This window comes from Argiope bruennichi, chromosome 1 (genome assembly GCF_947563725.1).
Source record: "Argiope bruennichi chromosome 1, qqArgBrue1.1, whole genome shotgun sequence".
NCBI lineage: Eukaryota > Metazoa > Arthropoda > Arachnida > Araneae > Araneidae > Argiope > Argiope bruennichi.
Window position 1 is genome coordinate 119,545,349 of NC_079151.1, and position 72,089 is coordinate 119,617,437.

The 72,089-nt window shown below is 27.1% G+C and overlaps 2 protein-coding genes across 5 annotated transcripts in view; both read left to right on the forward strand.

Annotated features, from left to right (window-relative positions):
• The first annotated feature begins 16,843 nt into the window (after window positions 1-16,843).
• On the forward strand, window positions 16,844-47,500 carry LOC129969009 (protein nervous wreck-like). 3 transcript variants are annotated; one of them, XM_056083405.1, is made up of 23 exons: window positions 16,844-16,989; window positions 18,192-18,289; window positions 19,202-19,247; window positions 20,271-20,356; window positions 20,443-20,587; window positions 22,760-22,896; window positions 23,688-23,751; window positions 23,935-24,063; window positions 27,152-27,274; window positions 27,888-27,983; window positions 28,101-28,247; window positions 29,332-29,421; window positions 29,512-29,563; window positions 29,699-29,829; window positions 32,217-32,507; window positions 33,540-33,623; window positions 34,799-34,976; window positions 36,983-37,069; window positions 38,153-38,373; window positions 40,037-40,163; window positions 42,116-42,232; window positions 45,155-45,219; window positions 45,488-47,500. In XM_056083405.1, the coding sequence occupies exons 1-23, from the start codon at window positions 16,957-16,959 to the stop codon at window positions 45,983-45,985; spliced, it is 3,045 nt and encodes a 1,014-aa protein (XP_055939380.1). In that variant the 5' UTR covers window positions 16,844-16,956; the 3' UTR covers window positions 45,986-47,500. The 3 variants fall into 3 exon arrangements, with proteins under 3 accessions (XP_055939380.1, XP_055939388.1, XP_055939397.1); XM_056083413.1 differs by having other exon boundaries at window positions 36,989-37,069; XM_056083422.1 differs by lacking the exon at window positions 42,116-42,232.
• Window positions 47,501-71,170: 23,670 nt separating this feature from the next.
• LOC129968829 (putative cyclin-dependent serine/threonine-protein kinase DDB_G0272797/DDB_G0274007) overlaps window positions 71,171-72,089 on the forward strand; it is a 12,781-nt gene continuing 11,862 nt past the window's right edge. Inside the window, exon 1 of one of the 2 annotated variants that reach the window (XM_056083107.1) lies at window positions 71,171-71,277. The gene's annotated coding sequence lies outside the window, so the exon portion shown is untranslated. The remainder of the gene's footprint in view (window positions 71,278-72,089) is intronic. The other variant, XM_056083116.1, reaches the window with a different exon arrangement.

A 72,089-nucleotide genomic window follows, 5' to 3' on the forward strand; every position in this document is an offset into this window, starting at 1 on the left:
CTATCTTCTAACTTTTGTGAAACAACTTCATTTATTTTATTCGTCTTGTAAATTACACAGATATTAAACAAACTCCTTCTTTAGCTTTCGACAACTCAAGAAAATCAAGGATTAAATATGTGATGAAACAATAAAAAATAAATTGAATTTCTGGCCAACAATGCATTCTATTGCTTGATATCATGCGAAAAAAAATAAAAAAATTTAAAAAATTGCTAAAATTCAGGAAAAATGTGCAAGCTTTTGAAATTGATGTAAATAAAAAAAAAAGATTTTTTAAAACTTTGAAATGGCATAAAAATTATTTTTGTTAAAGAGCATTTTCGGAATTACCGTGGAAAAATCCAATATTTCGCCTAATTTTTATGAAATTGAAATTTAAAAAAATCTCTGAGGCACACACACACACACACACACACACACACACACACACACACACACACACACACACACACACACACACACACACACACACACACACACACCACACACACACACACACACACACACACACACACACACACACACACAAGCTTCCATCTTTATTATTTGTAGAGATAGAATTATGACATGCACACTCAAGCATTCATATTTATTATTAGTAAAGATATCATCATGATACACACACTCAAATATTCATCTTCATTATTAGTAGAGATAGAATTATGACATGCACACTCAAGCATTCATATTTATTATTAGTAAAGATATTATCATGATACACACACTCAAATATTCATCTTCATTATTAGTAGAGATAGAATTATGACATGCACACTCAAGCATTCATATTTATTATTAGTAAAGATATTATCATGATACACACACTCAAATATTCATCTTCATTATTAGTAGAGATAGAATTATGACATGCACACTCAAGCATTCATATTTATTATTAGTAAAGATATTATCATGATACACACACTCAAATATTCATCTTCATTATTAGTAGAGATAGAATTATGACATGCACACTCAAGCATTCATATTTATTATTAGTAAAGATATTATCATGATACACACACTCAAATATTCATCTTCATTATTAGTAGAGATAGAATTATGACATGCACACTCAAGCATTCATATTTATTATTAGTAAAGATATTATCATGATACACACACTCAAATATTCATCTTCATTATTAGTAGAGATAGAATTATGACATGCACACTCAAGCATTCATCTTTATTATTAGTAAAGATATTATCATGATACACACACTCAAATATTCATCTTCATTATTAGTAGAGATAGAATTATGACATGCACACTCAAGCATTCATATTTATTATTAGTAAAGATATCATCATGATACACACACTCAAATATTCATCTTCATTATTAGTAGAGATAGAATTATGACATGCACACTCAAGCATTCATATTTATTATTAGTAAAGATATTATCATGATACACACACTCAAATATTCATCTTCATTATTAGTAGAGATAGAATTATGACATGCACACTCAAGCATTCATATTTATTATTAGTAAAGATATTATCATGATACACACACTCAAATATTCATCTTCATTATTAGTAGAGATAGAATTATGACATGCACACTCAAGCATTCATATTTATTATTAGTAAAGATATTATCATGATACACACACTCAAATATTCATCTTCATTATTAGTAGAGATAGAATTATGACATGCACACTCAAGCATTCATATTTATTATTAGTAAAGATATTATCATGATACACACACTCAAATATTCATCTTCATTATTAGTAGAGATAGAATTATGACATGCACACTCAAGCATTCATCTTTATTATTAGTAAAGATATTATCATGATACACACACTCAAATATTCATCTTCATTATTAGTAGAGATAGAATTATGACATGCACACTCAAGCATTCATATTTATTATTAGTAAAGATATTATCATGATACACACACTCAAATATTCATCTTCATTATTAGTAGAGATAGAATTATGACATGCACACTCAAGCATTCATATTTATTATTAGTAAAGATATTATCATGATACACACACTCAAATATTCATCTTCATTATTAGTAGAGATAGAATTATGACATGCACACTCAAGCATTCATCTTTATTATTAGTAAAGATATTATCATGATACACACACTCAAATATTCATCTTCATTATTAGTAGAGATAGAATTATGACATGCACACTCAAGCATTCATATTTATTATTAGTAAAGATATTATCATGATACACACACTCAAATATTCATCTTCATTATTAGTAGAGATAGAATTATGACATGCACACTCAAGCATTCATATTTATTATTAGTAAAGATATTATCATGATACACACACTCAAATATTCATCTTCATTATTAGTAGAGATAGAATTATGACATGCACACTCAAGCATTCATATTTATTATTAGTAAAGATATTATCATGATACACACACTCAAATATTCATCTTCATTATTAGTAGAGATAGAATTATGACATGCACACTCAAGCATTCATCTTTATTATTAGTAAAGATATTATCATGATACACACACTCAAATATTCATCTTCATTATTAGTAGAGATAGAATTATGACATGCACACTCAAGCATTCATATTTATTATTAGTAAAGATATTATCATGATACACACACTCAAATATTCATCTTCATTATTAGTAGAGATAGAATTATGACATGCACACTCAAGCATTCATATTTATTATTAGTAAAGATATTATCATGATACACACACTCAAATATTCATCTTCATTATTAGTAGAGATAGAATTATGACATGCACACTCAAGCATTCATCTTTATTATTAGTAAAGATATTATCATGATACACACACTCAAATATTCATCTTCATTATTAGTAGAGATAGAATTATGACATGCACACTCAAGCATTCATCTTTATTATTAGTAAAGATATTATCATGATACACACACTCAAATATTCATCTTCATTATTAGTAGAGATAGAATTATGACATGCACACTCAAGCATTCATATTTATTATTAGTAAAGATATTATCATGATACACACACTCAAATATTCATCTTCATTATTAGTAGAGATAGAATTATGACATGCACACTCAAGCATTCATCTTTATTATTAGTAAAGATATTATCATGATACACACACTCAAATATTCATCTTCATTATTAGTAGAGATAGAATTATGACATGCACACTCAAGCATTCATATTTATTATTAGTAAAGATATTATCATGATACACACACTCAAATATTCATCTTCATTATTAGTAGAGATAGAATTATGACATGCACACTCAAGCATTCATCTTTATTATTAGTAAAGATATTATCATGATACACACACTCAAATATTCATCTTCATTATTAGTAGAGATAGAATTATGACATGCACACTCAAGCATTCATATTTATTATTAGTAAAGATATTATCATGATACACACACTCAAATATTCATCTTCATTATTAGTAGAGATAGAATTATGACATGCACACTCAAGCATTCATATTTATTATTAGTAAAGATATTATCATGATACACACACTCAAATATTCATCTTCATTATTAGTAGAGATAGAATTATGACATGCACACTCAAGCATTCCTTTTTATTATTAGTACAGCTAGAATCATGTGCTGGGATGGCCATTTTAGACTTCAGCTGTCGGGTCCAAAAGTTCAGTATTTGTTTCAGTTCCAAAACACTCAATTTAATATTTTAAATTTACTAGAGTGAAGCATGAGGATGTTAATTCGCATGCTAACAACTTTTAGTTTTTCATTCACAGAATGTATTAAGAAAAGTTTTTTACCATGAAGAGTTGTCTCCTTGAAACTTTCTCTCATACTCTTTAATATAGATACTATCCCCATTACTCCCTCCCCTTCTCATGAAAATTATGCAGCTTAGACAAATCAGTAAACAACACAATAACTCAGATATTTATTTTTGAATTCCACAAATAAGGGTTTCATTCTTTTTAGTGCAGTGCATGAAGAAAATCGAATATGAATTTTGGACATCTATTTGTGGGTCGATTGAAACCAAAATTTGACACAATACATATTTGGAGACACGAATACATATCAATTTTCGTTAATCTGAATTATTGTGATTTTGAGTTATATCGCTTCCGCATGCTTGTGAATGTACAGACTGCCAGACGGTCAACTAATTGTCTCAAAATTTGATACATTTACATTTTAAATGCTAAAACTGTATGCCAAATTTTACGTTTTGCAGTTGTCGTGTTCGCTTCAGACAGACTTCTTGTATAGGTATTTTATTGACATCCATGAAGTTAGTGAAGATCACACACCAGATTTCATCTGTCCAGCTCAAAGTGATTTTGAGTTATCGTGCTCAAAGACAGACAAACATAATTTCACAAATATATTTTTCTAACTTAGGAAGGCGTAAAATGTGGATTTTTAATTCTTTTGACCATTACAATATTTCTGGTTGTTACTTACTATACAAGAAAGTTAAAAGAAGAAGAAGGAAAAAAAAAAAAAAAAAAAAAAAACATTTTCAGAACATTCTGTCTATTTGTTGTGAAAATGATAACTCAAAATAAGACCGAGTTATACGAATGAGATTTCAAGTGCAATTAAAAAAAATAAAAATTGAACTTCAGTCACTTGTTATGCATTGGCCTGAAACCGAATTGCATAATTTACAATAGCAAGTTATTTTTAATTTTTTTCTTTTCTTTTGGGGTGTGTATGTTTAGGTGGCTTTTCGATTAAGAGCCACAAGGTAAGGAGAAGGGAGTCAGCTCCAAAAACCATTAAAGTCGCAGTATTTAAAGGCTTGGTGGTTCGAGGTTCGAATATCTCCCATTGGTATGCTGCTGTAGTTCGAAGATGACTGCCCGGTTATCTCCCTCGTCATCTGATCATGATGCCGGCGTCCTGACCTAGGGGTAGCGCTTCCTCCCCGTGATCTAGGTGTGTCGGGCACGAGTCCTGGTTCGGGCATGGTTGTTCTCTTCCTTGTGTTCTCTCTGTGATGTGCGTGAATGCCCCCCCCCCCCTGTAAAAAGTGGTTGTGCAATCAGACTTCTGCCCTCGGATGCTCAGGGTTCTTTACCCTCAGAAGCTATCGCACAAAAATTTGGCTTAAAAATAGTCACACGACAAAAAAAAAAAAAAAATCTGATCATGATTTAAAATTACAAGATCCGTCTAAAATAACTGTTATATAACATCAGAATGGATTATTAATTGCATTAAACAGAACCAACTTTTCCTTCTTTTTATTTGCGTTCACAGCCCATTTTACCACAAATGAGTCATTACTTGTCTTGAAGGCATGAAAAGTCAAATGACAATTAACGCATATCATTCTTTAAACTGTAAGAAGTAATTCCACTTTTATTCTGAAAATTGTTAAATGTACTTAAATTCAATATCAAGAACAAAAATGTTAAATCCAATTTCAATAACATTTAAATAACCTTTTTAGGTGCGTGTGATGAAGACGTGTAAATACTTAGAAAACATTTCTAATTTGAATCTTACAATATAAGCTGACAATCATAAAACTGCTAGTGAATTATTATTAAAAAAAATCAATACTGTAAAAAATATTTTTTTTAATAAAAATGCCTGATTAGTTTTGTGTACAGCTATAATATTTAGGTATATCTGTTATCTGTTACATAATCTATATCAGAATAATATCTTAGAAAAAGTTCCTAAAGAAATAGGGCTATAATCAGCGTGATTAAAAGCTTTATTTATCAAACAATTATTTTTTATATCTTTTTATTATAGATTTATTATTAAAGCTGGTTTTTTTATTTGTCAAATAAGTAAGTTTGTAAAAAACACAAATGCTATGAATGTTAAAATATTATGATAACCTTAACATTTAATCAAGTTTAATTGATCAAATTACAATATTTTTCAATACATTTACTTAATTATTCGATTATTTAAGAAACCGCACGTCTCTTTCAGTAATATTGTATACAAACATTTATGTTATGAAGTTTGGAGTCATAACAGATAAATTAAATATATATTCACAAAATAAATGAAATAAAAAATATTAACTGAAAATAAATCATTAACATTTTAAAAATGAGTTGAAATATGAAATTAACTTAATCGCCTGATTAAAAGAGGATAGTAAAACGTTAATTACTTAGGTCTGCTAAATATCTGCCATTGTAGCTGTGATATGCTGAGATTGTCGAAGATCTGGATTTTTATAGATTAAAATAGATTTCTGAAAAAATATTCTGAAAAGTAAATAAAATCAATTCTAAAAAAAGAAATAAAATTTATTCTCGTTGATTATAGCAAATGTTTTGTTCCTTATTTAAAAAAATGATTAGCATTTTAGATTTAATATAAATATTCTTTTGAGGAAGAAAACTATAAACTTTCCGAAAAAAAAAATAGAATGCGTTGTTGCACCTGAACTTTTGATAGTATTGTTTCAATCACAAGATAATCGGAATCTACCTGATATATTTTGCAATGTCGATTATTACTAATAATAAAGAAGTGTGTGTCTGTGTATTGTGCTTCGAAGGTATAGGTTATACATAGGGCTATCAAATTTTGCACAGATAATGAATTGGAGAGCAGGCATGTGCCTCTTGTAACAATTTTACTTAAGAAACATCGGGAATGGCTTCTCCAAAATTCTCATATATTCTCTAATAAAGATGTTGCCAAGAAAACACCTTGCGTGGCACTGGCATTCAATAATTGCGAGATATTAACCTTTGACGTGAATTTAGTAGCATTTTTACTCAAACTGTTATGAGATTCTTTGCTATTAATCCCCAGCATAAGGTTAGCAGTATTTGAAAATCGCATTTGAGTTTCAAATATTTTTACCGACAGATTGAACCAAAAATTTAACACAAAACTGCAATCGTAGTCATAAATTCCCGAACTAAATTTCATATATTTAAGTCATTGTATTTCCGCATTATCGCATTAAGATGTTTCTGAAACTACAGACCGCAGACAGTCGACCCTTTGTTTAATTTAGGTAAAAATTTGGTAAATGTCTACAATATGGATGTTAAATCTGTGTACTGAATTTTATCTATATAGATTGCTTCGTTTTGTAGTTATCCTGTTAATTTATATTCGAACAGCTGGACACACAGACTTTCTCAAAATTTGATAAAAATCTAAAAATTTTGGTGAAAAGACCATATACCAAATCCATCCATCTAGCTCAAAGCATTTTTGAGTTTTCTTTTATCCGAGATAGACACTTTCCAAAAATGTGTAGATCTAAAACACATTTTTGACAATTACTATACTTTCTCTATACTATGCAAACGATAAGTAAAAAAAAAAAAAGCGAATTTCTTTTTTTTTCCCCTTTTTTTATTTACATTGTTAATTTCCAAAAATATAATTGTACAAAACGGATTTTAACATCACTTTAAAATTCAAAAATTTGCCATTTTAATGAAATTAATATCAGTTGTTATATAAATTATTCCTTGCTTTTGACACTTTTGAAAACTATCTTTTTAGTATAATTTGCAATAACAGCAATATTATTGCTATTGAACTGAAACCATCTTCGTTGTTTCATTAAATATTTAATATCATAAATTTATTGTAAGATAAGAATGATAATTATTGAAAGATAAGAATGAAATATTCTTTTATTATATTACCACAAAAGACAACTGGCAATTTGAATGTGATTATCCAAGAACTAAAGATTTTAATGGCACTACGATGTACCGGAACTCGATTTCTTGAGAAAGGCACGGCATAAATACAAATTTTGCAAGGATATTAGAATAAAACTGTTTAATTTTTAACACAATTTTATGCTTAACACGTTGAATGCCATTGGGTGGGGGTTCACAAAGCTTGTTCGTAGAATCGTGGGGGTGAAGTCACCAATGAAGCTAAGATTATACTAGAATCATACAATTCGAATAAATTTTCAATATTTTTAAATTTTTAAATATTGTCACTGTTTTCATAACGGTGTGAGGAAATCCATACAATATAGAACCTACAAAAATAATTATATGTGAATATAAACAGAGCATGTCAGCGCCATGGGAGATTCCGGTGACTTTAGTAAAAAAAAAGCACTACGAATGATTACACAAATTAACTTATCTGCTGTAATTACTATTTCACTAAAAATATTCAACATATAATGAGAAATTCATGTTGGCCAGACTGTCAAGTCATGTGAAATTAGCATAACTTTCAGCGTGTTAAAATTGCTGTGTTGAGAGAATCGTTAATATCAAGAAAAGGGATTTAATTGAAACAAAGGATAAGGGATGTGTAATAGATTTAATTGAAGCAAAACACAACAAATATTCCAGATGAACCAATTGGTTACAAAAAAAACTTAATTAATAATTAAATTTACAAAGAAAGCGTCGTTTGAAAGTTATTTTTATACTCATTTCACCAGAGAAATTTGTATACGAACAGGAATTGAAATAGAAAATGTTTGATTTAATTAATCACATTTATCACCTCATGTGTTAACGTAACATATTCGTTGATAATATTCTTTGAATCATATCCATATATGCAATTAGTTATTCATTTATCTATAGTTAAGGGATGAGACAACAATTGTTCAGTAAATATCATAATCTAAATCTGTTAATAGACATTTAGCAGACGATTCCTTTTCAGACATTTTATAACTGTACTATTTTTATTTTGTTAAAATATTATTAAAAAGTAAAAGCAAACGATTTTTTCTTTGATATACATATTTTGTTAATATTATTTCATTTATTTTTTGTATAATAGATGATGATCAATTGTAAACCTTCTGGAATCTGTCAATGCTTGTAAGATACTCTGTTATGTTGAAAGAATAAACAAGCCGATGGAATTCTAAATTGCTTGGAGTATTATTTTAGTTTTAAGAATGTAAGATGCTCTGCAAGCTATATTTTGAAGCTTAAGAAAACGGGTAGTTTTCTAGAAAGCACGAAAAAACGATCTTACTTTTCGGCTAAGTTAAAATTATAATTTTTTTTTTAACTAAACGAGTATCTTTTCTTAAAAAAATCCAACTGAAATTTTGTTCTGGTTTCATAGCAAATAAAAAAGAATTAAAGCCGAAATCAATAAAGCCCAAAAAGTTCAGCATTTGAAATTCTAACTCAGTAATATTTCTGCAATGTTCATTCAAGTTTTAAGTTCACAACTATACTTGTTGCTGAAATTCATTTACAATACTGCTTTGGCAATAGAAATTTGTAGAAAATTTTAAATAGCTTTAATTTTTTTTGCAGATATCTTCGAAATCACTTATGGAATTTGATTAAAAATCAAGCCGATTGTATATCTCTGACATTGGTTGTATAAAAATAATTTTTCCATTTTTTTTGATATCATAAAACCGATAAGATTGAATTTAGTTCTTTTAATAGATAACTAAGTGCTGTTGGTGTCATTGTTATTGATAAATATTTTTTGGTTCCTGCTCTTCTTTTGCAATTTTTTTTAATCTGATATTTGATAAAATGTTATGAGGACACGGGGACAGATGTTGCATAGGTAATAGAAACGAGTACTTACATTGACGTAAAATAATTTCACAGTTTGCTTTTTTCTCTAATTAATACGAATATCAAAAGATTTTTTTATTATTATTTCATTCACTGTGAGACAGACGATTTTTAGTTATTTAATAAAAAACTAATTAAAAGAAAAAAATTAAAAATCGTTTGCTATCTAGTTTTATAACTATGTGTTTTATTTTTCATTACTATATAGTGGAAATGTAGGTGTTGTTCTACATTATGATGTAAAGACTTTTGGCTTAATTTATTTTCTCTTAAAAATTAATTTTGGGTAGTTAAATTGTTAGTCTGCAAAGATCAATAATTAAAATTTGGATTTCATGTAGGTACGTTTTAACAATGGAACTAAAAAGTGCATTTAACTACAAGTAAAACTAATTTTTAAATAATTTTAATTAAAAATTAAACTTTAAAACGAAGGTTTTTGATTATTTTTCATATATCCATTTTTCTCGTGTATATATATTTACTCATCTGGGTTTGAACAGTAAAAAAAATTCATGAAATAAATTTTAAATATATATGTACGGATGTTATTTTAGCATTTATATTACAGTGTAATATGTTTAATACGTATTTATAGTATATTAATAATATTTTTCATTTATTAAAATGTATGGGTTTTTTTTAACTTCTACAAAAAAAAAAAAAAAATCTATCGAGTTTAGAGAAAAAAAATTGTTCTGCAATGAAAAAAAAAAAAAAATGTTTACAATCTAGCTTCTGGATTCCGTTTCTGAAAGGGAAGTAGATTCAGTTCATATATTAATTTTTAAATTTCATTAAAAATTTAACATGCTTATTTAATTAACACTGTACTTTTAATTCCTATTTTAATCATAATGTGTGTAATACATGTTACCTAATAATTATGGGATATTTTAGGCAAGACATTTATGTTTGTATCCATATAAGTATATTCAGGAAATATCCATATTTTCATAGGCTTCTATTAAGAGATTGATTTCATCAATTCGTATTATCGTGACGCAAGTATGTTACGTCAGTTCAAGTTTGGATTCCAAAGACTTAATCGAAGTGGGGGACATTAACTTACAGCACAGATAAAAAGAATATGCATTTTGTTTGCTGACTGACATTCCAGTTATGTTTGTCACGAGACTGTGATGTTCCTTCCAAAAGTAGTCGAAAAATAGTTTATTTGGTTTATTTAGAAATTGCATATTAACGAACAAGTCTATTTTCCTGAAATGTTAGTTTCATAATGTAGAAATCTCATTCATTACTGCTAGAACAAACGATATGTTTGTAAATATTGTATAGCAAAGCTCTAATAGAAATCTGAATCACGCCTGAAATTGTACCATACAATTATTGCAAGCTTCGAGCGAAATAACAATTGAGATATTCTTTTCTTATTCACACAATTCTAAAGATAAAATTCTTACATAAAGGCTTAAAAAAAATTCTTAACATTAAGACATGATAGCACATTTTTTTTTTCTTTATGAAATTATGCAACTTCCCACTTTATTAAAAATTGAAGCTTATTTCATCTAAAAATCTTCCCCTTTAATATTGAAATTATTTAGTGTGCTCTATAAAAAGATTCCAATATCCAAAAAAAAAAAAAAAAAATTGAAAAGAAATGAAAAAAAAAAATGAGTTTAAAAACTAATTTTTTTATTCAAAGTTTACCTCAGTCCAAAGAAATTTAACTTAAAATATATATATATATATATATATATATATATATATATATATATATATATATATATATATATATATATATATATATATATATATATATATCAGTTTTATAAATTCTTAATATATACAAAAAGTATTTTTCAACACTTTATAATTTTGTTCTTTGTCCATGATTTTCTGTTTCTTTTTAATCTTAAATAGTAAAATTGTAATTATCTTGCTATACTTATAGATGTTACCTTTTGCATTGCAGAACTTTAAATTCTAGTTTATATAGAACATTTAAACCCTCATCTAGAACCAATAAGAGGCCCCTGTGGTTTAGTGGTAAATCTTCGACTTCGTAACCGGAGGGTTTCAGATTCAAGACCTGATTCCATCAAAGAAACGTTGTGTAAGCGAGTCCGGTGCACGTTAAATCCGTTGGGGCCAAATAACCTCCCGCTGGTGTGGTGTGGAAGCTTGGAGAGAGGGGAGCCGGCTCAGGTGTCCTCCTCGTCATCTTACCGTAGTTCAAAATTGCGATATTTGTCCCAAAATAGCCCTAATATTACTTTTAAACGGGACATAAATGTAACTAAATTAAACTAGAACCAATTAGCCATGGTGTCAATTCAAATAACGTTTGTCGAATGGCATAGTTACTTGACATGTTCTCTAACGTCTATCAGATAGTGCATTGTCTAAAGATAACGTCATGTATTTTTTTTTTTTTTCTTTCTTCAAGATGGGCAACACCACGTTGAAAGGGAGCGGAAGTTTGGAGAGAGGTTCACTTTGGCGTTTTTCTCCACATTTGATTAAATTCAAAGCTACGAGATCCCTCCTAAATTAGCTTTTGTGTTGCTTTCAAAAGGGAGGAAAATATAACATAAAATAAAATAAACGCAAAATGGCATTTAATAACAAACTAAAAATTCTTGAATCTCTTAATGTATGTCTCGAGAGCATGACTGATTTCATTAATATTAAAGAAAGAAACAAAAATTGAAGTTACCTTAATTCTAAATGTTATTACATTCCGTAAAATGTTTTAACATATCTTTTTATGTTTATTTTATTTTTACTTTCTCGTGCACGTAGTATAGAGAAAATGTTATAATCATCAAAAAAAAAAAAAAAAAAAAAAAAAATTCGAACTTGAGTTTTTGACAAATGGTCACGCTTAAAAGCTTTCTGAATCCAAAAATAAATTTTTGCAAATATTTTTCTCTGTTTGTGAGCTTGGTATCTCAAAAAATCTTTCAATTGATGCTTGAAGTTTAACATGGGGTCAGAGATGTAAAACAAATTTCATTAAAACGACAGTTGTTTATTCTCTACAATGATGCGCTGATGTTTTCCATAGAGTATTTGAAAAGGTACTAAGGACAAACTTGTGTAAAAAATCATCCAAAACATCACAAAATATGAAATAAAATGTTTCTGCATTGAATTTTAAATTTCGGATTTCAATGCACTTTGAATCAGCGTTGTGATAACCTATACTACAAAATTTAATGGTTGAATGTGTGATAGATTCGTCTGGATACCACACACACACACACGTTCGCACACATTTTCCTTTTATAAGCATAGATTCCATTAAGTTCTTTAAAAGAGGACAAACTTTTACAACGCTAATTTTGACGCGAACAGGACCTCACACATTTCAGATTCAAATCTTAAAACAAAATAATTTTTGATTTTTGACTTTCATTATAAACTTTAGTTGGAAAAGAAATCATAAAATTTTATAATTCTCTAAAAAATATTAATGAAGAGAAAATATTCAGATTTCTCTCTATTTCCACCCAATTGGAAATGCATGAATTTTGAACTCTTAATTCGAATAAATGACTAAATAGGATTTGCTGGATAATCTAGAACATTGTCGATTTATCTAGTTTTAAAAAATGATTAAAAAATATTCTTTATTTCCCCTTTTAAAAAAAAATCTGCATTTTGTGTGGAGATAACTTGGAAAGGCCGAAAGTTGCAGACGATAAGCACGTAAATCTCCTTCCTGTGCGTATATTTAGAAAACAGAATGTAGTCTTTGATTTTTTCGACTAGTTAAAATTTTTAGCAGCAAAAATATTAAATTAAATTAAAAATAATTAAATTACTTAATTAATTTTTATTTTATTTCAAATTATTTTGTTTTAATTAAAAATTAAGAAATATTACAATTAATTTTTATTTCTTTGAATAAGTAATTTTTAAATGACAAATATAACTACTATATCAAATAACATAATAGTTATGGCGAATCATCTTCAAGAGAGTCAACTTCAGTAACTCAAATACAAAAAAAAAAAAAAAAAAAAAAGTAATTAAAAAATTATAAAAAAACTTCTGTAATTTTTTAAAGCAATTTAAATACTCTAATGCAAAGTTTGTCATGGTCTTTTACTTGCTTGTCAGCCAAACAGCTGTAAATATATTAGATCATACAGATCTACAAGCGAATATGAAAATATCTCTAAAAAACTCTTAGGAATATTATCTGAAATTGAAACGAAAAATGATATTTATTTGAATAAATCGTAAGTTATACGCAGCTTTATGAATGAAATGAAAGCACAAACTTAAACTACTCTGAAAACATCAGAAAAATATTCTGTAGAGATGTTTGTACTAAATATTAATTCTTCAAACATCACTGTTCCGGATTTTATCCTTTTTCGTCAGGGAGTTTTTAAGATGTAGCAATAAAAGTTTTCGGAACAATGTGATTTTTGCATTCTTCGGAAGATAACCCAACTTTATAAAATGATTCGCTGGTGGGAAGAGGCAAATAAAGTATTTTTTAAATATTACTGTAAATCAAGATATTTTTTAATTAAATATTAAAATAAGGAGAAAAATCGATACCTATAATCTATACTTATAATAAAGAAAATGTGTGTGTGTGTGTGTTGGCGCTCTACAGGCCAGACCGTTTGACATACAGCTACCAAATTTGGTACATGTATACCTTGGAGGTTGGGAATGTGCACCTGGGGTTTCTTTTTTCGAATTTTTAATTTTAATTTTAATTATTAATTAAAAACTAACTTTCCCGCCAAAAAAATCTTCCATTTTCCCCACCGCCAACTTTTCCGCCAAAAAAATCTTCCATTATCTCCAGCGCCAAACGAGAAAGGCTTCAGTTTTTTTTTTCTCCCAACAGTAATGAGGCTAGGGTTAAAATTTTTCGGCGGATTATTTCAATCGGTTCTGTTTATTTTCTTAATGTTTGATGCATTTAAAATTAAACATTGTTAATGAATCAATCTTTCAGATTCATTCTGAAGTACTTTTGAATTAAAATAAAACAGAATAAAGGAAATTAAAAATTTCTAATCCGCATAGCGTTACCCCAACTGGCGTAGAAAAAATCACGTATTTGCGTTACGTAACCGACTAAGAAAATTCACGCATGCGCATTCTGTTCTGATTGTTGCCATGACAACGTTGTCAATGGATGATTTAAATTATTTTTGGGTTAGTTGCATGCTTTTGTAAGTAAATTGTATTTATGTTAGTTATATATTTTTTGTATATGCTTATAGTTTTAAGTACATCGTTTTTTAAGTAGTTTTTTTTAGCCTGTTTTCAATGATTTAAATTATTTTTAGGTTAGTTGCATGCTTTTGTAATTAAATTGTATTTATGGTAGTTATATAATTTTTGATATATGCTTATAGTTTTAAGTACATCGTTTTTTAAGTAGTTTTTTTAAACCTGTTTTCGACCGATTATTTTAAACGATTCATTTTATTTTCTTAGTGTTTGATGCATTTAAAATGAAACATTGTTAATGAATCGATCCGTTCATGATGAATCTGAGAAAATTTTGTTGACAAATTCTTGAGATATTATATAAATTAAGGAAGATATTCTTTAGTGCCCATAAGGTTTAAATGCTCAGTGACTCTATTATCAGTAATCATATTATTAAAAAAAATGCTTTGTTTCAGTAAAAAATATTATTATATTAATTGCAGATTAATCCTTTACACTTTAATTTAAAGCATAAATTCTACGAGGGGTAACAGAAAATTAGAGAGATACATATCACGTTATGACTGAAGGCCTTTATAATATTATGAGTGAATTATATGACTATCAAAATTTGAAGTTTTAAAATATTTTGCTGAAGAATCTATTAAAGTTGGAATTGCATAAACTATTTAATTATTAAAATTTTAACGAGCATTAAGATTGGCGAACCGGCTGGTCGCCAAAGGCGGCTAGTAATTTATATTTCAAATGAAGTCATCTCTGAATCAGGGAAAATGGGAATCAAGTACAGTTGAAGAAATATTTTGAGAGATTATTAATTGATTTAAAAAACACTGAACCAAAATTCTGCATATTAAAAAAATGCCTGTAGTGTTAAAAAATGAATTTATAAAACATTATTGAACAACAACAACAAAAAGCAATGAATTCCTTTTATGTAGAAAGGCAATATCATTAGACATTAACAAAATAAAGTTACAAAAATGGAACAAAAGATTAAAAATGTTTCTATAAATTAATTGTTGTTATTTGCCATTAATTATAATGAAAATAATTTAAATTTGAGAAAGTTGTTAAAAATGATGATGCAGTCTGTTTTTGTTTCAGTATAAAAAAATGTTTCCAGAAATAGACGTCGACCTTTTATTTTTCAAAAAAAAAAAAAAAAATCAGTTTCAGTGTATTATATTAATATTAATTGCTGAGCTTATCAAAATTTTTGTTTATTTTAGTGATGGAAATACTATATAACCATTATTTCCTATGTAGCTAAATGTGCAAATAAAAAGCTGTGCTTCGAATTTTTATTTAGTCATGTTTTATCGCTGCAAACAGTAAACTATAAATAATTAAATTAAAAAAAAACTTTTTGAATAGTTTTTTTTATACCTAAAAGTTTCTTATTATTAAAACATCATTTTAAAGACGAGAAATGTGCAATAATGAAAATTGGAGTTGAAGCAAAATAGTCTCTTGAGAAAATGCATATTTTTACAAAAAACATAGTTCCAAGTTTAGATTACAAGAATGAGAATGTTCGAATGCTTTTTGCTGAACTTGACAACAATAATAGCAGGAAATTTCTATCCAAATACTTGCGATTGATTTCAGAATTTCCACCTACCTCTGGAAAAACTGCTAAACAAAAATGCCGGCGATGATTTATTCCGGCATTTCTATGTCTTGGGAGTTGTGCACACAATGCACAAATGTTATCAGTGCGCTCAAACGTATGCATCGTGTTTGATTTGGTCCTCAAGTTGTAAAAGAAATTGTATTTTATATATTTTCCTGCACTTTGGTTGGAATTTTTAAAACTTCTTCGGACCTGAAGGCGTTTTGGGACCTTTTGGTAATGGCATCAGAGGCTTTTGAATTATCCAACCTAGGTGCACCATTTTATCAAAAGGAATTATTTTGTGTTTACATTTTTTTAAAGCTTTTCATTAATTGCATTTATAAATTTTGTCAGAAAAATATGTAATTGATTTGACGCTCAGTTTCGAGAAATGTAATTAAATTGCACAGTAAGTACTTGAGGATGACATGCGGCAAAATGTGAAGGACGATAGCTACATTTCTGGTTTCTACATTTTAGATAGAGTCTCTACGTGATTACTATCTCAAAAATTAGACAGATTGAAAATGGAAATTGTGACACTTCCGGAAAATGTGATCGTATAGTTTTGTTTTTTTCTGAAAATATTTATTAAAATACTATTTATCTGAATAAAGTAGAAAAAATATAAAACAGAATGTCGGTAAAAGTTCAACCTCCTCCCCGAAAGGTGAATATTGAATTTTTACCCTTACAAGTTAAGATTATTTAATATATTTTGCGTATTTTCTCATATCAAATGCCAAGAAAGAATAAAATGAAAAGAAATTTTTAAAAATCTTTTCATTTATGAATATTATAAAAATATTTGCACATAATATGTGGGATTTTAACTGATTGCTTAGTAATAAGCTTTGTGCGGAACTAGGAATATTTATTTAGTTTCCTACAGTCGCCTAAATTATATAATATTTTTCAAAATATAATTACAGTTTTACCTTAAAAAATATACTTGAGGAATCTGAATAATTTGCTTTTTAAATAATTTACAGTGCTTAATTAAATTGCCTTCTATTTGCATATTAAATAATTAAATGGTTATAAATATGTATATTTTAATTTATTTTTAATGATTGGTTTTATATTTTTAAAAACCATTGCTTTCTTTTTTAAAAAATATATGGTGAGCGTTTTTAAATAAACAATTTACTTAATTTTTGAAGAATTTAATAATAAAGAAATATAAATTGGTATGCACATTTGCTTAATTTTAATGGCTTAAAATAGTAAATGTTACCAGATAGTTTTGAATGAAAATAGTAGCTATATTTTAAAAATATAAATTTAAAAACTATAAATAATTAATAATAAAATAGAAATAATAAATCTTATTTTTCATCTAATTATCCTCACAATTTGTTGGCAATTTACATGGAAATTACTTAGTTTCAGTCTTATACCAAGTATATAACTGTGCTTATGTCATTAAATTTTCTGCTTTTTGCTACATTGATATTATATGATTACAATACTTTATTTTAAATTTTTTTCAATTTTTACACTTTGCATGGAAGTTATTAAATAAGAATATCTTTTATTTTCCTGAATATATATCCATACTTATGCCATGAAATTTTCAAATACAATTTATTCCTCAATGCAGTTACTTTTCACATTAATGATTTTTAATCCTACAAATCTATTTTTTGAATTTAAATTTTTGAATGACATTAATATTTATAAGACAGATAAATATATGCATGGAATATAGAAATATTTACATTTAAAAGGTGCAATGTAAAATTTTCTTTTTCCTAAAACATAAAATTAATTAATATAAAGTTAAAGAAATGGAAGACACTTCCCAAATTTTGTGACAAACTACAAAGTTTTCTAATATAATTTTATAAGTAAGAATCTCTTTTATTTTAGGGAAAAGTTACTACAGCTTTGAAGAATATTCATAATGAACAACTAGTTAAACTTCAGATGAAACACCAGCAGGATTCAGATTTCTTAGATGATATTAGGTATGATGATTGTCTATAATTATATATAATATGAATGAACTTTTAATTTTGATAGCTTTTTAATTTTTCACTTTTTTATAGAAACTGTAATGTTTAATCTGTATAGTTTTTATTTTATTTGAAAATCCTACAACAATGTTGCATCATATATAATGTAAAACCTATGTATCTTTTGTAATTTTTTAGTTACTTTATAAAATATTTATTAGTCTAGAAATTTGTTTTCTTATCCAAGATTATATATGCTTTTCTACATGCATTTTTTATGCCAATTGAATATATATTTTCCAACCCAGAAACAAGCAACAAGTGGTATGATTATAATAGATGGAAATTGGTGAATATTCTCTAAGACTCTCCTCATGCCAAAAAGATTGTAAATGGTATGGTTAAATATAAAGAAGAACACAATGAAAAAAAAAAGATTATTAAACTGATTTTATTCTTCTCTAAAATGTAATTGTAAACTTAATTAATTTTCCTTTTTTTTAGAATAGAAAAATTTCATAAAATTTATTCAGTTTTGTTATTGAAACGGAAAGAATTAATTGGAATTCCAATTTAATTCATGAAAATATGGAATTATTTTAATTTACATACCAATATATTTACTTCAAGCTTAAATTAAGACACTTGGGAGTGAAATTTTTGACAAAATGTTAACTCATTGTGTTTTTTTCTATTAAATGTCTTTTAAGAAAATTGTATTATATTAATATAATAAAGTTGTTTATTTTTCAACTTTTTTATTTGACAAATTATATATAATACAATTGACATGAAAATTCATTATTGTAAATGAATTGAAAGTAATATACTTGATGAAAGTAATTATGCATTTGATTAAAAGGTATATTTATTTTGTTTCATGTGTTGAATCTAAAATTAAATTATATTCATTTGATCTTCCAGAAATTTTTCTAAAATGAGAGCAGTTATTGAGAAGGACTATGCACAGGTAATTTTCATTGTTATTAATTGCATTTCTTTCTTTAGATGTATTTTTTAATAAAACAATATTTAAACATATTTTCTTCTATATGAAGTATATACATTTATTTTATGTATGAGCAATTTTTTGATTAAATGTAGTTAATTCATGCTTGCGTTATATTCAAATCAATTCTATTTGATATCATTTGTAAAAATTGAGTCGGTAACCAGAAGTGAAAATACAGTAGTTGTTTAGATAGAATAGAATAAATTAATAATTTTTTTGCAGTTATTACAATTAATAAAATAATTTTATTGTCAAAAACATCAATTAAATTTTTAAAAAAAATCTTTTTGTTGGAAACAAAACTATAAAAAATGATTTTACATTTAAGCATTTAAAAAAATATTGATAACTAACCTTCAGTTATTTTTATTTTAGCTATGCCATAAAAAGTTTCTTTTAAACATATAAAGAAATAATTCTCCACTTTTATATAATTTATTTTAATCCTATAATTCTTGATGTTTTTATTTTTCAGCAGTTATTGTATAAATTTATATAAATGTAGATAAGAAACACAGGGAAAATAATTGAGCAAAGGATGAATTTTGAGCTTCAATTTTATATTAATAAAGTTCTTCTCTATTTCAACTCAAAGATGTATTAAATAAACTTTTTATTCACAGATAATTGAATTATTCTAAAATTAATTTTATAAAAAAAAGATGACAATTTGAATGATGTATACCTGATTATAATACTTAAAATGCAACAGATTTTTACGAATATAGTTGTAACAATAATTTTCTATTAATGCAACCCCACACTAATTCCTCTGTATCTTAATAACAAATTGCCAAATTTTTATCTCTAGCTTTCTTAGTATAATATAGACAATACAATATAGAATAATACTTATATTTTAGCTTGGCAATGACTTGGAGTTTAATTGATATAAAAAAAAAACCAATATATTTTAAAAAAATTTAAATGTAATTGAGTGGTTAGTAAAGTTGTTTAAATGCTTTGTAAAAATTATTCCAGGCTCTTTTGAAGCTTGCAACTACTCATCTTCAAAAGAAAGGACCATTAGGTCCAGATATGAAACCAAAAGATGGTGAATCACACAAGTGAGTTAATTTGGAAATAACATGCAGATTCTACTAAAGATTTTTAAAATTTTATTCTGTTGCTAAATACAGTTAATCTGTTTCAGTACTGTTTATGGTGTTTGGAAAACATTATTAGATGAGACTGAAAAAATAGCTAAAGCTAGACTAGCTGCAACAGAAGTATATCAACAACAAGTCTCAGAAGGTGCTAAATCCCTTAGATTGTACAAATTACAATGTGCTAAAAAGGTATGCTTGCTGATTTTAAAATTCATTATAAGTTGTACTTTTTTTTATAGACAAGTTTATTAATTTGAATATTATCTTAAGGTACTTGTTGTTCTCCTATTATTGAGTTACTTTTTAGCTTTTGCACCAACTAAAATTTGCCGTCTGACTTAAAATATTTTGACTTGTGTCAACTTATAACAAACCCCAGTTTGGTAGAAAGGTTGTATATATTGAAATTTCAGGAACAAGGCACTGCAGATCATATGAGAGTGCACCTATTACTTATTTTACATATGGCAATACGCAAAATGTGCATCTGATTTTAATTATAATGGAATGTGAATCGAAGAAACCACTTTGATGACTTGATGAATGAAATAATGATTGATAACCTAGAGAAAGAGTCTGTTGTGAAAGATAACCTATTCATCTATTATGTGGATAGTTACATACTATCTAAATAGAAATGTATGCTTTCATCCACATTACGGTTTCTTTTGTATGGAGAGCTTTTGGACACACTGGCATTCAGAAAGGCTGTAAATGGTTGTCCTAAAAAAGATTATTACCAAAAGACATGTAATTTTTCAAACTGATCAAAGTAGCTACCTGTTTGTGGAGAACATTGTTTCACCGTATTATGAAATAATTGGTGCTTTTGTTTTATGAGATTTGGCATACTCGCAGGGATGTTGCACTCAAACGGATAAGATCATTAACTCCTGTTCTTTCGTAAGGTTAACAGTGGTGGAAGGAGCATAAAGATTGAACTGATAAATCATGAAGCTTCATCCTTTTCACAGATATAAGATAATGAATAATTTTGAATACCCTGATATGGAGATATAGGGTTGAAGTGAAAGAGAATTTTTTTGTGACAGCAGAGGGAGCATGATTATTTCAGCAATCCTGGAAAAACTGTATAATTTTTACAACTTTGTTTGTTTAAATACCATTTAGAGCAAAAAAAAAAAAAAAAAAATCCTCTCTTTAATGGGTTTATTGTACGATCTCTTCTTTAACATGCAATTGGATCATATACTGTTTTTATGAACAGTGACACTGATACAAATTGGCGTACATGCTCTCCTTGATTTAAATTCTTTTAAGATTGTGTAAATGCTCCTTCCTACATTTTAATTTTCATTAGTGAACGGATAAACATTCATTAAAAAGTCAACATGTATATCCCAAGAAATACTCAATCAGCTTACAATTTAGTTTGCAACTATTAGAGTTATTGGAGTTGATAATCTTTTCCAGAAGAAATCTGCTTGCTGTTCTTTCATTTTGCTAGACAATTTCTTCTGCCTTTCTCTGGATTAAGTCATTTTTTTTTGTTGAAAACTGTAACGTGTTTTTATCTGCAGTTTTTGTATGGAATCTATATTTTTCTTATTGAAATTTGTTTTCATCATTTCCTTTAATGTTCATTTTTATGTAATTTTTTTCACACAAAAAAGTAGAAAATCTTTGTTTATTTAAACTTAAGATAATAATATTTCATGCCCATAGCATGCCCAGTAACATCTGTTGCTACAGTAATTAGGTGAAAATTATGGGATTTCGAGAAATAATGAAAAAATGCAAACACTACAAAAAACAAACTGGGTATACATATATACAGAATGATTCAAAATACATTAAAAATACTCTTTACCTGAATTTTTACTCACAGCAGTACAGATAGTGAAAGTATTTTTAGCAAGATTAGCAAAAATACATATGGAAGTTTGTTATGATGCTAAATTGTGCAATGATGGCTTAAGAAAAGCAAAAGTACTTGCTATTTAATGAATCAAAATTGTATATAGGTAAAAATAGTTTTAATTTATTTGATTCGCATAATTGCATTATGTGATCCCCCCTCCTCCCCACCACCCCAAAAAATCACTTAAATAATAAAGATGTGTTAAATAATTTTGAATAATTGAATAATATTTGAAAATATTTCTTTTAACAAGTTAAAATCCTTTGGAAATATCTATTCTTCAGTAATTTGTGGATATTACGTTATATGAAATATATCGGCAAGAAGTGTTATTGATGATTGGGTAACTAATGTTGGAGGGTATGCTACAGGGAATTTTCTAGAAAGAGTAAAGGGAGAAATATTTTTTTATGAAATTTTTTTATGCTAGTATGTGATAAAAATATATTAATTCTCAATTTTATTGTTATCTATTTCAGTGTTTTGAAAGTCTAAAGAAAATGCATGAAGAAATTCAAACTTGTGTAACAGAAATTGATAAGAGCAAGAAATTATACTTTGAAGAGGAGCATATGGCTCATGAAGCTAGGGAAAAAGCTCACGACGCTGATGAAAAGTAAGACAGATATTTTTTTAAAGAAAAACTTTTTGCTATAAAATTATTTCTAGATTAAAATTAAATTTTGTAGTTTAAAAATTGACTATCTTTTTAACTAGTATTAGTATTAAAAATTGAAATATTATTAGTATTCTAAGCATTTTCAAATTTCAGAATGTCAATAATTGTATAAGAAATGTTCTTTAATTTTATGAATTATTTATATTAATCTAAAATATTTTTATTAATAGAAATATTTTGTTTTGCATATTTATGAAAATACCATTTATCATAAAAAATTTTGCTGTTTTATTTTGTTACTGCTATATCAAAATGTGTGCCATGTTTGTAAAATATTTGTACAGATTAGGTACTGCTCTCAAATTGTGCTATATCAGAAAATTCAAATTGTTGCTGATGGTTCCAGTTTTCAAATATTAATTTTATAGGTTTGCTGTTTGACTTTTGATTTATAAATTTTGATATAACAGTGATAATTTCTCATTATAAAAATAATAACTGTAATAGATTTTTTCCGTGCTTAATTAAAGTTTGTATTATTTCATTTATCCATCCATACACTGCAAAATATTGATAGAATTTGTTTAAAACATTTTAGGTTAATGGATTTAACAGGGTTTTTTTTTTGACTGAAATGATTCAAATTTTATTATTAAGAATGCATTATCTGAAATAAGTTGATACTATTGATATGTACTTTCTCTTATGAAACATGTTTGTTTGCGTAAGTTACTTTTCTTGCTATTAATTCATGAGTTGTTTCATACTCATGTCTTGCCTTGGATCAGACTTAAAAGGAAAAAAGGAAGAATTTTTCAGTCTATTTCTTCTTTACAAAAAAATAGTGCTAAGGTAAGTTGAGTTTAAATAGTTGTAGATAGAGCTGTTTATTAATTTTTTTTTGTTTTTAATTTTTTTACTTGCATTTTTAAATGATTAAAAAATGCATTTATGAATTTTTGTATTAATTTTTAGAGATTTATTACTTTAGTTTATATAGAGTATTCACAATTAAAAAAAAAAAATCCATTTCAGTTTTCTTTCCGTCGTGAAGCTTGTGACATTCAAGCCACTAAAGCAAGAAATGATTATGTATTAGCCCTAATTGCAGCAAATGCTCATCAAAATAAATTTTATGAAAATGATCTTCCAGAATTAGTGCAGGTAATATATGTCATGCTTTTTTTTATTTTTAGAATTGGGATAGACAAAATCTGTATTTATATAAGTAAATTTAGCTAATAAGAATTTATTTGCTACTTCTTATAGCAGTTAGCATGTCATTTCATTTTCCAGTGATAGAACAAATTATGTTTGTATATTTTGATCAAGTGGAGTGGAATTATGAAATGTCTATCCTTTATTAAGGAAAAAAGATTTGTTACTTATTTAATACTTATACAAATATTTTCCATGTATGCATTCTTTTTTCTTACTTGAATTTTAGCAAAAAGTTTTTAAATAAAATATATGCCTGTTTGTGAATAAATTATTAGAATATATCTGTATTTTAAAGTGACTTAAGTTTTCAATGTTATATAAAAATAAATAAAGTAAAATTACTGTTATATATATATAAAAATAATTAAATGCTTAGAAATAAATTTAAGTGACTATTCATAACAACTAAAGGAAATGAAGCATTATAGGGGCTTTTGGCAGGGGTGTTTGTGCTCCGGGGAAACCCCGGAATTCCGGGGATTTTGAACTTCGATACCCGGAAATTCCGGGGATCGTCGTTGAAATGGAAGTAGGAATAATAATGAATTCTTTATTTTGATCTGGGTAATTTTGTTTGCTTTGAAAGCAGAAAACGCAAGGTCAGTGTGTGTGGTGAAAACGTTTCCTTTCTTTCTCCAAAGGCAGTGATAATGCGTGAAAAGGGGGAAAAAACTTCTTTTTTGTTCTTTCCTTATTGCGAGTTATGACTCATTCCCCCGGTTCTCGGACATTCTCTTCTGGATTCTTTTCGGCAAGTAGGCGCGGCAGAAAAAAAAAGGGAGAGACTTCGTTCGACCAGATGTGCGATCACGTGACCTGGGTTCAAAGGTCTTAATTTTGCAAAAAAAGTAATTCATTGAACTTTTATAATTAAGTCATTCAATACTTCATAATTGTAATTTTTCATTTCTCCCCCCCCCCCTTCTCGAAACTCCAAAATGTCGGTAGTAAGTCCGTAAAAGTTTCAGGGGATTTTTTGGGGTCCCACAAACACCCCTGTTTTGGGCATTGCAGGATTCCAAATCATCTTTTCTTATTTTAATATGTTTAACTTCCTTTTACTTTCTTGTACAAAGCATATGCAAAGAAAAAGTATTGTAATCATCAAAATATTCGAATTTGATATATTGATGAATCTTTTCGTATTGGATTACTCTGAGTTTGAAAAACACACTTTTGGAATTGTTTATTTGTGCGTGCTTGGAACTCAAAAATATTTTGGAATATGGTCTTTATGCCAAATTTGTAGATTTCTGTCGAATCTTGAATGAAATCCATTCAATTAAAATTCATCTGTCTAGTTGTTTGAATACAAATGAGCATTATAATTACAAAATGGGTAGAGCTAGAGAAATAAAATTTGATGTACAGGTTTAGCATCTAAAATGTAGATTGTTATCCATCAAGCAATTGAATATCTGCTGGTCTATTCTTTTGCATTCATATTAATGCAATAATTCAGAAATCTAACCACTTATGTCAATGAAATTTAGCTCGCAGTTTTAGCATCTAAAATGTTGATTCTTATCAGACTTTTAACCGAATCCATCAAGCAGTTGGATATCTTTGAGTCTTTTCTTTTGGCATACATATAAATGTAATAATTTAGAAATCAACCACTTATCTAAATGAAATTTGGTTCACAGTTTTAACATCTAAAATGTTATACAAAATCTTATTATAAATTCTTATAAAATTTTGAACTAAATCAATCAAAGGTTAATTCTGTGTTTATTTGTATTTTTGCATGCATGCAAGCATAACAACTCAAAAATGCAATAAGTGAAATTTGGTGTTTGATCTTGTGACTACCATTGTAATTACTGTATTTTAGTCTAAATTTTAGTGGAAAAAAAAACAACCCTACCAAATATTTTCATTTTTTTTATGCATGTACATTAACTACATGTCAGCCTTAATTGCTAGAGATCGCAACTGGATTCACTAAAAATTCTAGATTCATGTCAATGATGTTTCTTGACTATTAATAGCCAATGCCATACAAATTAATACACAAGTACTGGCTTTCAATTCTAGGGAACAAAGCATATAATTCTGATTGTGAGAATCTGAAAGTAAAAAGCTGAGCACTTCTGGAATTCATAACCTTGCTCAAAGTACAATATTTTTTTGTGTGTATGTGAGGGAGATAACATCATCATTAGAGAGTATACGAGAAAGTTTTGGGAAGACCATTCTTACTAGTTTCTTATTGATTTTAATTTTAGCTACATCAAAACAGTTTTTAAACATCAATTATGATAAATTTAAATGTCAATACTTTTGATTGCAAGTCGCTTCCAGTGGTTTCATTGGTTGGCATATAAAAATAATATAAATTTAGAAGTAATTTACTAAAGTTAGAAGTTACTAAATTACAAAATTTTTAAAACACAATTTGTATGCTCCAATACAGTTTACCAGAACTGTGGAGTTGCAAATCAGGTAAACATCTACAAAAGAAATTCAACTGAGTCATGGGCAAGCCTGATAATAAAAATATTTAGAATGATAATTTGAAATTTTAATGGTGCTGATTTTAATATGATTTTGTTTGACTGTCATAAATAATATGGAAGTACAAAATTAAATTGAATAAAAACTTGAAAAAAAATTATCATGATCCCTTAAAATTACAGCACTCTTAAGCAGTTCGTTAATTTGTCCACTTTATAACTTGTCCAAGCCAAACAAAGATTTGTAACGGTTAGACATGATGAACCAGTCTAATGTGGTTATTTTATTATAAGCATTACAACTGCCAAATTGATTAGTGGATTAACAAAAATATTTTCTATATTCCCCTCTCTCCCATCAGTGTAATATGATTAAATAACTTTTTGACATTTAAAAGTGAAACTCGCTTTTTAAAAGAATTATATAGGAATCTAATAGAAATAGCATTATTTTCCAAGCTATTAGTTTTTTAATTTGTTATATTGATTTGATAATATGAATATTTATTGAGTAAATTTTCATAATTGTAATTTTTTTTCTGCAGATTTTATGTTTAACTTTTTTTTTCTTATAGTATCTTGATTGTGATATGTATGATAAAGTCAAGGAGTACATATTGTTGATTGCTCACACAGAGCTACTAACATGTGCTGCATGCCAAGCATCGTTCAATAAAGTACAGGAGCAAGCTAATACGGTACATTAAAACAATTTTTTAATGATGATTTTGATTTAATTTAGCTTACCAATGAAAAAGGCTTATATATATTTTTTTATATCAGAGAAATTTTTTATGGCTTTTGATATTGATAATTGGAAATGTTATAGTTGTAATTTTCCAAAAAATATAATTAATTTTTAATTAGAAATTGTTTAACATAGTATAGCTTGTTAATTTTATTTATATTTAATGCTGTCTTTTGTAATATTAGCAATTTTTATTTAAATTTGTAATTGTAATGTTTTTTGATATAATTATGTAAGTATTCTTATTTTTAATTTCAAGTATTTATTATTATATTGTCTGAAAGACCATTCAAGTCTTATAATAATTAATTTAATTATCACGAATTTATTTAAAAGAAATATTAACTTCAATTTAAAATGTGTGTATATTACATGGCACTACTTATTGTTTGTTTATAGCATTTATATAGTAACATAATGCTATCTGTTAATTTTATGTTTTAGGCATCCAACTAATACAACCTGTTAAATGTATTTTTGGCATTTATACAGTAATATAGTATGACTTGTTTATACTTTCTGTGTGTTAACTTTAACATAGTACAACCTGATAACTATTTTAGGCATCTAAGCAGTTTACAATGGAATGTTTCTTTCGTGACAACCCAGTTCTATCTCAAACTATTCTTTATGAATTTGAACCATGTGATAATGATCAAGTAAGTTAATAATTGTATCAAATTATCATTCAATTATCATTTTATCCCTAAATTTAACATTATTTCTTGAAATATTTATGATTATTTGGAGACATATTTAAAAATTCTTTTTTATAGATAAATAAGTTATCAGTAGAACATAATGCTGCCTTGTGCTTAAGCAAAGAGGCTAAGAGATGGATTAGCTGTGTTGCAAAGGAGGTGAGAGTGATTCGTGAAAGCAAAGAAGAACTAAAGAAACTTCTTGCTCAGATAGGAGACAAGGTACGAGTGTGAAAATGTTTCTTCATTTTTTCGCTATCATTAATTATTTTAATTAACTAGGCAGGCTGTTTAAAAATTATTGGATAGACTACAAAATTATGCAAAAGAATTAAAGAAAAAACAAAAACAGAAAGAGATAGAAACAATATTTGAGAACTTAGAATCTGTTTACTAATATTAACATTTTTATGTGACATTCCTTTGTTACCCACGGTAAAAGAGAGAATTTACTTCATAGATTTGCAAACATTAGAATTTATGGTAGCTGTGATGGCTATCTTCAAGTTGCAGGAATTATTATTTTGCAAAGCTTGCATTTTTTCAATATCTTTCTTCACACATGATTTTGGAATGCCTTTAAAAATTCTATTATAGCCTGTATTAAAGTTCTCTATGCTCATTTAAATTTTTAAATTTCTACTGCTTTCATAGAAGATGCATTTTTTCTTGAAAATTACAATGAATGTTATAGAAATGTTATTGTGGAAGGTACTTTCCAAATTATTCTTTGTCATCATTGTGAACAAAATATCACTTAGACACATTTAGGTTTGCTGTTGTATTTGGTTTAATAAATGTCATAAAATTCTATATGATAGACTAATTAAGATGTTTACTATGTTTTTTTAAAAATTGGATTTGCTTTTATGCAACTTTGGATATTGAATTTTTAACATTCATTGCATAACTGGAATTTAGAAATTTTGGCCTTTTTTATTATGGTGAATTTTTTAAAATGTAATATGTATTTTTTAATTACACTATTAAAAATATTTTATTTTAATTTGAAAATAATCTTGCTTTTTTGTGTATTTGGAAGTATTATGTAATTGAATCAAATAAAAATTTTCTACTCTTTTATCTTTTAAAGCAATGTTTTTAAACATTTGTATTTGAGTAAGAATCTTATTTATATTTCGTCATATCAACAGAATTTAAAAGTGTTAGTAAATAAAAGGAACATGGAAGATTTATTTCTTCACATATTTGTAATTCTTTAAAAAGTTTCTGCTTTGAACATTAATATTTTAATGTCTTGTGTGAGAAAAATATCTTGCATTAAAAGTAATTGTTTCTTTTTCAGCCTGATACTCTACAAAGTGATCAAATTGGACCACAGGCTGAACTTGAAGCTAGAATCGATGAACTTAGACAAATTATTAGAAAATCTGAGGTAATATTGCTTAACTTTGTAATTTTAATTAAATTTTCTTTTTATCTTAATTTATTGTAATGTTTAAATAAATTTATTAATATCTTTTAGACAAGTAAGAAAAAGGCTGAAGCACGTTTAGAGGCTATGAAAGAAGCAGGAGGTGGGTGTAATTTTATGAAATACTGTATAAAACTTTAATCAGATTACACATTAATTGTATTAAATAGTTGTAATGTTTCTGATTAATAACATATTCAGTTACCATATTATCTTATCGATTATTTCTTATTTGTAGTTAATGTTGAAGATTGGGTTAAAACATCAGACACAGAATCAGTCAGTGCATCAGAATCTCCTGCTGAAGTATTTAGTAGATCTGGTACGGTAACATCAAGGAGTAGTCGTCAAAGCTATCAATCCTCAGAGGTATTCAGTTTGTTTTACTTAGTTTGAAAAGGCAATTTTTTTTAAATTTTTTAAAATAGTTTTTATCAATATTTTGCAGTGCATCATACCTATAGTTTTCAGGCTTCAAAAACATACAGAGTGATGCAGTATGATTTTGTTTATAAACAATTTTTATAGATCAACTCTATAACTAACATTGATATGTTGTTATATGATGTTTGTACAATACTAGCAACATTTGCATATTCTTAAATTTTAAAAGAAGCTTCATTGACTGCTTTATATGAGTAAAAGTTAAACATCACAACACTTTGTTTCATATGGCTTTGTAAATGTAGTTTTTCAGAAGAATAAATAAAAAAAAATTAAAAAACATGCTTTTACTAGTGTACTAAACAATGGAATTTAATATATATGTGTGTAATTTAGATGTGTAATATAACCTGTGTCATTTAGATGAAAAAATTATATAATTTTTCTATAATTGTGATCTCTTATTTCTGAAACTCTTTTTATTATATAATAACACAGATATATAATTAAAATTTAATTTAATTGGTGATGAGTTTATGATTAAGTTTTAAAAATATTAAAATAATATATTTTCATTAGAAATATGCAAGGCTATGAGATTCCTTCTTTATAAGCAGGAAAGAGTTCAAGTTAAATGAAATTACTTAAAAATTAGACATAAGAATTAAATCTGAAGAAGTATTGGATAAAGAAGGAAAATGCAATTTTTTGAGGATATGTTTTTATTTTCCTATGAAAATTATTATATCTGTTTGTTACATGTATATAATATGAATTTGGAATATTTGTATTTGTATATTGTGCTTGCTGTCCTGAAAGTAATCATACTTAAGATTTCATGTATTAGATTGTTGCAAACAGCTTTTCTTAATCAGTAAATGAGTTTTTAATGTGATATTATTTTAAAATTTTAGATGAAAATGATTTTTTAAAGTTTAATTTTGCTATGTAACTTTTATACTGAGTATTTAAAAATGTCAGAATAAGATAATCTTGTGTAATCATAGTATAACTCATTAACTTGGAAATAACCTGTGTAATATAAGAATATTTTAGAAAATTAACTTTTAACTTCTTTGTATGTACACACTTTCTTGCATTTAATATTAAATGTTAAAATTTTCTACATTGTTAGCATCATTAAATTAACAGAACTTAGTATTTGTACATGAACTGTAAGTTTTAAACAAGGAAACTGCTGCAAAAATTTACTCTAAAATAAATCTACTTTCATGTTCAAAAAAAAAAAAAAAAAAAAAAAAAAACCCTTTACCTGAATAATTTGTGTGTAACTTAAAAAATGAGCAACAAAATCATCTAATATAAAGATATAAAACTGCATTTTTTTTTTACTTGCACATCTATGATAAAGATATGAAAACGCATTTTTTTTCGTACTTGCATATCATTTAGCTATATTCATTTGGTAGACTTATTTTGATATACAGGGAAGACTTGATTGAAATATCCTTTTGACTTCAACCAAAATCTCCTGTGGCATTAGGTTCCACAACTTAAATGTTGTTGTAGAATATGAGTATCGATTGGCTGTTATCATCAACTGTAGGAAGTTTTTAAATCCTATAAAAAGAGAGAGAGAGAGTAATTAGTTTTTTTTATGTAATCCCAAGGAGTGCTAATTCCAATAGATTATTCAGCATTGATTTTAAGATTTTGGAGATAAATTTATTATATACTGATAAAACAACAGCAAAAACATTGTATTGATTTGAACTGTACATCCTTTTGTTCATTCTGCTGACCAAAATGTCTTTTAAATGGTTTAAGTTTAAACTGAGAGTGAATTGACTCAGTATGATGAAGTCCCCTGTCACTATTTAGGTTATTGTATTTTATTTTCTACTTCAGTGACAATGATAATCTTAAAAAATGTTTCATGATTTTTTTTTCTATTGCTTTAATTATTAATTGCTCATTAATTATTAATTGCACATTAGATATTAATCATATGATATTTAAGTCAGGAAAATTATGCAGCATGCTTTTAATGTCAAATACCTTGACACTCGTGTTCTAATATTTCAGATTTTTTTCACTAATTTTAAAATAAAAACTTTTGAAAGTTGATAGAGCAGTTTAATTTATTTAGAGAAGATATGACATAAATTAATTGGACTTGCTTGAATAAAGTAAATATAAAAGTGTATGTATAATATATTACTGAAAATTAAGATCTATATAGTTCTTAAATTTGAAGCATTTCCTAAGGTTACTATATTATAAAATTAATTTATAATTTAATGTGATGTCTTTTTTTGGTCTGCCTTTCATTTCTTTAAATTTAATATTTTGATGCTAATCTATTTGCTAAAAGTTTGATTCCAATTTGAATATTTTTCTGATTTGAATAGGTTTTTGAAGGAAGTGTTGAAGTGAATGATGCTGCATTCTATGATAGTGATACAGCAGAACCACCAACTAGTGCTGCTCCTGATTCTGCACCTGAAACATCATATATGCCTGATTTGACATCAGCAATTGATGTTGTGGCAGCTGTTCAAGAAGCTTGGGATGCTGCTGCTGAAACTGAAGAGATAGAAGAACCCGAACCAGTGCCTGTTCAAGAGCCTGCACCCATGGTGAATGGGGAAGTGGCCCCACAAGCTCCTGGTCAAAGATGTGTTGCTCTCTTTTCTTATGAGGTGAAATTTTATATATTAATGTAAGATTTTTTGTGATAAAATTTGATTCTATTGTCTATAAAATATGATGTAAAGCAACTTTTTAAAACTATGTTTTGAATATATTACTTTTTTCCCCCCCTAACCTAGAATTTATATACATATAATATTTTAAATAAAAAAGTTAAATCTATAACTTCTTTGATAGATTAGATCCATAAGATTTCATGACATTTTTTTAAAGAAAATCATCTCACATTCTCCTTCTCATTAAGTAGACATACATCAGAGTGACTGTTTTCTTAAATTCTGTAAATGAAATTATTCAATCATAACATTTAAGAGTGTTCTAATGCTTAATTTTTTTTACTACACATTATTCTAGATGTATAGATTTTTTTTCAAACTTTTGAGAATGCATGTTCATGGGAAAATCCTTTTAAATGTTTAGTTTTTGAATACTAGGCTAGATGATAAAAATTTTAAAAATATGATTATATTACAAAAAAATGATTATTACTTTTGTGAAAAATCAGTGTACTTTTTATTAAAGCAAGAAGAAATTTAATATAATATTTCTGTTCTGGTGAGCCAAAATAATTTCATATTATAAATAATCTTAAATACAGATTTTCTCCATATTTGTTTTATTAATTTCTGGAGTTATTTGCAATATATATTTTATACGATACTTAATGCAGTTTATTTTAAGTAAAGTGGTATATTTTATGGTATATAAAAATTATTAAAATTTATGGAATTATTGATTTTTTCCTCTTCAGGTTTAAACATCCTACTCTTTTCTGTTGAGGGCATTTAACGTATATTTTGTGAAATTCTTTTTTTATTTCTATCGATCTGTGTATCTATCTATATCTCGCTATATAATATAATATAACTTTCAAAAATAGAGTTTGAAAACCTGTGTTTTTATTTGTATTTGAATTTTTCCGTCAAATTTCTGTCTCTTAATAGTTGTTTTGCTATTTTTTTAAAATATGATTTTGTAATTGTTTTCTAAATGCCATAAAAGAATATGGTTCCTTTTCTTAGGCAACTAATTCTGATGAACTTAGCTTTGTGGAACAAGAAGAGCTAGAATTAATAAATGAAGGAGATGGTGATGGCTGGGTTATGGTAAGACCAAGAATATATATTTTTTAAAGAAAACTTTTCAATGAAATTGTTAACCATTTATAATGATATTGAATATTCATGTCTTTGATTACATTCTAGGTATTCTATTTTTAGTAAAGCTTTCATAAAAATATTATTAAATTGTATTATTTTAAATAATTTAATTAAAAAAATTGAAATTAATTAAAAAATTTTTTCTAATGAATAATTATATTCAAAAATCTTTTATTGGATTGCATGTAAAATTTCGAATTTGTTAAAAATATTGTTATTTCTTACCTTCAACATTGCATTTAAAATCCTAATAAATGAATTATTAAAAAAATATAAATGCTTTTTTTTTTTAATTTTAAGAATTTGGTGGCAGTGGTGGAATTAAAGGTTTAAAATTTTTTTTTTTTATTTATAACTATTTTTCATTTTTATTTCCTCTTTTTTTATGTGGCACAAGAATGCTAGTTATAAATTTTCATACCAGTTTTATTCAGAATCTTGGAAATATATTCATCTTGTAATTATTTAGTATATTTGTGTTTTATTGTTTGTTACTTTTTTGAGACAAAAATTCATAATATTCATTTCCCTTATTGTTTTAAAATACTTTCCACAAAAATTGTAATTTCCTATTATAAAGTAATAATCAAATTATACAATTTACAAGTCATTTCTCACTATTTTTTAATGATTATTTTTTTTCAACTCATTAAATATCTTACAACAAAGCAAAATTATTTTATTAGACTTAACTTACTTATGCTATTTAGAAGTTAGCACATAATTTGCTGTTAGAAAATCTTATTTAGAATTAAAATACTTTTATATTTGAAATATGAGTTTCCAAAAATAATTTTGAAAAGTTTTAAATCAGGATTTGTAGTATTAAATAATAACTTTTGGTCGCTTGCAATTTCTTTTTCATTTGCTCATTAAAAATATTTATTATCAATGCTCTGTAGTAGCCTAATATAGTTTAATTATGAAGAAAGAAATGAATCTTTTTTTGTTTCTGTTATAATATTTAAGTTAAAAAATATTTCATTTTGAAAGTATAGGAGGCTTGTTATCAATTGATTCCCTAAACCTACAAAAATCCAACAGTTATTACATATTTTATGATATGGTTGTTTTTATTTTTTAATATATATTATTTTGAAATATGTTATAACTCTCTTTAGGCTAGAAATTATCGAGGTGAAGAAGGTTATATCCCTCAAAATTATGTAGAAATAGTGGAACCTCAAGCTGCAGAATCTTCATCTCGACCTCCTTTGACATCCTTTTCATCTGTTGATTATACGATGCCAAGTGAAGATATAGAAGCAGGCATTGATGTGAACACTCAACCTCCTCCTGGTATGTTTATATTATGCAAATATAAATGAGATTACCGCTTGTTTTAATATTTTTGATATGACATAGAAAGCCATCAGATAATAGTTTTATATCTTGACTTCAAAAAATGGTTTATTAAGAACAAATATATTTCTGTCATTTTGACTTCTTAAGAAAATAGGGAATTTAAAATATGTAAATATGTATAAAAGAATTTAAAATATTAGTTTAATTTTAGCTGTTTTTTACTTACAAATTTTTTGTGTTTGTAAGTCTTTCTTTCATACTATTGTTTTTTCTCTTTAAATGTAGAAGCTTTTAAGAAAATTTAAGTTACTATAGAAATGTAGTATATTATCTATATGTACAAAATACTTAGATATGTAACAGCAAAAAAAAAAAAAAAAGTTATTTTTCTATTAACAATGACAATGATTGGTTTCTTTTAAAACTAAAAAATTGAAGTGTAAGCAATTTTCTATTTGATTAATCTTTTTAATGGCCATAAAATGTATACCTATAATTAATTTATTACAATATATTGTTTATTTTTCATTCATAAAAGTAGACACTAGAGTTGAACTAGAATCAGCTAGTAATATTACTAATAATTTTGTACTATTATTTCATTTTATCATGTGCTTGTGGTTGTGGTAGTAGAATGTTTTTGAGAAAGAATATTTATTATGCTTAAATAAAAAATATTTATCCTTGTTTAAGCAGTTTGTTTTGTGTTTTTTAAAAAATCAATTTGTGAAGTTTTTATTTATTATTAAGTGACACAGTCATGCAGTTTACTCTAGTTTTAATTTAACAGATTATAGTTTCAATGAAGAATAGTTTAAATAAATGATGATTAGATGGAAAATGTTATCACTTGTGAATGGGGGAAAAAAATCTGAATTGACCAAGGAGTTGCTTAAGCTTTGATTTTTTAAAACTATTTATACAAGGAAATGATTTAAAATGGCATCAACATGAATTATTTCATATTTACATACCAGGAATAATATTTTGCTGATATTTTATATATGTATTAAAAAAAGGCAGCAAGGGTGGTCACCCCAAACTTTTCTTGATTACTGCCTCATCCTCATTTCTTGATCCACTTTCTCCTAATAATAATAATACAAAATATGGATCTCGAACAAAGTCATGAACACCATGAGTACTTATCAGAGACTTTTATTTTCTTGTCTATTATTCTATATTACAGAGTCTTGTATTTTATAATAGAAACTGAGTATGCTACTGGTTGTACCTTTTTTAATTGATTGGAAGCTAAATTTAAACCTAAAAATAGCTCTAAAATTTCAGCAACTGGGTCACATACTAAATTATATTCATCAAAAGCATTGTATTTTTGAATTATAGCATTACATTATGTTCTGACCAAAAAATGGTCAATTCATTGATTTATTTGGCCCAAAATTTGATACAGATGTGCATTTGAAATCCTGAAATTGTTTTTACTTATCAGTCTAGTTCTTTACATTTTCTGGTTGTAATATATTCAACTGGATTCATATAGATAGATAAATTTTCCGTCAATGAATTTCATGCAAAATTACATAGGAGTATTCAAATTTAATTTTAAGTTCACTTACCAAATTTTATTCATCTAGCTTTAATTCATTTAAGTTGCAGTTTTCAAAGACAGGCAGAATTCCAAAAATGTGTTTTTCAGAAGTAAAAATACATGAAACATAGAAATTCTTTAAAATATAGAGAGTCAAAATATTTATTTGAAATTTTTCAACAATTTCTCTTTGTATGAGAAAGTAAAAAAAAGTTTTTAATTAATTAAATTCTCTCTTTAATTAATTAATTAATTAATTTAATTAATTAAAAGCTCATCATGACTGCAAAATTTTGAAACTGTTCTTGCTACACAAACTTTTATTTTTAAAAAAAGTTTAAGTACTAAAATCTTCATTTTTATTACTATCTCTGAAAAATATTAATATAGTTATAGGTATTTAGAGGTAAATGCATTAATATTTGTCAAATTTTATTTTATTATTTAGCTGAGCCTGAGCCTGAGCCTGTTCCTCCACCAATTGAACTTGCAACTACTGAAATTCAAAGACCAAGAGAACTGCCTTCTACAGAGCGTAAGATTTTTATTATTTAAAAGTGTTTCGTCTTCTGTAAATTTAAAAATGTCCTTCTGTTGTGGAAAATATATTTTCAAATGCAATTTTTTAAAATCATTAATAGAGAAAAAAATAAATGTTAGGATTCTAGTTGTTTGGAATCATTGTAATCAAATACTTGACTTTTATTAGAATAAATCTGTTAGAAAATGAGATGAAATTTGCATAACATATTAAATTTTATTAGAATAAATCTGTTAGAAAATGAGATGAAATTTGCATAATATATTAAATTAATAGGAATGTAAACATCATTGTTAATATTTTGTATATTTGCATATTGTATTAAAATATCACTGTTTGAACTATCACTCGAAATCAATTGCTGATTTGAATTGTTTTGCTGCATTATTTGATAAGATTTTTATTGCAAAATTTTTTTTTCACTAAGGATAAAGACAATTTTTGATCCCAATAATTGGAGTTTTGCTGTATTGAGTAAAGGATAATAAATAAATATAGAAAATCCAATATTTAAATTATTTACCATTATTAATTAAAAAAAAGAGAGGGTAAGACTTGAAAAGATAAAATTTAAGTATTATTCAAAAGAAATAATTTCTTTTTATATAAATAAGATAGATTTTAAGAGCTTAGATATGAATTTAGTTAAAATGAATAATTTTTTAATGAAATTAGTTAAGATTAATGAAAAAATATTTTTTATAAAATTTCTTTCTGCATTTTGAATTTTTATTCAATGCATTAATTGGAATAAAACCCATTGTTTAGAAAACTCCAGCTGTTATAGTTAAAAATAATTAAAATTATATTTGTTATAAGAAATTTCTTATTTTTTTTTTAAACACTGTATTTATTTTATTTTTATTTTTTAAATACAGGTTTGTTAAAATTCTTTGAAGTGATTTGTTATTCAAAAAAGACAATTAAAACTTAAGGCATAAACCTTTTTTTGTTTATTATAATTGGTAGAGTTTTTCATTCCTTTATTGCAGTTATCTAAATTTATTATTAAAAATATTCCATTCCTTTTAACTCTGGATATATTAACTTTGTAAGTTGTAACTTTCACTTCTTTAGGCATATCAGTCTGTCAAGCAATATATGATTATGAAGCCACTTGTGATGAAGAGCTGTCTTTCTTTGAGGGACAGATTATTAAAATTATTCGCAAAAAAGTTTGTGATGTTGATGATGGTTGGTGGGAGGGTGAACTTGATGGCCAAATTGGACTTTTTCCATCTTTAGTTGTAGAGGAATTGAAGGAAAATGGAGAACCTATCACACCAGAAACTCCTCTGGTAAGATTTAAAAAAAAATTTAATTCAAGAAAATTATTTACCCTGAGATAAATATTTAAAGAAAACATGTATGTTAAGATATGAATCCTTGTATATGTAGTGCTTTTTAAAATTTTATATACACATTACAAATTTTATATACAAATACTTGTTAGAATATTTTAGAATTTTTTAATTCTCTTTTTAATGAAATATTTCTGTTGCTATTTTTTTTAATGAATTAATTGGAATTTTCATGTGATAAGTTATAAACATGTATGGTATGATAATTTACCTTTTATTTTTGTCACAAGAACATATATTTTTGGAGAAAATCTTTAAGTAGTATTAATAAAATGCATCATTAAAATTGATTTGCTGTTTGCATATAAAAATTTCTTGGTTTAAATTACTAACTAATGTTTAAAACTTCTAAACTTAAGGAACTCATACTATTTAGTTTGCTAAGAATATCTAGTATTAATAGCATAATTACTGAATTGATGTAGAAAGATAAGTAAATAAAATTAAATCTTTAAAGAAAATTGTTCCCCAATTTATTTGCATTATTATTTTTCATTCTTAAATGATGTAATATGTGTTTTTACTAAAAAAGATGCAGTTACTCGAAAAATTCTTTTTCTGAATACTGTGTTATTTTAAAATTTTCCAAATTCCAATATACAGCAAACAGTAATTATAATTATTGTAAATTAAACCTATATTTCAGATTTACTCTTTATCTTTTTTTATAAATTTACTAGCTACCTTTGGCGATCAGTTGGCTGGTTTGGATTAATTGTTGTTGAAAATTTAAATGTTTTATGTAATATCATTTTAATAGCTTCCTCTGCAAAATATTTTTAAGCTTTAGATTTTGATAGACATATAATTCATTTTATTTTGGAAGCCTTTCTGTGTTAAGTTCATTATTCTATGCACTTCCCTAATTTTTTTGTCTATATCTTTAACCATCTTATCGTACTTGTATACCACATGAAAGAACAGCAGTATTTTAAAAAAAGGAACATTAAAAAAATTCATCATAGCTTTAAAATTAAACTTTAATTCCAAGTACAATAAGATTTTAAAAAGTGTATTCAAAACCTTAAAGGAAGCCTTATATTGAAACCAACTCAACATAGAAAAATAAGTTGAATCTTCTTATTTTGACCATGTACAATGGAGGAAAAAAAAAAATGCCATAATGATATATTTATAGCAATAATGATAATGATTTCAGTTGCATCATTTTTTGAAATATAATGCTGTAAAATATGCTTAAAATATTTTTATAAAAATTAAGTAAAAATGTATTAAAAATTATACAGCCAAAAAAAAAAAAAAAAAAGATGATACATTTGAAAATATATATTTATATATTATTTATATATTGACAATTTTAATATGTTGTAAAAAGGATTTTTATATGGCAATATTTTTGGAAGTTATAGTAAAAATTTTTTTTAACATTTTGCTCAATTTTTTTAATATTTTTTAAAATTTTAATTAAAATTGCAATCCCCCCCCCCCCTCATTGTGAAGTGCACATCTCACTTTCTAAAGTACATTTGCCGTCTTTAAGTTTGATAGTTTGTTCTGTACAGTGCCATCCCACAGACACTTTCTCCTTTATTAGTAGTAGAGATTTATTAGACCTATATTGAACTTATTTTCATTGCAGTCTCCTCCAGAAGCTCCTCCTCCACCTGCATTCACTCCGCCTGAAGCGCAACTTGTAATTCCACCTGCTGCAGTAATTCTCACACAGCCTACACCTGAAATGGAAAATGCAAAAGCTCAGCCTCAAGGTAAAGTTAACTTTTTATTTTGAAGTCTAATCCTTAAGTGATTAAACATTCTAAACTTTTTTTTTGAAACTCAGTTATTTTTCTAATTTTTAATGAAAATAATTTTGTTTCAAATCATAATTGTTTTTAAAATTGCCCGTGAATATTGTTTAAATAAGGATGTGAGTAAATATCATGAGTAATTTTTGTTTTCAATTTGTATTTTCTGCTTATTTTTCTTTAAAAAAAAGGGAGGGATAGTACTCTATTTAAAAACGATGAATTAATAAAATTTTTCATTTGAAAAAAAAATGACTATAGTGTTTCTCTGTAGTAAGTATAAAATGGAACATAGTTTTGAAAAGGACAATTTTGAATTTAAATAATGATAATAAGCAAAACCATAAAAAAAGATCAAATCATTCCATGTTGAAATACTATAAATTAAATGATAATTAGTTAATGAAAATACAGATGTAAGGAATTCTGAAGTTATTTTATTTGAAAGCAGTATAATATTCTTTATGTTAAAAATTTGAACTGTTATTCGGATTGAAGATCCTTATGAATTTTACAAAAATGAGACTTATTTACAAAAGTTGCATTAAAAAAAACCCCTTAAAGTTTCAAAATTTATGGAAAACATAATTAAATAAATTAAAAAAGTAATAAATTATTGATTTTTTTAATGTGCTTTTACAGACTGAAAAACTTCAAAGATTTTGTTTTAAATCTAAAGTCAATTTTTAAAATTTTTGACATTGGAATTTTTATTGGATGTATGTTATTTTTCATAATATGCTTATTTAAAAATATAACATTATCCATATCTTATTAAAAATTAGTTAAAAATTTATCCCACAAAGGCTAAATAAGTTCAAGAAAATAATGTGTAATTTAAATGCTTTTTTAAAGATGAATTTGTTTTATGATACTATTTTTCAATAATGAATATTTATAAAACCGAAGTTTTTAATGATTAACACCAATGCATATATAGAATATCACTTAAAGCTTCTAATTTTCTGTATTTAATACAAGCATTTATAAATTTATATATTTTTATATGCCAGAATCCTTTAGTACAAGTTATTTATTGACTAAATGCCAGAGTAATATGAATATGTTTATGTATCTTTGGAAACCACAATAAAATTAGATATTTTTCATTTTCTAAATGTTTCTGTTTTGAGATTAATTAAGACTTAAAACAAGATTACCTTAAGACGCTTTTCATTTTGTTGAAGCTCAAGGGAAGTAATATACATTTTATTGATTATTTTTAAGATTTATTTTATTGTATAGAAAAACCTTAGTTTATATTATTTCATTTTTTAATCAAATGATTGATTTCAATTTTTAACACATTATCTTTTTTCATTTTGTGATGACTTATTTTTCATATAGATTTTAAATGTTATTATCAATTATTTCAGATGATACTTAAAATTAAGTTATTAATCCTTTAACTGTGATGTTCAAAATCAATTTGTGATTCAAATTTTTGAAATTTTAAACTTATAATCTAAAATAAAGTTACTTATATATGCTAGAATATGATAATAAATGAAAATTAAACTTTGATTATCTGAAGTGCTCAAAGGACTATCTTTTGGATCGGGATATCACATATCCAAAACAAAGTGTTATAATATTAAATGAGAGAAAATATCACTATAAAGGTTTTAAATTAAAGAGTAAATTGAATCAAAATATTAATTATTCTGAATTTTATGTTGATAACTTGGTTTTGTTGCAGTTTATTTATGATAAATTCCTTTAATTAACCAAAATACCTTTCCTCTTTAGCTATTTGTGTGTAGAAATTAAAAAAAATAAAAATAGTTTTTTTATTTTATATTGATAAATGTTCTATAAAATGTGCATGTTGTGTTAGTGTTTTAGCTTTTGTTGTTCAAATAATTTGCCAACCTCATCAACCATATAGTTTGTTTGCAATTACATAATTCTAGCTGTTATATTAAGCATGGATGAAGATTTCCATAATGAGTTAAATAAAAATCAGCAAAGTCAACCCCAAGAACAGTTTTCAGCTTCTGATACTGAATCCAGTGAACATGATACAGCTGGTAAACTTCACAGGCATTCACATTTCTACTTATTTTTTTGAAATCCACTTAGTATGATGCTCTCGTATCTAAAATCAAATTTCGATTCTTTTTGCAAATGCATTTAGATTAATTTTTATGAAATCTCACTCTAAATATAGAACATTTCTAGAAATTTATAACATTTAGATTAGAACACCAGAATGATGAAAAATAATTTATGCATTGTTCTGTAATTTTTGTAGAATTGTTACTGAAATAAACTTTACCAGAAAATGTCTTGATATAAATTTTATATTATTAGTGTGAAACTTTTGCATTGTTATAAGTTTCACATATTTTATTAGTAAACTTAGAAACAGTTTTGCATGCATAAAGAGTACTGCATGGAAATGCATCCACTGATTTTTTAAATTCTTAAATTATATTATTGTAGCATATAGATATGTATCTCTAATATGAAATACACTGTCAATATGGTTATATATTTTAACCAAAATTAGAAAATGGTTTTTGTTTGTTCATAGTAATTCTTCATAATCATAATAGTTCAGAATAATTCTGTTATTAATCAGTGTTTGTAGAAATATGGAATAGTTTTTTTCTGTGTGTAATATCTTTTGAATTAGTAATCCTGTTATGCCAAGCATGATAACCAATGGAAATAAAAAAATCTTTTGATTTAATCAGAAATTATTTTTGAAATTTTATTTACTTATAGAATTGCCGAGAGAAAATTAATGATATTTTGCATTTAATTATAGATATTATATCTATGGTTACATTCAGATTATGAAGTTCACATTTTTTTTAAAAACTGAAGTGACAAAATGCCTAATAACTCTTTGGACAAATAAGTCATTTTTTTTTCATGGAATTTTCTCTTTAAAACTGTTCTTTAAAAAAAAACATGTTAGTTATGTTGTATATAATCAATGTAGTTGAATGGGAAAATCTGTCAAAAAATTATGAACTAAATCGCTTAGTATTATATCCAAAGATAATTTTATATTACTGAAAGTACAGCCATGTATCTCAATTTAATTTTCTAAATAGATATAGTGCTCATGTTTTTTTTCTTGACATTTTAAATTGACATTTTTTTTCTTGTTGACATTATTTATATAATCAACCAGTAAATAAAATTTAATGATATTAATTTTTTTTAAATGCTGTATTTCCTGAGAAATATAACTGTTGTAATAAAAATAAACTCTAAAAATAATTCGTTTGCAATAGTAGTCTCTGCTGTAGCATTTTTCCTATGCTAGTCCATTATTGTTTTATAAAATATTATTTTCTTAAATTGTATTTATGTATTATTTATTTTTATTTCATGTGGCCAATATTTATGAAAGGAAACAAAATTTTATCGAACCAGATTGTGATAAAAAATAAGTTAAATTTTATGGTTTTTTTTTGTTGCTGATTCTGTTAAAAAAAACATGATACAAGAAATGTAAATAGAAGTAAGCTGTATTAAATTTTTCATAATTTTTCAAATTCATTGGATCTTGGAATTTTTTCTTGAAATTTTTTTTAAAGTACATGATTTAAAACTTTTCAATATTTTCGAAGAAATGTGTTCATAAACAATGTCTTTCAAAAGAAGGTGTTGTGTAATGTCTTTAAAAAGACACTTTGTGGGACATATTTGCTAGGCAGAAATCATCAAATCTTTTGCCTTTAGAGCCTTATGGATGCTTGTTGATATTGAAGATTTACAATGAATTAGAATTTAGAAAATTGTTATTAATTCCAAAATTAATTTTAATAATAAAAGATGAAAATATATTTCAATTTGAAAATATTATTAAATCAAATTATTGTAAATTATAGCGAAATGTGACAAGATTGAGTTATTACAAAGCATTAAAATGGCTTAAAAGTGGTTGAAATTGTATTTTTTATTATATTTGTGACAATATAATGACATATTTTTTTACATATATCTTATATATTTTCGAATTAGAAATAAATTGTGTATCACATAAATTTTAAATCTTCTTTCGAATTATACCCTATTTTCTTGTGATAAGTCAGCTTCTGCAAATGTTCTTTAGCTTATTTTTGAATTGTGTCATTCAGCTGTGGAAAATATTGGATAAATGCTATTTCTTTTAAAACAAATTTCTTTAAAAATAATGAAAGAATAATGAAAAAAGAAATTCAATATGCAATGAATATGAAAGTTGTAGATCTTAAATCAATATTTTAAATATTTACATTTAAATAAATAAATGTGTTACAGTGCTTCATAAAATATCAAAAGCCATTTTAAAAGTTCATTATAAATATTTTATTGTTAGAAATACTTTTAAATTGTCATTATTTTTTAAATAATTTTTTTAGATTACTAGAGCTTTTTCTTTTTACTCAACTATTACTTGAGGAAATTGTTTATAATTCTTACTTTAGTATTTTAAATATTAAGAAAGATGATTGTAAATATTGCATGGCGTATTGTATTTATATTGAAAATACGGAGGGATATTTATAGTAAAAAGAACAAACAGTGATAAAGAGATTTCAAATTTAGACTCATTTCTTAGTGTCATCTGAAAAACAACAACAACAACAACAAAAAAAACCTTACATTTTTTTTTTTATGTTATGCATTATGAAATAGTGTGATTTTAAAATATACAGTTTAGTAAAATTTACTGATATTAATTTGCATTTTGTAGTATAAATGCATTTTTTAGCATGCATATGAAGACACAAATATTAATTTTATTTCTCATTTCATTATTTTTAGATGTGACTGATTAAGAATAGTAATGGAAATGTTATGTTATTTAGAATTATTTCTTTTTCTCTTTCAAATCAAAGCATGAGGAATAATAAGTAATTTCTGTGACCAATATTTATTGTCTGAGCTTTTTTATTGATTGCTGTTGAATAAATATTTTTACTCATTTATTAATATATTTCATTTTGCAGCTGCTGACAATCCTGTTAGTTATGCTCCACTTGTATCTAGCCCTGACAGCCCCACAAAAACAGTGGTAAATTGCTTTTTGAGTTATTATTATTATTATATGATGTCTTAAATTGTTTTGTTTTTAAAATGTGTTAGTTAATAAAGGTTATAAAAGTTCCTAAAATTATGTGGTGTCTGTTGGTTTTAGAAAAAGGCCAAGATTGATTAAATTAAGCTAAAAATTATATTCTATTTTAGTACAAAAGTATTATTTCTTATTAGATACAAGCTAACAATCAGTGTTGTGCAAGGAAGCTTAACTCTTGTATAATTGTAAAACTGTTTATTTCCAGGCTGACAGCATTAAAGAAACAACCTCTTCTGCAGAAGGTGAAACAAAAGAAGAAATAAATTCTGAAATCACAAGTCCTTCTGCAGGAACTGATGAATGTCCTACCGTTGTGATAACAGCTATTACTGGAGGTGACACTCCGGTTTCAGATGAAGACATGGAGATTAAAGAAGAAGTTGCACCACCAGAGAAAACCGAAGCCAAACAGGAAACCGCAGCAGTTGAGAAAAGTGATACCAAAAAGGAAACTGCACCTGCACCTGCTGCTGAATCGAATCCTGATGCATTTGAGTGCAGTTTTGACGATGATTTTGGCAGTCAACCACCTCCACCACCACCACCAGTTGTGAAAGAATCTCAAGCTACTAAATCTCAAACAGCAAAAGAAGTGGAACAACCCGTCAAGATGGAAATTAATGGCAGTGATAAAGGGCAGAGCTTCCAGACGGATGGAAATTTCTTTTCTGGAGTTTCGGAGAGTTCTGAGACTACTGGATAAAATCATGATTTGAAAGTATAAGTTTTGTATTTTATTTGATTCCAAAGTAATGTGTTAAAAAGTTCCATGAGATATATTGATATTTCTATAAATTTCTTCTATTTGTATTTCTATACCATAATTTGATGTTTTAGAAGTGCCCTTTCTTCTTTGGTATGATTTTTATTGAAAGAAGGAAAATTGTGTTGAATGCAATTGTTAAAATGTATTTTATCATCATTTTTCATCCTTTGATTGTGAGCTTAAATGGTATTTTACATGTTCATATCTTTTATACTTTATTCCTGTATAATATAATATTTGAAAATTATTGGCATGGGTGTCAATTTCAGATACATATTTGAATTTGTTGCATAATCGAACAATATTCACCGAACTTTTAAATTAATCTTAAACTTTCTACTTATATGCATGAAGTACAAAAATTGCTTATAATTGTTTTAGGTGTTTCGACTTTAAGAGAAATTATAATGTTTCCTCTAAGATCAAACTTTCTTAAAGACTCATTTTCTTAAATATAAACTGCATCTAATTTTTCGGGAGGGTTATCAGTTTTTCTATGGTGTTTTTATGCCATAGATATGAAATAATTGGAAGTTAGAAAATAAATACTAAACAGTGGATTAGCATTTCAGATAAAATTGGAAATAAAAGAAATATGATGTTTATTGTTAAATAATACTTATATTTGATGCTATTAAGTGGAAAATCTAATTGAGCTTTAATAATATATTTTGATTTTTTACAGCATAAAATAGAATCCTACAATTACCAGAAAATTTTGTTTATAAAAATCTTACCTTTAAAATTACCTTCAACAAATTACCTTTTTATTTCTTGAAGGAAAACAATTTGATCATTATAATCAAAAACTTTTTTCTGAAAATAGCAATGATAATGTAATGTTTTTAATTTTTTTAAAAAAATTCTATTTATTGTCTTGACTCATTTTTCTCACAATATTTATTATTCATTATCATATTTGTCTATTTCTCCTCATTTACATCTCAAATCTGCTGTAATTTTACAAGATGAAATATGATTAGAATTTCAGATATCAACATGCTATAGAACTGATTGAACTTAGATGGAAAAACTAGAACGTGTATATCTATTACATGTGTGTTATAATGATCTTTGTATAGCATTGCAAAGTATTTCACTGTTGTGCTGATAGAAGAGAAAGAGTGCTTGATGCAGAATCACTATGTAATAATTTTGTTTTTTGAAAGATATATTAAGTTTCTGGAAGTGCATTAAATTAGATTGTTACTTAAATGTGAATGCATTAAAGAACTGTTTCAGAAGTTTTCTTTCTCTGTATTGAAAACTGTCAGCAACTGGAAGTGTCAGAACTGTCAGCAATGTTTCAGGTACAGTAATTCTGCAAAGTTTTGAATACTGTCAGTGTTATAAATGTAGCCTATAATTTTATAATGTGTATAATATTAGTATATTCCTCATTATGTATATAAAATTATATGGATGCAAAACGAATAAAAAAAGTGATATGTTCACGTTTTAGTCTTTTATTCCTCCCTTGTTTGATAAATTGTGTTGTTTGGTATTAATTTCTTATTTGTCTACTAGCTGTCTTTGGGGACCAGCTTGTTTGCCTGGAATATGGGCTTCCCTCATTATTCTAAGCTATTAACACAGGATGCATTTATTTAAATTTTCATTTTATCTTATTTATATTAAGTCACTATGTCTATGTATGTATATATAATAAATTTATGTATATGTTCATTAACTGCTCTTAAACATAGGACCAAATTTTACATAATTATTTCTGTAAAATATGAAAAAGAATACTGTCGATTTTCCAAATAAAAAGAATAATTCAACATTCAATCGGGCCGTGGTGGCCTGGTGGTAAGGTCTCGGCTTCGGAACCGGAGGGTTTTCAGGTTCGAGACCCGATTCCACCGAAGAACCGTCGTGTAAGGGGGTCTGTTGCACGTTAAATCCGTCATGACCAAACGTCCTCCCGCTGGTGTGGTCCGGTGTGGAGAGGGGGGTGCCAGCTCAGGTGTCGTCCTCGTCATCTGACCGCGGTTCAAAATTACGAGGTCCGTCCCAAAATAGCTCTAGTGTAGCTTCAAACAGGACGTTAATATAACTAAACCAAACCAAACCAAATCAACATTCTATCGATTCGGAATTAATAAATTTTTTGTTTTTCTTATACTTGAAGCTGATTTTCCATTATTTTTTACTTCCTTTTTTATTTTTATGCTTTTTTTAATAATGATTTTTTTTTAGTCTTTAAATAGCAGTTTAACCATACTTAAAGCCAAGCTTAAGTTAATTGTTCAAATGAAGACGATTCTTCTTACCCGTTAGCATTTGTGAATAAAATTTGCATTACTAATGTAACAAATATTAATAATTTATGGAAAAATTAACTATTGGTAGTTTTTAAAAAATCATTTTTACAATTGTTATTTCCATTTTAATTAAAAAATAGACGATAAAGATTTTGTGTATTATAAAAGTTTATGCAAAAGTAATTTTTTTATTACAAATATTTTCTTATTTCTGTATGTGAAAGGATTTTAACTCCAGACAACACCTTCAATATCAATTAGTAATTTGATGAAATTGATTATTATGAGTTTAATAGAACCAATCTACTACAAATTATTATGCACACAAATTAAAAAGAATAAATTCTATAAAATGAAAGTAGAATTCAAAATCTTATTTCGGAGTTAGCATTCAAGAAAAGCGATTTTATTATCTCAATTTTATTATTAACCATAGCATAGGATTAAATGATGCAATAGGAAAATAAAATTAGTATGAAATTCATTATATAACAATAAAAACATTGTTGCAGACTGGTTGTTAATTTAATTTTTAAAAAGATGCTGAATTTAAAAAATAAAAATGTTAGGAAATGAAATTTGTTTCCTTAAAAAGATATGCTTTTGAGCTTTAAAATAATACAAAATTCATTTTTTTTTCTTCAGAAGACAAAGCTGAAAAACACTGAAATTTAAAAAATTAAGTAGCTTTTAGACTTTGAAAAGTTGACAGTGACTTTTCTGTTATCTTGAAGATTGGAAAAACTGTAGATTTGTATTAAACAAATAGGTATTCATTTATCTATAATATATAATAAAATCTAAATATATATAAAATATCGAAACAACAAAATTAAGCATCGAGGAAACAAACAATACATCTTTTAAATAAAAATAGTTATCAAATTTTAATTTAGTTTAGCCTAATGAATACAAATTGAAAACTGTAAACAAAATTTTAACATAAAATTTCTATTATAAACATTCTATATTTCGTTCATGCTTCTTTTCTGTATTTTTTTTTTTTTTTTTTTTTTACATTGACGCTTGTGGCCTACTTTTACCTTATGAATTTTAAGTTTTAATGGAAATTTCAAAAAGCGTTGGTACTTATTTATGAAGCAAATCTTGTGGATTTATAAATTTACAACAATATGTGTATATATAAAAGATTTTTAAAAATCAGATATAATGTATACATTTAAAAAAAATCTATATTGAATCATTGTAATTTATATCTAATATATGTATAGATTTCTAAAATAATGTATTTCTTTAAACAAAGAATTTCAAATAGTTTTCTTCAAAGCTATTGTATCATATAACCTAAGAACATACCCTCCAACATCAGTTACAAAGTCGTCAGTAGCATTTTTCACTGATATGTTACATATAATGTAGTATCAATAAATTATCGAAGAATAGATATTTCTAAAGAAATTTAATTAATTTGTAATGTTAGTTAATTTTAAAACAATTTGTAATAATAATAAATAGTTTTGAATAAATTTTAAAACAAATATTTTCAGACATTATTCAAAATTAATTAATAGACATTTATTAGCTAAATAAATAAGTGAAATAATTTTAAAAAATCGCAGTATATTGATCAAACAAATTAACAATATTTGTTTGACATTTACAGCTTAGTTTTATTCATTAGCAATCTCTTCTGCTTTTTTTTTAAAGTCATCATTGCTCAGTTTAACATAATAATCAAATCCTATATTCTTTTTTATAATGAGGAGTTACTCCAGTGTTTTTGAATTCTTGCTGGAATTAGATTCCTCCCCCCCCCCTTTAACCATATAAAAAATAATTTCACTATCCGTATTGCTGTGAGCGAAGATTCGGGTAAAAAGTCATTTCAGCCCTTTTTGCAGTTTTCAGTAGTTTTTCACTATATATTCGTAATTCTTTAGTTTTCACTTAATTTCCGTAATAACTACGGAAATTTCGTAGCCGTTGGGAGGGTATACATAAGAAGTGCATTTTGAACTTTACCGAATAATTTAGTTTCTTAGACTAAAATTATTCTGAATTAATTTTTTTCTCCATATATTTATCAAATTAAAGTTGCCTTCTGTACTACTTCAAGATGATTATTTAATCATTATGCATAGGTTTTTAATTTGCTTCAAAACATGATTTAAGCAATGATATATCTGACTGATGATATATCTGGAAGTGTTCTAGATAAAAATATTTTCGAATACAAATATTTATATCATAACACTTAAAAATTATTAAACAATTTTTCATTGTAGCAACTTTCGTGTTGATTTTCGTTCTCCTTTTCCCATATCGTGTGACACTTCTGTAGGTAGAAAAGGCCTGCTAATAAAGGATTTTTCATGTTTAATTAAATTTTTAGTTAGTTAAAATTTGGTTAAGGAAAATTTAATGGAAGGTTCAAACTCATTTTCCTTCGATAACTTCAGAGTCAAACAAAGCTGTTTTTTTCTCCCCCATCAATTTGGAATACGAAATTAGAAGCTTACAATTTAGACGTTTATAATGACATCCATTTTATTTCACTGCAATTTTATTTTTTAATTTTAATACATTTTTCAAAATTTTTTAATTGTTTATATCTCTGCCTTTTAGTGTTGAAATAAAATATAAAGCAATATTTTTAATATACTAAATCTTTCTGTCACGTTTTTTCGCCACTGTTAATTTAATATAAACACATTCCTTTCAGTGGACATTAAAATCAAAACGAAAATTTTCGTTTTACTGTGATTAATAGGAGAATGCTTATAGGTTGAAATTCTTTTTGAGAACATGTGATATAAACAATTGATGTTCATGTTTATATTACATGTTCAAGTTGCACGTGTGATGCAAACGTCACGTGTCAAGTTACAAGTGAAATGTTCATCGCACGTGTGATGATGTTTTGTGTGGAGTAAAAATTGCAATGCACAGTATACATCGGCGGATTCAATCAAGCAAGATGATAAATGAATTATATTTAATCATGTAGCAATATTTTATCTAACAAACTCGAAATCTCTCCATTTTTTTAAAAAAATATCACTCATTAAATAGTTTAGAAGTAATTTAAAAGCCATATTTTATTATAGTTATCATATTATATGATAGTGATAACTCATGAATTATTTAATTATTTTGACCACTTTTTTTTATTATATCTTTCCAGTTATTAATCTTAATTCATTTTTTTCCACTATAGTTTTATTTCATAATTTCGTGCAGTTCGTTAATGTTTAAATTTATTTATTATACATCAAAAATTTCGAAATTAAACATTAGTTCTCCGATTAGACGTTTCTAGAAATTTCACAGTAAAAAAGATATAAAAATTTATATATAATAAATAAATTAAAAATTTGAAAAAAAAAAAAAAAAACTGGAAAGATTTTGAAAAAAATCGCCAATTCTGACTACAAAATTAAAATCAGCAAAAACAAATATGTAGAAAATTAAATTCTAACTTTCTTATCTTCAATATTTAAATTCTTTATATGAATAATCTTTATCTTTTAAATTAGAAGAAATTAGCGAGATATCATGCATAAGGTTAATGAAAATATTCCTACATAACACAATAAAAAATAATATAATCTTTACAGGTTGTTAAAACTCGAGCCTCCGGGTAATAAGTATCTCTGAGAAGCGATGTCGCAATCTTACAAAAGGTCTTTCATAGAACTTGACCTTCCTACATAAAAACCAGTGCTCCGCTCTTTATTTTTATCCCATTTCAGATACTTGCTAACACGTGAAACCCGGAAAGCTTCGCCGGTAATCAAATTCGCGTTTTCGTTCGCAAATTCATTCACCTCTTATCGCGAAAGTACAAAGCTTCTAAGTTGACAGCTGTAAGGCATAGATGTCAAGATACTCTTCCTGTTTCTGAAGTGGCAACAATAACCTGCGCCGTAATGCCGACTGCGTGCAAGAATTCCACAAGGAGGGCTGAATAGAAATTAGTTGATTCTGTCTGTTAATCCGCTATCTTTTCATCAATCTTGACCCATCTTGGAGCAGGTAAAGTGCTGCGGTAGGGTTACCAGAGTGTGGAACTTTCTATCTTGTTTGCCGATCGCCGAAGGTATGGTTGCGGGAGATGATAGCATCTCGTAATAGAGAACTGATTTATAGGATGGTGGGAAGTGCACGTTTGCGAACGTGGGATTTAATGAACGCTGGATGGATACAAGATACTTCGTACTATTTCATTTTGAGATGAAGGTACAAAAATGTTTCGGTTATGTTAATAAGATACAGATTTATTCCATTTTGATGAGAAATAGTTTTATTAATTTTGGCAAGACTGGTGTTTTGTAATTTTTACACTAATGATGACCCTAGTAATGAACAATTGATAAGTACAAATTTTTGTACTTATCAATTTCAATATTTGCAAAAATATTTCGGTTAAATTAGTGGAAGAATTATTTAACTTGGTGAGGAATGATTGTACGAACTTTTGAAGATCATTATAAAACTGTACGAATGATTGTATGAATTGTGCAACTTTTTTCCGAACATGAGCATTAATAAAAACAATAGACAGACATAGGGCGTTTGCAAACATATTTGATTTATTAAGCTGCTGAACTCATGATTATGAGCTTTAGTAATGATAATGAGCTTTTAATTATGAGCTCTAGTAGTGAACAATTAATGACTACAAGCTATCTGCAAAAATGTAAGAGCTAAATAAGTTGTAATATTATTCCAATTTAATGAGAAATTGTTTTGCCAATTTTTTTAAAATCAAGTGTTTTGTAGCTTTTACACAAGTGATGAACCTAGTAAAGAAAAATTGATAAATTCTAGACATTATTATATTATATAAGAAGATATTTGGGTTATTATATTATAAAGAAGAATGATTCAATATGGTGTGAAATTATTTTAAATTTTTGTAAACCAGGAATTTAACTTGTACTGATCATGCATTTTAATAAAAATCAATAGATGGATCTAAGACATTTGCAAAAATATTTGATTATTTAAGTTGTAGATTTATTTTATTTTGGTTTAGTTAATTTAACACGTTTCCGGAAATAAAAAAAAAAATAACTTTTACTCATGATTATGAGCTTTAGTAATGATAATGAGCTTTAAATTGTGAGCTCTAACAATGGATGAATACAAGATATTTTCAAAAAACCTAAGCGTTAAATAACTGCGTTAAATAACATTTTAGTGACTAATAGTTTTTTGAAGAATTATTCTACTTTGGCTTAAAAAATTTGCCAATTTTTAGGAATCAAAATTTTTTCAATTTTTTTTTTACTCATGATTATGAGTCCTTGTAATGATAATGAGATTTTAATTATGAGCTCTAGCAATGAACAATGGATGAATACAAGCTATTTGTAAAAATGTAAAAGTTTAATAAGTTGCAGAATTATTCCATTTTCGCTAGAAATGGTGTTATCAATTTTTTGAATCAGGTGTTTTGTAATTTTTATACTAATGATGAATGTAGAAATGAATGATTAATAAATTCAAGACACTTACAGAATTATTTCAATTAATTTAATTAAACAATTATTCACTTTAATTTGAAATAATTTCATCAACTTCTTTAAACCAGAGATTTTTTTAAAACTTTTTCTAGATAGTAATCATTAATGACAAACAATAAATGGATATAAGACATTTGCAAAAGTGTTTGATTAATTTAGTCGCAGAATTGAATTATATTTGAAAATTTTTGGAAATCAAAATTTTTTTAAAGTTTTTACTTACGATTATGAGTTTTAATAATGATAATGGGCATTTAAATATGAGTTCTAATAATGGGTAATGGATGAATATAAGCTATTTGCAAAAGTGAAAGAGTTAAATAAGTTGTATAATTATTCCATTTTGGTTAGAAATGGTTTTACCAATTTTTTCAAATCAGGTGTTTTGTAATTTTTACACTAATGATTAACTTAGTAAAGAACAATTGATAAATTCAAGATGCAAAAGTATTTCAATTAAATTAGTTGAAGAATTACTCTACTTAACCTGAAATAATTTTATCGAATTCTCTAAACCAGTTCTTTTTTTTTTTAGTTTTCACTGAATTATGAGTACTACTACTACTACTACTAATAATAATAATAATAAAAAAAGTAGATGGATGTAAGATACTTGAAAAAAAAAGTCTTATTTATCAAGTTGCAGAATTATTCCATTTTTGATGAAATAATCTTACCAATTTTTGTAAATAAGAGATTTTTAGCTTTTGCAAGTCATTAACTCTCATAATGAACAATGGATGAATACAAGATATTTGCAAAAATGTTTTAGTGAAATAAGATGTAGTTTTATTACATTTCGGTTAGAAATGGTTTTATAAATTTTTGCAAATCAGATGTTTTGAAATATTTATACTAGTAACGAATAACGAAGGGCAACAAAATACTTTCCAAATGTGTCTGCTAAATAAATTGCAAAATTACTCTGTTTTGATGTTGAATAAATTTACCAATTGTTGTAAATAAGGATTTTCTTACCGATTTTTATAAATTAGGTTGTTTGTAGTTTTCTATAAAAAATAAATACTGATAAAAAAAGAAATGGATTACATTATGTATGTATATATATTTTACAAAAGATAAGCTTTAAAATAATTATAAGATGTTTAATAAAAATTATTATTGAATTATGCAATCAGAAAAGATGTTTATCATTTTATAGAGCAGTTGTGGCTTGTTGTTAAACTTTACAGTTTCTACTACAGTATGAAACTGCGATATTATATTGTTTAGGTATAAAAAATAATCAACAATTGGTGGAATGAAAAAAAAAAGCATGTTAATTTTGGAACAATAAGTTTTATCGTTGAAAAATCTATGATGGTATTTCAGCACTAAGCAGAATAATGTCTGAGCGGTAATGTGACTTGAAGAGTTAAATATTGACTGGTCGTGGAATTTGAGTATTTTCACTCAAATCATTCAATAACTCATTAATATTTGCAAAGAAGTTGGATGTTTTTTTGTTACTTAGAAATGGCAAAATTCAATTAGTGGTTTGTAATTTGGAATAACAAAGATTTTATAAGGCTGAATATACCAATTCCCTTCTTTTTTCCTATATAATTGTACACTGCATTAAAAAACCAGTGTTAATTCAAAATTTCCGAATTTTTGTTTTCAAATTTGGTATATTTAAATTATTGCGCTTAGATTTTGGAACGTTTTTTTTTATTAGACTTATAAATAAATCGACCGATAGACAGTCAACAAACTGGAGAGTCTAGTCCAAAATTATATGAAAAAAAAAAAAAAATAATTAAAAATTTATTTGTACTAAATTTTATCCATTTAGCCCAAACCATTTTTGAGTTATCTTTATCAAAGACAGATAGAAGGACATTTTCCAAGAATGTGTTTTTTGAACTCAGGAAGTTCTAAAACGTGTAGATTCTTCAAAACCTTCAGTTCGAATTTTTTAACAATTACAATATTTTCTCTATACTACATATACGAGAAAGTAAAAATAACTGCAGAGTAATAAGAAGATGTCGATTAATTTTTTTGAAAAATTTAACTTAAAAAATTATGTATATATTCATTTTTCGGAGATTGAAATATAGGGACTTAATATATTAGAAAATTAAGACATCCATGATCAGTGAATATTTTGTAAAGGGAAATATTTTTCTTTTCTTTTAAGAAAGACTGATTTATTTGTTGATAATTAAAAACGTCTGGTTTTAGTCTAGAAATGTCCATTCAATATTCATTTAAAAGTGATTTGAAATAACTTCTTGTGGTGATTATTGCGAAATGATATTTCATATCCGGAAAACAAAATTAATAAAATAACTTGAGTTCAGATAATGATGTTTTAGAAATCATTCAGTAGAGGATATTAACGTTGAGTATTAACTTCTTACCTTGGGGGTAATAGAGTTTTAATGATCCGTCTGTTTGCTGAAAATAGACGACGTTACTGTCCTGCTAAGCCTAATGATCGATCAATAACAACTTTTTCTGGAAATTTTCTGCTTCTTTTTTGGTTAAACGTTGCGAAAGATATCCTGAGGCAATGGTCGGTGTCTTAATTTTCTCGGACCTATCTATTCAAAGTCAGCTGTTGCTTGCTGTTATTTTATGTCAACGTGATCGAAACAAGTTTTCTTTATTATTAATTACTGGTGTGCTCTAAGGATCGTTGTTATTGAAAATTATCTTAGACTTGCGGATCAATTTATTAAGATAAGAACTTAAAATAATATACTTAAAAAAGGTATTACGTCGTACTGATGTGCTTATAGGCATATTCTTTGAAGTCTGCATAGATGAAAAAGCGACTTCAAATGCTCTACAAGGATAAATAAAGGCCCGAAAAAGGATATGTTGGATTGAAAAGACCAAATTAGGCACTCGGTTATTTATTAAGTAGAAGGTGATAAGTAAGGGGGGAAAATTAAGTTTCGAAATTTTATTTAGACTTTTAATTAAAATATTAATACAAATTTTAACTTGTTAACATTAATATTAATTTTAAACATTAACATCAACTTTGAAGCAAATTATATTACACTTTTCAAAAAAGGTTTTTCGTAATATCAATTTTATTTCTATGCCAGTTCTTCTTTTATTTTATAATTTAAAAGAAAATATTTTTAAGCATATTTTATTTAACATTTTAGCAAATATATTTATACACATATGAGGGATAACGATATTAAATTCACTTTTTATTTGCTCATTACCGTTGCCATGTTGAAAAGAGAAAACTTTAAAAAAATAATACAAAAATAAACAAATCAAGCCTGAAATATTCCATGCAACAATATTCCAGGCTCGAAATTTAGATCTCTAATTGTCATTTTCTCGAATGCGAAGTATATGAGAAAAATTATTTTCGTCGTTAAAAATGCTGAACTAGAGATTTTACGAATCTCCATGTTCCTGACACTTTTGAGTCCAAAAACAAGATTTTTCGAATTGCTCTAGAAATCTTACTGAACTGTGAGATTTAAAAATCGTTTGGCACAACTAATATACTGATTTTAATTAAAAATAAAGGAATTTTATTGTAGATTATTAGAAGATTTTATTATTAATATATTCTTTAAATGGAAAATATTTTTATATATGAGTTTATTTACGAGAGCATTGCCATTCCGTTGAAAATTACTGTTAAATATATTTTTGCTTTCAAGCATATAAAGTTTACAACTTAACAGTTAATATGAGATGTTATAACGATAATCTTTGTTATGTCATTAATTATTTTTCGCAATAAAAGTAGTTCCAGTCTTTTTAACATACATCAAAAGCACAAAAATGATTTTAATGATTGTTTTTGCAACATTTAACTTTTTTTTTATGAAAGCATTTTTACTCGAGCCATGCCTGATGCATCAGTTGATGATAAATAAAAGAAATTCACATAATCATTGAAGCATTCATTTGAAACCTGATCTTTTCCAATCCAGTTCCATTTTCACACACTTTTTTCTGTAGATTGATGTTAAATGGAATTGATCAAATAATTCGATTTATTCTCTAATATGATACAAATTTTATGAAAACACACACACACACACACGTAGAATTATATTTTTCAAGAAATGAAGATTTTATCTCTTTACTACGAATTTTTCTAGTTAAAATCACATATTTTATATAAGCTAGAAAATGATTACCAAAAAAATTCTAGTTTTCAGGTTTAAACCATCATTTAATCTTCTTTCTTTGTAAGTTTGATGTATCATTTGCGTTAAAAATATTATTTATTTTGAACGTTTCTAAACATTTAAGAACACAACTATTAATTACCATTTCTGAGATTTGCGATTATAATTTTGAAAACTCTTAATGAAATAGACTGGCATTTTAAAATCTTTGTTTTTTCATGACTGTAAAAACAGAAGTTGTTGAAATGGATTGGAAATCTGAGCCTGATTTAACTTCTTCAAGAACATTATTATATTGTAAGTGTATGCTTAATTTTTAAAAAATTAAAATTATTTTTACTGGGAGAACAGATTAAAATTTGTTGGAGAATTATCCATTACAAAAACTCTATATAATAATTGTAATAAAAGAAAAACCGCCTTGAATATCAGAGCTGATAGTATTTTATTATTGCTTTGAAAACATAATAACATGAGCTTCTATGTTTAAACTTTCCATAATTATTTAAAGAATATTATTATTATTTGCTGAATAAAATGTGTCTGATTTGTAATTAATTTATTTTTTTATTTTTTATGTAAGCTAGTATAAATATATATAAAGAAAAAACTATAAACGTTTTCGCGTGTACATAGTTATCGTTTCAAGTCATATTTTTTCAAAATGATTTTTAGGGCACTTTTCTCAAAACTGCGCTTTTGATTACGATTTTTGTGAAAATCTATTGTACACAATAAACAATTCTTATAGGATTCATTTTTATTTTCTCATATATATAGTACAGAAGAAGTATAGTTATCATCAAAAAATTCGAACTCGAAATTTTGACAAATCTTGTCGTTTTAGTCCTCCCTGCGTTCGAAAAACACATTTTTGGAAAATGTCCGTATGTCTGTGACAAAGATAACTCAAAAACGCTTTGATCTAGATGGTTGAAATATGGTATTTATCCTTCATACCAAATTTTCAGATTTCTTTTACCAAACCAAACCAAATTTGCAGATTTCTGCAGTAAATACGATATTTACAAAACGAAGAGAGTTAGATAGATAAAATTCGGTACATAGATTTAACATCTCTAAGAACACAACCTGTCAAATGTTGAGCCAAATCCGAAGATAGATTGATCGTCTGTCGGTCTGTACTTTCAGCAATATATGAATGCGATAATTACAAAACGCAACGACTTATATATTTTTAGTATGGGATTTTGTGACTACAAGTACAATTTTGTGTTAAATTTTTGTATCAATCGATTGGGAAAAACGCATCTAAACCACACATTCGATTTTTGAGTACTATTAAGGCCAAATAACTCACCAAGGATCACACGATAGATTCAGTAGAAATGTTAAATTCCCGCCAAAAATTAATATAACTCATCATCATCATATTTGGCTAGACATCTCAGGATAGACCAGTGCCTTCCTCTGAATGCTGTTCCACCGCACTCTACTTTTGACACCTGTGCGCCAGTTTCCTTCCTGGATAGCCAGGAAGTCTGTTTCTACTAACTCCATCCATCTCATTTTGGGTTTACCCCTTTTCCTACTTATTAGAGGTTTATGTAAAAAAATTTCTTTTTAAATATAGAATCATCATCTATTCTAAAAATATAAGCCGTCCAGTTCATCCGATTTATTTTTATGACCTTTTTAATATCTGGCCCTCTATAGATTTTATATAGCTCAAAGTTATTCTTCTTCAAACATTGTTGATTTCTATCCCACAAAGAATGGCTCGCTGAATTTTCTTTCGAAAATGGTATTTTCTGTTAATATAATTATCGTGCGCAGTGTCTTGTAAGGCGTTCTCTGGCCTGACAAGTTTATTAGAGAGTATGCAAGAAACTTTTAGGGAAACGACTACCACTGTTTATTTGAGTTACTGAATAGAAGAAATCTGATGCGCTACCGAGCTTCATAGGTTTTTTAATGTTTTTCGATAATTTGCAATGAATTTTTTTTTTTTTTTGCAAGCGTTTGTGGTTTTTTTTATGTACCAAAAGATTGTGGTGCAACGAAGAAGCTGAAAAATATTTTATTATTGAACTTAGAAGTTGTGTAACAACTCAACTCAACCTTGTTTATTGGTTTGTATTCTAAAGATTTGAAATACGCATTAGCGCTGCCTCTGTTAATCTACAATCGTTATATTTAAACGTTTTAAAATGTAAATTAAATGTAAATATTAAATGTTTATTTTTGGATTGGATTTTACTTTGGATTGAATTACTTTAACAAGAACACACCAAATGTATGACAGCATGACTTCTTCAGTTTCGCTTTAGTCATGCCATAGATGGTGACCCGGACGATGAACCTTCAACCTTCGTACAGCTGTTGTGGCGCCGTCTACCCACAACAATCAAAGTTGTCAGATTCACTTGACGCAGCAACCCAAAAGTCGTCAGACTCACTTGATGCAGCTACACAAAGTCGTCAGACTCACTTGGCGCAACAGCATCAACAGCAACAGCAACCACTCATCCACACACGCTCGCCATAACGCTTGGTGCTTCTCAAATGCTCAAATATGTACAGGTGCATTAGATTCAACGGTTCAATACATCACCACTCAACAGCCATATCGTTCGTCTCACCTCCGACTCACTGGAGGGAGAGTCTGTGGTGAAAGCTTATAAGCCAGTTAACATCTACACTACACGAACAATTGCTTTTACATTGTGGTCACTTTACTGGGCTACGGACCACGTGGTCCCAGGTTCTACCCTCGCTCAATTCAATTCGCCACAAGATCACCTTAGATGTGGTGTTGTTAGTAGCTGGAATGCTTGTATTTTATTATTCCTTTAAAATTTATTGACATTTTTTTTATTTAAATATATTTTTAAACCCCCTAGAGAGAGTGTTTCTCCGAGAGAGTTTCAGTCTTTTTGACTGTTTGAATTTTTTAATTTTTTTTTATGTTCGAATCATTTTCCATAGAAATGTGTAGGTTTCTTCATAAAAATAATGTGTCTTTTTATCATTGCTTTTTAGCTCAATCGAAACAAAATTCACTAGAAATTGATTTATAAATAAATAGGAAAATATTCTAAATACCTTAAAAAATTTGCTATGCACTTTTAAATTTGAATAAAGAAATTAAAACTAAAAACAAAAATTATTATAAAAATTTAAACATGACAAATAACACTAATAAGCAAGTGATTTTTCATTTTTTCAACATTACCACAACTATCACAATTATAATCATAACCTCTTGACTGTTTTTGCTATTTTTATTTTCTAATTGACGCTTTTCTTTTCAGGAGCGGAGTGCCAGATTAATTCAATTAAAAAAAACCAGAGAATATTTTAAATGTTTGTGGGTTATGTGTAATTTTTGTTACGAATTATAGCGTATTTGAATGACTTGGAAAACGGTAATTCAATGTCCGTATAATGCATGGGTTCGACGAAGAAGGAATTTAATAAGATAGACCCTATATTATCCTCAAATGTCTTACATACATTGAAAAATTGCAATCAAAATATATATTGAAATATTGTAACAAAAACTGAACTGTTGCTTTAATCCAAAACATCATTAGTACATTTATTCACACATTTTAACTGAAAAAAGAAAATGACTGTAAATCTTTTAGAGTAATAATACATTCGGAATAACGTATTCTTTTTTAGTATTTCATATTCCCAATTTCTTTTTCTTTATTAATGAAAAAAAAATCTTATAAAGTTGCACTTAAGAGAAATTTCCCCCATCAAAGCATGCAGTATAAAATTCTTTGAAAAGATAAGACGACATAGAAATAAAGAAAAATTCATCCATCGGTAGACAGCATCGCAAAAACGCAAAATTGGATTTTTAGTGCAGTTGTTATTTCAAATCCTGTAAACATTCTTAATGCATGGGTAGGGAGCTTTCCTTGAAGTGCTTTTCGAAGTCAAGGATCATTAAAAAGTCTGGAAGTATTCATGCGAAGCATGCGATTGTTAGATTTGCAATTTTTAGTTGATCTTCTTATTCTTACGTATATGGGTGAATGGTTGTTTTCCGCTGCAAAGACGAACGAGTTTGTCGGAGAACTTAATTTTAGTCCATTGTCATTAGCAAATACTTTGTTGCGAATTTTGATAATGATGTTTTTTTTTTTTTTTTTTCGAATGACTGAATGGAAGATGTTGTTTAGAATAATTTTTAAAAATAATAATGCTTTGAAGTTGAACAAAAAATTTAAATTCATGCTTTATTTTTATGGAAGTGAACCATACCATTGCTTCCAGGAAGACCGTGGATACAATAAATTGCCTTTTTAGAAATCATATTGTTACAGTTTTTGAAAATTAATTCATATTTATTTTAATTGCATCAAAATCATATTTCGTTTCATTATATTTTAACAAGGCTAAACTAGTGGGAATGGTCTCCGCAAAACTTAACGCCTTACATATGACTGGCTTACAGTAATTATGAAATATTAACTTTTGGCGGGAATTTAACATTTTTGTTCAATTTATCGCGCCATTTTTGGCGATTAATCCCAGATATGCATTAATAGTATAAAAAAAAAAAAATCGAATTTGTGTTTTAGACATGTTTTTCTCAACCGATTGAAACGAACGTTTGACAAAAAGATTCACTTGTAATCATAAAATCCCATATCGAATTTGATATATTTAAGTAATTTGTTTATGAATTATCACTCTTACATATTTCTGAAAGTCTAGAAAGTCTAGTCAAATTGTAGTTGGATGTGATTCAAAATCTGAAAAGTGTCTACTGTACAGATGTTAAATCTGTGTACCGATTTTTATATATCTATTCTCTCTTCGTTTTGTAATTATCGTGTTAACTTACATTCGAACAGCACTACAGATGGACTTCCTCTGAACAGATTTTCTCACAATTTCATAAAAATCTGCAAATTTGGAGCCGAAGACCGTATACCAAATTTCAATCTTCTAGCTCAAAACGTCTTTGAGTTATCTTTGTCAGATAGATATAGATAGGTACAGATAAATATTTTATCTGTACCTATATATATATATATATATATAGGGGTAGTGAAGAGAGAAAAAAATGATTTCAAAATATCATACTATATTTATAGTCAAAAATTAAGAGGGGAGATTGATAATTATTATTAATTATCGCAAATAATTATAATTAAAGAAATATTTCACCCAATTAATGAAATATTTTGCGATTAGCAAATATTCGTTTATTTTTTCTTTGCGAATATCATTCAAAAAATAAAAATACTTATAAATTATTTACTAACTTACATTAAATTATTGAACATTTGAACATTAAATATAATACATTTCCGAGTATCTAGTTGGCGAATATACGGTTTCTGTACTATCCGGTCTAGTTTTCTTTTATCGTCTATTAAGTCATCTATTAAGGACCTTTTCAAAACCTAAAAACTGTAGGTTTTGATTCTTGTCTTAGGGTTAAATTTTCTTATAAGTGTAATCATTTATCAGTGAAAAATAAAATCAGTTTCAACCAATTTTCTTAAGAATTAGGTCTACGATTTACTTTAATGTTTTGCTTATGTTTTCGGCATTTAAAAGTTGGGCATGAGAGAATTTATTTTAAAATGAGAACAGTTAATATCTTTTAACTTACTTTTTCTCTAATGAATTCTCGAAACAAGCATTGCAGTATATAAACATATATATTACTGTCATTTTTCTATTTTAACTCGTCGAATCAGAGAAGCTGTTACTGGCAACAGCTTCTCTGATTCACCGGACATCGGCTACATTCATATTGAGATAATAGGAGGGTTTAGTACTCAATAAGAAGTGAGAAAATACGTATTATAAACAGTGACTTCTGGTTGGTTTGTGTGTGGTTTATTGGCGCAAGAGCCATATTTGGCCATACTGCGCCAACTTCTGCGCCGTGACTTCTGGTATTTGTGGACAAAGGAATAAATTCATAGAACTCTGGCATATCCGGCTTTTTTGTTATCTGACCATTACTTCCGCCACATTAGGTCAGATACTCAAGAGTGTACTATACGAGGGTGGGTAGAAAAGTTTCCTGCCTAATAAGGATAATAAAAAAAAATTCTGTTGAATGATTTATTTATTTTTTAATGTAGTTTATCAAAGGCATACATTTGCTTCAATGGTGCGGCAATGTTTGGATCCTTTCTCTGTAAGAGCTTTCTTCTAAGACCACAGATTAGGCATTCGTCGCTGAAATGACTTCGATATCAGAACTGACTTTCCTTCCAGTAAGAAATTTTTTCAGGTTGTGGAAGAAGTTGTAGTCCGAGGGGAGCATATCAGGTGAATAAGGTGCATGAGGAATTTATTTCAAACTTCAATTCATGAAGTTTTGCCATCACAATGACAGCCTCGTGGACGGGAGCATTGTCCTAGTGAAACATGACTTTCTTCTTGGTCAAACCTAATTTTTTTCTTTGATTTTGGAATGCAATTTATCCAAAAAATAGTATAATATTCAGCATTGATGGTCCTGCCTTTTTTAAAATAATACTATAATAAAATTCCCCTAATGTCCCAAAAAACTGTTGACATAACCTTTCCAGCGGATGGTGCACTTTTCGTTTGTTTTGGTGCCGATTCGTCCTTCACTGTCCGCTGTTTTAATTGATGTTTGGTCTCTGGAGTATAGTGATAGATCCACAATAAAGAAATGTTGGAAAAAATCGGTTGAGTTTTAATTGTACAACTCCGATATTGTCATGCGCCACAGTTTTTGATCCAAGGTCAGCAAATACGGCATCCATTTTGCTGATAACTTTCTTGTACTTAAAATATCGATTAAAATATGATATGTTCGCTTTTTGGATACACCAACAGACTCAGCAACCTCTGTCAATTTCAATCGGCGATCATTCATAGTATTTTTGTGAACTTTTCTAACGATTTTATCTTTAGTGGCTGATTTTGGTCTTCCAAAAAGTTCCGCCTCCAGAGTGCTTGTACGACCTTGTAAAATCTGCAAACCATATTTTAATAATTCTAAATGAAGGAGCAGATTCTCCCAGTGTGATATCTAGCTCAGTTTTAATATCCGTTGGAGATAAGCCTTTTATAAAAAAAAATATTTTATCACAGCTCGCACTTCAGTTTTCTCCATGCTCGGCTAAAAACAAAAGAAGACAATTTTAAAACATTACAGTACAAAAACAACCAAACACAAATCTTTTAAAATATGCAAGAAGTATAAAACAAAGATGGCACTTTGAAGTGCTTTAGTCAAAGTAACTTTGGGAGTGCCACTTCCAGGTCAGGCCCCGTATATAATTTTTAGTCTAATAAAATCCAAAGTTTTTTTTTTTGGATGTTGAAATTTTAGCCCTTGAGAAATACCTTTAACTTGTTTCGGAATTGAGTAACTTCCCCAGATACGAAAGTTTTTATTTAAATAAACAATATTGTTTGATTTCTTTTAACCTTTTAAGCATTCGATTTAGAGCGGAATATCAAGCGAGCTGTATCTAAAAAAAATATGAAGCAAAGCAATTTATCTAAAATACCCCAGAGTCAAAATCTCAAGTCGACGACAGTGCATTAAGTTCAAAATGATATCTATTCCATAATTAAGCGATCGTGAATTCTTTACAAATCTGTAACAATGAAACGCAAAAGCATAGCTCATCCATTGAAAGTAAAAATGAAAAACGAAAGCGAAATAAATCAGCGCCATTTTCTTTTTCTGCCGTAAGAGAAATTTTCATCATTTCCACATCAGAGCATCTTGCATTTTTGCTTCATCGTAATATTCTATTTAACCACGCAAAAAGCCTATTACTCCTCCCCTCCCCTCAAACAAAGCGCAACAATGTCATAAAGATGATAATGAGTCTAAATAGGACACGATGAATTATTTATGAGCCATTTCTCCAATCCCTGGAAAGCGCACAAGACTCGACTTTGGCTTTGTTGCGTCTGCACAAATCCCAGTCCCACCTTGTTGCACGTTTGCCTCACAGAAGTAGATTTAAAAATTATTTTAAATGCTAATATTTCATCCTTCAGTTATACTTCATTTTTTTAACTTTGCCTTTCAACTAAATCTTGAACACGCAGCTTTATTTTTTTAGTGGGAATTTACTATGAAGTATTTTTGCATAATGAAAACGTTAACTTCCAGAACTGTCTCTGTGGACTCCAACAATTGCAATTCTCTTATATGCGATGTACGTTTCATCTTAGAAATTCCCCGTTGCAAATTTTGTAGAAAAGTCGCTTTTTTTCATTCCTGTTGAATAATATCAGGGTTACCATATGAAGACAAAACTCAATGTAATTCCATTCTGAAAATTCTATTTTAGTAAAAATATATTTCTATTCGTGGAATGTTTGTTATGTATGTCTTTCTGGTAGGATGCTATCGAATTTCAAAAGTCATACTCGCGATAAGTTATTAATTTTATATTTGTTGATTTCCTGTATTAACTTTTCAATTATTAGATCTTAATTATTCCATTTTGGTGGAGTTAATTCTGAACGTCGCATGAAGTCAGATCTCAATTTATTCTATTTTAAAAATTGGATTTTATAATAATATATTTATATATGTGAGATATTTGTGTTGAAGATCTTTCTTTAGGGTGCTTCCGAATTTTAATTAATTAATTAAATTAATTTTAAATTTTAACGAATTGGTACTTGTATATTAATTGCATGGCATTGGCTAACAATAGTTGCAAAATATTGATCTTTTGCGTGAATCCAGTGTTTTTATTTAAACTTTGATGCAATCTTTGGCGATATTTTTTGATAACTAATAGTTGTTTAGTCATAAAAAATTGCAATCAAAATCATTATGTGGTTATTATAAAAGTACAAAAAAATTGAATATTTATTTTAGGCACTTTTTTTCCTATTTCTTGGAACAAAATTTGACATACATTACAATTTTAATGGCAAAATCACATAACTCGTTGTGTTTTTGGCTTATAGCATTTAAATGTTGGTGCAGAACGACAGACGGTTACTCTGGAGAGATTTCGTTTAAAATTTCATTTTAATTTACATTTTAGATGATAAATATGTGTATCAAATTTCATCTATATAGATCTTAACTTTTTTCAGTTACCGAGTTCACTTGCACTCGGACAGCCATACAGAAGAATCCTTTAAATTTTGTTAAAAATTCGATAGAAATCTACAAATTTTACATAAATTTTATTCAAAACTTGATAAAAATCTACAAATTTTACATAAATTTTGTTCAAAACTTGATAAAAATCTACACATTTGACATAAATTTTGTTCAAAACTTGAGAGAAATCTACAAATTTGACATAAATTTTGTTCAAAACTTGATAGAAATCTACAAATTTGACATAAATTTTGTTCAAAACTTGATAGAAATCTACAAATTAGACATAAATTTTGTTCAAAACTTGATGGAAATCTACAAGTTTGACAAAAAATTTGTTCAAAATTTGATAGAAATCTACAAATTTGACATAAATTTAGTTCAAAACTTGATAGAAATCTACAAATTTGACATAAATTTTGTTCAAAACTTGATAGAAATCTACAAATTTGACATAAATTTTGTTCAAAACTTGATAGAAATCTACAAATTAGACATAAATTTTGTTCAAAACTTGATAGAAATCTACAAATTAGACATAAATTTTGTTCAAAACTTGATAGAAATCTACAAATTAGACATAAATTTTATTCTTCCAACTCAAAACGTTTTTAAATTATCGTGCTCATAGGCAAACATAGTTCCAAAATGCTGGGTTATTTTGGAGTCGAGGAGATCTGAAACATGAAGATTCGTCAAAATCTCGAAACCAAATCTTTTGACGATCACAATCCTCTTTGTTTATTTTATTTTTTAAGAGAAAATCCATATGGAAGTTTATGGTGACTTGCTATTATTCTTCCAAGGGAATGAATATATTTCTATGTGCAGGGATTTTTATATTTTCTGTTATAAGAATGTGATGAACAACTAATGGAATAACATTTATTGGAACAACTAATGGAATAACAAGTCAGTCGAACTTTCTTCGAAATTAGCTGTTGTATATAACAACACAAAATCTTCACAGAGAAGAAAAACATACATAATATTAAATTTTTTTTGAATAGCAATGCACTTGGCAGAAATATATATGCAAAGAAATATATAACAAAATAGCAACATATATATAGCAATATATATGTTGCTTTGTATTCAGTTTAATAATACAGGGAGAAGAATCCAGTGTATTGCCGCATTAAAGAAAGACAGTCGAATCTCCATGGCCGAATGGTTATGGTACTGGTCTCATAATCAAGAGATCGTAATTTCGAATCTCGATAGAGACAATGAGATTCATTGTATATGTAAATATTTAATTCCTTGATTTTATGTTTTCCTTTATTTCATGTTCCAGAAGATACTGGATATTTCTTTAGTTTACCAGACAAGTGTTCTGGACTTTTCTTACTGTATGCAGAAGAGTATTCTGGAACTTTCCCTGCTAGTATAAAAGCAGAAGATTTGTCAGTCACTGTATTCTCAGTTAAGAGTTGAGTTAATACATTGGTTTAGCTCTACTTCTTGTGTGTGTCATTGAGTTCCACACTAACGAATCTACTTGACAGTATAATTATTGGCAATACTTTTTCCCGCATAAAAATATGTCTTAAAACTTAATGCAAGTCTGAAGTGTTTATATAAGACAATTTCACACATCTTTCGCCTTATCAATCGCATTTAACACGGGCTAACACAGAGACCCAATTCCAAAAGTGCAAATGGGACTATTTTTGATCTGAAATTCTAGTCTAATGTATCGTAACGTTTGAGGTTTGATACATTTGGGTTGACTAAATCATCCATGACTCTCATCTCGGAATCTTCAAACCGTAACATTAGAAACTTGGAACTGGATAGCTGTTAATTTGAGAGTATTCTTTTAGAAAGGTTTTTTAAAGTTTTAATTAGATTTTTAATTAATTAAAAATTAACCGAATTTATTTTCTAAAATATCACCGAAAAAGTATTTTACAGAAATGATTTTTAATAGCATCTGGAAATTCTGGATTTTCAATACCATCTGGAATATGGAAAATATTTTACAGACCACAGTTCTAAACAATTTTTTTAAAAAAAAAAAATTAATAATTTTTTTCAAATTAGCTTCTAAATATTATTTGTAAAAATTATCAATGTGTAATAGTTAAATGGAATTCTTTAACTCAAAAGTTTTTAATATCCGGAAAGAATTATTGCTTGGTGTAAAACATAACAAATGCAGTTATTTTTAAATATGTATGTGCCATTATAAATCAAAGAATTCCCAATGAAAAATTTGATTAAAATTAAATAATTATTGTTGTTAATAAGATTTTTTTTATCCCATGTTTTATTTGTTGACGTAATGATAAAAAATTCATTTTTTGATACTTTAATCTAAAATATTTTTATGTGCATTCCATATAATATACATACATCATATACCTTTTAAAACAGCGCTTTTAAAGAATGTATGCATTTTTTGAGATGCTTATTTTAAATGGTCAAATTTTGTTTTGTATTTTTAAAAAATTCTTTTATAGTGCCACCAGGGATTATTTGGTAATTTTTTTTATGTGTCTCTTTCAGCCGTTGCTTCATTAAATTATAAGATTGTTATTTTCCGTAATGATTACTAACATTTTTCATTTCAATGATGTAATATCTTCTAACTCATCCGAAAACGGTTTGACAACTAAGCATATTGTACTTATATGAGATGTTGTAATATTTTGATATAATTAATTTAAATCAGATTGACATGGCGAGAAGAGTTGTACTGAATAACTAAAATACGCTTTCTGTTTACTAACGGTTTGACGGATACCACTGAAATTTGTCTAATATATAAATGCTTTGGCAACGAAGGGAATTGTTTTTTATTCAACAATGCAATACAGTGTGCATATAGGGTAAGTGGCCTTCGATGCATGGCAGCATGTTTTCGCCCTCCTAATGATATTTCCTTTAAAAAAATGACCCTCATGCACAAATGTTTAGTTCTCAAAGCATCACTGATAACCGGGGTAACTATACCCCCTTGTCCACCCTCACAACGCTACTGTAATAGTTTGATATAATTCATTTAAATCAATTTATATTGATATAATTAGGGGAGTCATATTAAACAAAAACATGCTTTTCATGTTTCCAAACAAATTATCAAATACATTATCATTGGACAAATAAACGAACAATCGATCTAAATGTTTTGGTAAAAATGTGAATAGTGTTCATCTACAACACTTTTTTAGTTTTATATAATTTTTTTTGAATAAATTTATAACGATTTTGCCAGAAGAACTGAATTGAATAATCAAAATGTGCTTTCCATAATTCTCAACATATTATCAAATATATTATCACTGGGCAAATCAGCAACCAATTGATCTAAACGTTTTGGTAAAGATTTAAATAGTGCTTATATACGACGTTGTAACAGTTTGAATGAATTTATAATGACTTTGCAAATAGAGTTATGTTGGAAAATTAAAAAAAAAATCCTTCTATGTTTCTTGATGATTTATTAAATGACAAATCAAATGATAATGTTATTTTAAGTTATGGAAATATTAGTATATTTGCTTAAAAAGTTCTAGCAAAGCAAAAGAATTCCTTACAAAATCTTAACACCATTTCGTAAGGAAGCAGAAAAATAAATGCTCTATGCAATCAAATTCAGCTTATATCACCGTAAGCACTTACAGAATCATACAATTTCATCAATTCCCAACAAGGAACTTAGTCGTTTCCAAAGTTACCGATGTTTTCAAGGATGTAATAATCCTTTCTTGCACTACAACAAACCAAAACAAGAAAACATCGGGATAAGAGTCTTTAGCCACAGATTCAACGCTAGAATGCCTTTCAACAAAAACGGATATGATCATCCCAAATGTCCAAACAAAATTGGGAACACAACTTTTCCTTTCTCTTCTCACGTCAAATGCATTTTAAATCTGCATTATAAATCAATCCTACGACGAAAAGCTACTCCATTAGTCACTGTTGAAAGCCGTGGTGACTAAAGAAGTGGCGACCTCTTAATGGTTAGCAGATGCAAATCTTGTAATTTTCATCGGCTGGCGGAAAACTACAATGTAAGAAGCGTTCCGTCTAAAAAAGCGCGATAAATCTCGATGCTGGGCAATCATGCGAGGAGGTGACCCAGTAGGGGTGTGTACAGTTCGTTGACCGTGACACCTGGAATCAAGGTCCTGAACTTTTTCTTGTTCTTCCGAGGTGAATCCTCGTGTTTACCTTACCAGTTTTCGAACCCGTCTCCTCGTGGCTCTCTTCCGGATTATAAACCTTTCTTGGATCTGCTCTTCCGAATCACTATCTTGGGTGGAAGCAGGCCGGAAGGACGCAGGTAAGAGTGGTCCTCTTCTTGCTGGTGGCCTATGTTCAGCAGTTGTAACAGGTGGTGGTATGGTTACATTGTAATGCTGGCAAACATTGTTAATAGTATATCTAGGGAAATTAAGTTACATTTGTTGGAGTTTTTACGATTTGGTGATATTTAATGAAACATTTAAAAGGGACCGAACTTGTTCGAAATATCCAGCATTTTGACTCTTCTGCCTTTAAACTATTGTTGAATTCTACCCTTTAATTGTAGCAATAATAGTGCACATGCAAGAAATGAATTTAATATTGTCCCAATTTGCGGTACGGTTACATTGTAAGGCTTACAAAAATTGTTAATAGTATATCAAAGAAAATTAAATTGCATTAGTTGGAGTTTTTATTGTTTGGTGATATTTAATCGAAAATTTAAAAGAGGTAGAACTTCTTGTTCGTGGCATCGTAGCATGATAATGTTTTAAGATCGACTCTACTGTCATTAAATTATTGTTGAAATGTACCCTTTAATTATAGCAATAATAGAATGCAGGCCAGAAGTGAATTTTATATTGTCCCAACTTATGGTACGGCTACATTGTGATGCTTGCAAACATTGCTAATGGTATATCTAGGGAAATTAAATTACATTAGATTGTGTTTGTTACATTATTGTTTGGTGACATTTAATAAAAATTTAAAAAGGATAGAACTTCTTGTTCGAAGCATCGTAGAATATAATATTTTAAGTTTGACTCTTTTATCTTTAAACTATTATTGAAATGTATCCCTTTATTGTAGCAATAACAATGTAAATGCCAGAAATGGATTTAATATTAT

Coding starts and splice junctions, on each gene's coding strand:
- LOC129969009 (XM_056083405.1), top strand. CDS start 16,957: ATGTCGGTAAAAGTTCAACCTCCTCCCCGAAAG. Junction 29,422..29,511: donor AAATTATTAGAAAATCTGAG/GTAATATTGCTT, acceptor AATATCTTTTAG/ACAAGTAAGAAAAAGGCTGA. Junction 29,564..29,698: donor GGCTATGAAAGAAGCAGGAG/GTGGGTGTAATT, acceptor TCTTATTTGTAG/TTAATGTTGAAGATTGGGTT.